Genomic DNA, 60948 nt, shown 5'->3' on the forward strand with positions numbered 1-60948 from the left:
ACCCATCTACAAAACACTTGTGTGTGTGTGAGCACACACACACACACACACAGATACAAATCTCTCTCTCACACACACACACACACACACACACCTGTGCTGGGATCGGCAATACCTTTCCCCCTGTGACCTCTATTTCCTTACCCACCGTTCCTTCCCACTCCTTAAAGACTCCCCATTTCACCTATCCCTTGTTTCTTTCCTTTCCCTCTGTCTTTGTGCCGTGATCTGTAATCCCTTTCCCCTGGGACCTCACCTTCCTTATCCCATCTGCCCCCATATCGACCCTAGCCAATACTTCACCCCCCCTCAAATTTCCACTGCCTTCTGGTATACGAGTAGATACAGGAAAATTAATGTGGTGTATTTTCAGCAATTGTGTTCTGAGGAAGCCACAGGACGAAACGTCAATACACACAAAGTCCCACATCGGTGTTTTTTCAATTTGTCAACGAACAGGGAACACTTCCCCCTGCCGTTGATTATATTTCAGGTGGTCCAAGCTCAGGCTCTAATCTGCGCAAGCGGTGACATCTGGTGAAGCTTATTGTAATTATTGCATACAGTAGCCTGAGAATCTCAAACTTACATATTTATATAGACGTAATATGAGGATTATTCGTATAACTCTAAAGTATGTCGATCATTCACTTAAGGTCATATAAATGCCAATGTCACGTAGGCTATGTAGACCTATGTTAAACGATGAATTGAAAGATCGTACATCGCTTGATTCGCGTTTCAGTATATTTATATTTTTCAGTTAATGCCCACTATTTGATGCCATATTTTACATTTATTATAAAAACAATAAATCACCACCACTTTTAAAACTCGTATAATTACAAGACTAGTGTACTTGCCAAATTAACTGGTATGTAAATAAATGACGGGGAATCTTCCTGACGGCGAAAAGTCCTGACGGCGAATTGTCTTGTTATTGTTGTGAAGACGAATAATGTCCCGAAACCACTGTGATGGTGTGGTGGTGGTGATGGTAGTGGTCTTGTGGCTGAATATATGGAAGCTGTGGTGGTGATGGTCTTGTGCCTGAATATGTGGTAGATGTGATGGTAGTGGTGGCAGCAGTGGTGTTATAACTCAACAAATTATAGCTGTAGTCACTATGGCAGTGGTAGTGGCGTTGGCGGTTATAGTTTCATTCATTCATTGCCAGACGCCATGTATCCCAAATGGGGTGATTGTGGTATTATACTTCTATAGAATACAACTGTAATGGCTATGGAAGTGGTGGTTGCTATAATAATGGTGATATGCTTCAACATATGATAGCTTTTGTGGCTATGGTAGTGGTGGTGGGTTTAGTAATGAGTACTGTTGCTCGTTAAGAACTGTGCAGGTAGATCTCTGTCTCTGATGTGCCAAATCAGAATCAATGTCATTACAACAGAAGGTAAAAGGAAACTTGAACAAATAACCTTACTTTACTTACAAGGTCTTTGCACAGCGCATCACAGATTTAGATTCTTTTATATATGTACAGGTTGGAAATTAATGCCATTAATATTTCTGCACCTTGCACTGTAATATCCCATGTTTTTATACAATTTTACAATAGTGTTGTATGTTATCAACATTGATTAAGTATTTTTTTTTTTCAGTTGAACAATGACACTTGAGGCTAATATTTTACCAGTGAGTTCCTATATATTTTGTGATATTTATCTACACTTTTAAAAGAAAATATCATGGGTAGTTTAAAAGTTCATTTATTGTAAGGATCCCTAAAGGGAGAAGGGAAAACAACTCAACCAGATGCCAGCTGTGTCTGTGTTCTAACTCAACCAGATGCCAGCTCTCTCTGTGTTCTGACTTGTGAGGGGCAGCACTGCAGCCTCCTGCCTGGAGCTTTTCTTTCTTCTAGCTCCTAGTATGAGTTAGAGCATCAACTTCTGTTCCCCTAAAAGGTATTTTAATTGTATTTTGCCTATGCTAGTTATGTTTTGTAAGTGAAATCTGCTCTAGAACTGTTAGATATGAGAAGTGTACTGAGCAGCTCTCTCTGTGTGGGAGAGGAGAGAGAGAAGTCAGCTTGTGTCAGCATTTTGACGCCCTGGGGTAAGGCTATGTAGTCACGTACGCCACCGTGATACTAAAATGTGTGTTATAATTATAGAATAAAGTGACAAATCCTTATCCTATGCAGTATCATCCTAGCACCTAGAAGTTAGGATGGTCAAAGGGCGGCTGCATTATCTAACTCCTTGGAATATTCCTATGAAAAGTACCATACAGTATAATACTTTCATCATATTGTTTTGCTTGAAACTACCTGAAAGTTCTAACACTTTCAGGGGAACCAGTCTAGGAATGAATCTTGAAGCAGTCTTGGAGCAAGTTTTGGATTTAAGTCTGGGAGTGGACTTTATTCAAGCTCTGGCAGAGTATTTTACTTCTGACACTGGGTTCAGCATGGCCACTGTCTGTTTTCTAATGCAGTATTCATGTATTGCCCAGGCCTGGAACAAGTCCAATCTCCCTCTTATCATCTAGCATGTATGGAGAAGCAGCATGTAAATAAAGGACCAATCTCTACAGTCGGGGTGTTTCTTCAACCTCCTGGATTACCCTATTCTCCTTCCCAGAATATCTGAAGGGTCAGCGCTACCAGTACATCTAATACCCTTTTTCAAGTCATAGTGTGGACACCCCTTTAACCCGAGGCGTCCCGTCGACCTATGGGCACGTCACAACGTTTTGTCACAGCTAGTCCCATCGACGTAGCAGTACGTCGCGCAATTGCAAGGTTCATAATTTGCACAATTTTCATTTTTGTGCATGATTTTTGGCACATATACACGTGACACCTTCCTCTACAAGATGTCAGGCAGGGACAATGCCTTACCCCACATGGCCTCCCCCACCCTGCCCGCCATTGTCTCGGCAATTCACCTGTTATCAGTGACCTGGCCAATAAAGACATTCACGGCCAGAGTGATTCCCCAATCGATGACAGTGTGGAGGACAAAGTTTACCTGGCATTAGAGGAAGAAACTGTCGGAAATGATGATCAGGTAATGTCGCCAAAAAAGGTCAGGTATGTTGATGCCTTAGTGAGTGAAACAATGATCATATTGCCTATAGTACTGTGTGAAAACCAATATACTCTCATACTACATATAAATTCGTACCAAATAAATAAATAAATACCGTTTATAAGTGGTGTGGAATAGTTACCCTCTCATAGAACTCGTTTTCTTTGGAGCCAGCCTGATAGAAAACCCAGTAAGATAAGGAGTACTGCTAGCTGTATTGAGTATTTTAAACCTCAGGTGAGCAATTTCTCTATGAATTTTTGATGTTTCTCACCAAAAGCGGAGGTTTGAGCCAAAAAATTTTTTTTCCAAAATTGGTTGGGATTGGGGGGAGTCAGTGGTGGAAAATCGGTCGGGACGTGACGGGTTAAGTTAGGTCCATTTATTATTTTATTTTAGAGTGTATTACTCGTTATAAGTCCTCAAACATTTCATGTATTCTGAAACTTTTTTTTTTTTTTTTAATTTAAATGTACAGTGCTGGTCACTTATTATTATTTGTAAGTGGATTTTGGTGGCTATTTTTTTCACCAGTACATAATGTTGGCCAGTATATATAATAAACAGGTGCACAGCAGGACACTCGTCACCTGACTAGAATCATTTAGAAACCCTAAATAAGATCAAGTAGACATTTCTGCTGATAGAGTTTACACTCAGTGGGAACAGATACGTTAATAGGTCATGCACTAGTCAACATAAAAATACATTCTTAACTTACGATACGATGTTTTGGAGTACTTGTTACACTGTCACTAAATACTTTAGACTAAGGAAAGTTACTTGGAAGAGACTGGGCTGGAGAGTACCGTAGTGCCTCCTTCACCTCTAACCACTTTGGTATACCAAGGTAGCCATGTTTCCTCTCGTCTTCTGGCTTTTCTGACATCTGGGCTATTATCACTTTCCAAACTTTTTTTTCATGAGGATGGTAACAGCAAGCCATTTTGCTGGGATTGGCTACAGCATTCTATGGGAGCAGCCTTCCTCAGGCTCCACCAATCACCACTTGGGGCAAGCTCCGCCTCCTTTTCCCTGCTTGTAATCTGAAATGGGTTGACCTCCCAGATAAAGGTTTCTCACTTATCAAAGCCGATAGGGCACCTCCCAGAACGGGTCGCACTTGATCAAATACTGTAACTTGGGAACATTAGCCAAGTCTTAGCCGAGATATGTCGCCGCTTCAGGAAACGCTGCGGTTGGTCGCTCTAATTAGCATTAGCATTAGTGACCGGTGATAGCGGGCCACTGACATGCTAAACTCAAAAAATGACAGCTGTGGTGGCTATGGTAGTGTCACTGTGGTTGTGGTAATAGTCAAGCTGGTAAGCTTCAACGGATGATAGTTATGGGGGGTACCGTGGTAGTAGTGATGGTGGTTTACCAGATGATAGCTGTTGTGGCTATGGTGGTGGTGGTGGTGGTAGTAATGGTGTTAAGCTTCAACAGATGATAGTTATGGTGAGTACCGTGGTAGTAGTGGTGGTGGTTTACCAGATGACAGCTGTTGTGGCTATGATGGTGGTGGTGTTAATAATGGCGTTATGCCTCGACAGATGATAGCTATGGTTGTCGTGGTAGTGGTGGTACTAGTGGTGATGGTGTTGGTGTTATGCCGTAACAGATTACTGTGATGGCTGTGGTAGTGATGATGGTGGTGGTTGTAGTAGTAATGGTGCAATTCCTTAACAGATGATAGCTGTGGTGGTAGTAACGGTGTAGTGCCTCAACAGGCGACAACTGTAGTGGCTATGGTAGTGGTAGTGATGGTGACAATAATGTTGTAATCCTCAACAGATGGCGGCTGTGGTGGTGGTGATAGCGGTGGTGATGGGTGCGGTGCCTGGTAATCCCCTACACCTCCCATCCACTGACGACTGCACTCAGGTAGGCAGATTATCGTGCAACACTAAGCAGTCATACCCAGCAGTGTCGTATCTTCAATGGAGTGGCATGCAATAATAATTCATTATCTCTGACATATGAACAGTACAAAACTTTAGTGTGAATAAGCCTAGTTCTTATAATTGTTTTAAACATTATAAGTGATATGGAGGCTTAATCATTCTATTTGCAAGGTACACGGTGTGTATATATATATATATATATAGTTAGTAATCCCTCTACTTTCCGGACGCCCACTTTCCGGACATCCCCACTAACTGGACATAATCGTCCCGGGATCCAATATTCCCCAAATGGTCCAAAAACCGCAAAAAATTAGAAAAAAAAAACGATTTTTTTCCCACCCATAATTTGAACTTGGCACATGGGGCGCAGAACAGCTTTGTTGTGGTGCGTCATTCCTCCGACATCCGCTAGATTGCCTCTGCATCCTCTCCACTTTCCGCCAGTCTCTTGTCGCGAGTGAACGCTCGTCGTCATGGCTGCCCACGTGCTCACTTTTGTGGTGGTGCCTTACCTGCTGCAGGCACTCCTGCCGCTCTCGTGCCTCTCCTTCATGTGTGTGATGATGGCCCTGCCGCCTGAGAAGAGGAAGAGGTGTTGACTCTGGAGGAGAAGCGGGAGATATTGGAGAAAGTAGATGTGGGGTGGTCTTCTTCCCGCATCCTCCGTGAGTTTAACCTGGCCCGATCTACTTTGTTCGATATTAAGAGATCCCAAGAGAAACTCATGCAGTACACGGCTGACTTCTCGTTGAGAAGCAAACGCAATGTGGAGAGGAAGGTGATGTTTACCCCCAAGTTTGCAGAAATCGACCGCTCCACGTTGATTTGGTATCGACAACAATGTGCTGCTGGTGTGATGTTACGTGGAACGGAGCTGAAGGCTGCTGCTGAGAAGTTCGCCAGGCTTCACAACGCCCTAGACTTCAAGACATCTGAGGGTTGGCTCTTTGCGTTCAAGTTACGGCATGGCCTTACCAACCGTAATGGTCATGGCGAAGCTTTGGACGCTAACGAGGATGGAGTTGATGAGTTTCTGCACAAGGTGAAGGGCTTGATCGACAGGGAGGGCCTCACTCTCGGTCAAGTCTACAACGCAGATGAAACTGGTCTATTCTATCGCTCGCTGCCAACGAACACTCTAGCCGAGGAGACGGAGAAGCATGTACCTGGCCGCAAGCTCTCCAAGGAACGGATATCTGCTTTGTGTTGTGCCAATACTAACGGCATGCACCGGCTTAAGCCCGTTGTTGTTGGCTGCGCAAAGCAGCCTCGGTGTCTTCGTGGGGTGGTGGATGTCCTTCCTGTCGTCTGGTACCATTCTTTGAAGGCATGGTTTACAGCCGTGATCTTCAAAGACTGGTTCCACCGCCACTTCGTCAAGGTGGTCATCAATACCAGACGAAGACACTGGGAATCTCGCGCGACCAGGTAAAGGCCCTCCTTCTCCTCGACAATGCACCTGCCCACCCGTGCGACAAGGACTTGGTTGCTGAGAATGGCCGGAATAGGTGCATGTTTCTGCCATCTAATACGACTGCTCTCATCCAACCAATGGACCAAGGAGTGATTGTGGCAACAAAGCGCCTATACCGAAGGAAGTTCCTGCACGAGGTGATGGTTGTTCTTGAGGACGAGGACGAGCGCAGGGAGGGACGGGACACACGTGGCAAGCGAACTTTGGAAAACCTTCACCGCTACAACATCAAGTCTGCGCTGTACAACTGGGCTAGTGCATGGAAGGCAGTCCCTGTGAAGACTCTGGAAAATGGTTGGTCTCATCTGCTTCTCGGAACGGATGTGGAGTACGATTTTCTAGGGTTTGACGTGGATAACTTCCATGCACGGCTACGTACACATGGCGACGATGTTGATGTGGACGATGTTCGTGAGTGGTTGGATGACAACGAGGGCGATCCTGGGTATCAGACATTGTCTGATATCGAGATCGCGTCTTCAGTTGCAGGTGTCAGTACTGAGCTTGAAGATTCCGACGAGGGAGGCGACGATGATGCGGACTCCTCTCAGCAGGACACTACTCCAGCCATCCCTAAGCTGAGCGCACTCCGGGAACATCTAGAGTTCGTCCTAGACTACCTGGAACACCCGGACTGCGACAGGGAGATGGGGCCCTTGGGACTTGTGGAGGAAGTGCGTGCTTTCAGGCAGCGCATCATCAATCGTCAGAATCGTCGGTCATTGCGTCAATCAACCATTGACAGTTTTTTCAGGCCCGTGACCCCCGCTGTGCTCAGCCCTGGCTCCACTCTGTTGCCTCCCTAAGACAGGCCCTCATGCTCTGAGCCACAGCCCAGCACATCAGCCACGGTGGAGTCATCGCTCGACGTGAGTTTGCGGCTGTCTTCAGAGTCGTCTGCAGTGGGTACGCCAGCCCCTTGACCCAGTGACGCACCCCTAGGTCACCTGCCAGTGATACTCTCGGACTCTGGCAGTGAATAAACAGCAAGAACTTCTCCACTAGACCACACGCGAAGTTACAGTGTTGTGCAGTGAAAAAAACAGTGTGTTGTGTTAAGGATTTACAGTTGTGAGAGAAAAGACTCATTTGGAACAAAATTTAGCGTAAATAGACTTGTTTGTTTTGGCTTTGGAAAATTAGTAGAAGAATGGGAAAAGTTAAAGTGCAGAGTGCAACACTTAGTAAGTTACAATGGAGCATTAGTTAGACAAGAGTGCGCACTGTGAAGAGAACGGAGTTCTGTGTGCGATTGACTAAGTTCAGTGCAAGACTTCAGGAACTGTGTACTGGAAGTGCTTCAGGAAATCCTTCTTACTGTCAGAGTCCGAGATGAGGCGGTTATTCATCGAGGTGGCCATGGACTTGCTGTAAGTAGGCAGAATATTTCATACTGTACTTTTTTCCATACTATACTTACCTCATTTCACTCTTTAATGTCCTTTATTGGTGTGAATAGGGTGTTAGGAGCTATGCATGTGCAGTAGGAAGGTGTTTTTCTGAGTTAGGCTAGGTTAGGGTCCATAAGTACCAGTCCAGGAGCCAGTCACCAGAATCTTTAATATTGTATGAACCTACTTCTAAACTCTCATTTTATGCTTCTTTTGCATTTATTTCAGTCATTTATGTGCCTTATTGGTGTGATTTGGGTCTTAAATAGATGCTATGCATGTCCAGAGGGAGTTGTAAAGGTGTTTCTCTGAGTTAGGGTCCATAAGTACAAGTCCATAAGCTGGGGCCCAATATCCGGACAGGACCACCATCCGGACCTGCCTCTGGCTCTATTACGTCGGATATTGGAGTGATTACTATATATATATATATATATACACAGAGTTCCTAGAGAGGTGGTGAAGTGGGCAATGAGAAAGCTTGGCTTGGAGGAGTGGCTGGTTAGGGTGGTTATGGCCATGTATGTGGGTGCTCACACCCAGGTAAGAGTGAATGGGGATTTGAGTGATGAGTTTTCCGTGAATGTTGGTGTGCATCAGGGGTCAGTCTTGAGTCCCATGTTGTTTATCATGGTACTTGAAGCCCTTTCACGTGACTTTAGAAACTGACTCCCAAGGGAGTTGTTGTATGCTGATGATTTGATGTTGATTGCAGAGAACGAAAGGGAGGTGGAGGAAAGGTTTAGGAAGTGGAGAGATGGTATGGGGCACAAGGGCCCCTTCCACAATGAATTGCAGCAGGGGGGTGGGGTGAATAAGAGACATATAAATTAAAGTATTAGCATAAATGGATATAAATTAATACATATTAATAAATAGCATTGCTAGACTACAAAGATTCACACATAAGAAAAATAACTAAAAATATTAATAAAGAACATCAGAAATAAAAAGGGGCATATCTAATAACTGCACAAGTATGTACTGTATTACATTTACAAATACATTTTTAAGCAGCACTGTACTGCCATAAGCAGGCTGCAAATACTGTTAAGCCTGTGTATTAACATCACTATGTAACTGCATTTTTTTTAAGTCATGCAGTTGTTAGCATCACCATCAAATAGTACGATCAGTCATCTTAAACAAATTAAAAAAAAATCTTTCACTGATCATTCGAAGTCACAGACCACCATTCATTCGTTCCTAGACAATCAGGACGATGCATTACCCGCCATTATGACATCAGAAAGATTCATTAACGGGTTTAATGACATCAGAAAGATGCATTACCGGTACTGGGCATTATGACATCAGAAAAATGCTTTACTGTGTATTATGACATCAGTACGATGCATTACTGGGTATTATGACATCAGGACGATGCATTACTGGGTATTATGACATCAGGACGATGCATTACTGTGTATTATGACATCAGGACGATGCATTACTGGGTATTATGACATCAGGACGATGCATTACTTGGTAATGTATTATGACATCAGGACGATGCATTACTGGGTACTATGTCATCAGGACGATGCATTGCTGGGTATTATAGCATCACGACCATGCATTATTAAACTGTTTAAACTTCGCTATGATTTCATATTGTCAAAATTACCGGATGCTTATGTAACGACCGTGGTACTCTTGAAAATAACAGCACTTTATGCTTTATCATCATTTATTCAGTGAAACATCCATAGTTCATGTGGAGTCACAGTGTAAAGTGAACAAGACTTGGAATGTTCCAGTGCTGTAGTTTCAGCCGGCTGGCTATGCTTAACAGACAAATGACCAATTTGTAAAGCAACTGTTACCATTTTTTTTTTTTTTTTTTTTGTAGATTTTACCAACAAAAAATAAACATTCAACCTTATGAATAGTAAATTCTTTTAATATTTTGTACATTCTTAAATTTTTTTTTCTTTCTCAGAGGATTGTTTTTTTTTCATTTGCACATGTATTTCAGTTCCCCAAATGACACCCCCTCCGAGGCGGACCGACCACCTCACCCCATTTGGTACGCCACTCTAATAAATATGCCAATACATACTCAAGCCATGAGGGCATATACAGTAGGTCTTTTCGAACAGGTATAAATAAGAAACTAAGTAAATTAAGACAACAGAAGATACAAATGCAAAGCAGTAACTTAAAAAACCTAAGAAATGAGTGTATATGGAAGTGATTTGGTCATATCGAACCCATGTAGATTAACAGGGTTACCTTAGCCTTTATCATTCTTTTTCTGTGTCTGCCCTCCTCTCTTCCTATTTCTCCCATCTTTCTTGTCACTTCTTATTGTTCTTCTTTCCTTTACAGGTGGCTTTACATTGACTGACAAGCCAAATGGTTTCCTGTAAGCCAAGAAACCATTTACAATGCTGGGTGGTAACCATATAACCAAACCATATGTGCTCCCTACTTGTCAACTAGTGGGTTGGTGGAGGGTTAGTGCCCCTTCCTGTAAAACAGATAACTCAGAGTCAAATGGCCACCCCTTACGGGATTATGGCGTCTGGCAATAGATAGATAGATTAATGGAACCACTGACAATTATAAAGAAAAAGAGAATAACTAGAAAGCACTCAGAGAGTGCACACCTTCGCCAATGTGGGATCCGGATCCGCCCCCAAATTTTATCAATTCTTTCTTGGCCCAAGGCCCACCGTTCCACGAAATTTCATTGAAATTCACAGAGAACATTTGGAGATACTGTGGTGTAGGATCGGGGTCTGAATACAGATTCGCCCCCAAATTTTAGATAATTCTTTCTTGGCCTATGGCCCACCTTTTCGCAAAATTTCATCCATATTCGTTGAGAACTTTTGGAGATAATGTGTTGTAGCATCTGGATCCCAGTAGCCCCAAAATGTAATCAATTCTTTCTTGCCCATGGACCACCCAACTACAAAATTTCATTGATGTTCACTGAGAACCGTATGAACAAACAAACTGTGGGAATATTTTCCTCCACAGCGGTTGCGTTCTTTACCCTTTAAAATACTCGTCCCTGGTTAAAAGCAGAGAAACACCTGGAGAGCATTAATAACCATTCGAGCGGTTTTATAAACGAGAAATTACGTTCTCTTTAATAATTCTTATTATTAATAAATTAAATGCTACTGCATTTAACCCTTGTGGACAAGTATATTGTAAATACATATAATTACTATGGAAAGTTCCAATGACCTAACTGCGCATGGGTGGTGAGTATGAAATGCCTCACGTGAAAAACGAATGAGAGTTTAATACACATTTACATAGATAAAGGGAAGATTTGGCTTGGTTTTAGTTTAAGTAAAACTAAGATTAATTTTAGTTAGAGTTGCTTTGTATATATCATGAAGTAATCTCACTGTATTTAGCATTGTAATTAATAAATAGTTGGCACCTCTTCAAATCCTATGAGGGAGAAGATGCTCACCATGTTCACGGACTTTTATGCGTGGTCGTGGAAAGTGGGGACTTGTATTTCCTCTGTTCTCTAGCTTTGCCTCACCAGCAATGTTTTTTTTTTTTTTTTTTTTTTTTTCACCCTTCTAGCGACTTCAGGGTAGCTAGAGTCTCACTCTCCTCCCCTCCCTATTAGCCAGGAATAGTAGGTGTCTGTTCCTATACACTGAGATTACCTTGGCTTTATCGCCCACGGAGGGTCCCCCCACTGATCGCTCTAGGGCGTGAATTAACACAGTCGGGTCTCCCTGGAGTGGTTTGAGAGGGCAATCTCAGCCCTAGGTGTGTGGTCCCCAGTTGCTTGTCCCTTGCTCTTTGTATCTCCTTCCCACTTCCCCCGTTACGGGGGGGGGGGTTACTATGTCGGATGCCCCTGCCGCCTCCCCCCCCCTCCTCAAGGGGGGAGGTGGTCCTGACGAGCCCCCGACTGTTAGACAGACAGACTGCACCCAGACTGAATGGCCCGCTTGAGATCCCTGTACATAACGCCTCATTTGTGACCCTGCATGCCCTTGGTTCTACTCCCCTGGCTAGCCTCAATCCTTTCATGATACAGAAAGTAATTGATGGATGTGCTAGTGAGGTAGAATTTGTAAAAAAAAATTGCTAATGGAGACCTCCTTATTAAACTGTAAACTCTGCCCAGGTTAAGGACTTGTTTAAACTGCGTAAGTTCCACAAGTATGATGTCAAGCTGAGGATCCCGCACTCCATGAATTCCTGCAAAGCTGTCATCACTTGCAGTAATGTCAAAGTAGGATACGAAATTGTCAATGTACGACCATATAATCCAATCACCTTCGCTGCTCCAAATGCCAGATTTATGGGCATGTTGCAAAGACTTGCCGTGCTTCCCAATCAGTCTGTGGCAAGTGTGCAACGCAAGGTCATGATGCTGAACACTGCACATCAGAGAGTGTCAGCTGCTTTCACTGCAAGGGTGCTCACTCCACTTCCTCTAGGGACTGTCCTAAGTGGAAGGAGGAGAAAGAGGTCTGCGCGGTGAAGGCGACTGAGGGCATCTCTTACTACGAAGCAAGGAAAAAGGTAAAAAGAGTTGCATGCAACTCCCACACCGAATAGGTCCTATGCTTCGGCGGTGATGTCCCGTCCTGTGATGTGCACTCTGAAGACGCAGACCGATATTGTGCTTGTTAATCAGGTCACTCTCTTCCTCAACCTCCACCTCAGCCTTCTGTACGATCCAACTCTCTAACTGACCTCCCTATAGCTTCTTCATATTCACAGGCCGCTGCTGCTTCTCTGTCAGTCAAGCCTAAACCAAAGTCTGACAAGACTGTTAGGAATAACTTCACCACCCTTTCAAAGACACGTCCTCATGTCCTTCCTGCTCCTGGTCCAGCAAGGGAGAAAAGAGCTCTTCTTCAGGGGACTCTGGGAGCCTTGTCATTGATGAACAAATGGAGATTTCTGTTAGCAAGCACCGGTAGCAACTCGCCTGGTCGCGGGGGGCATAAAAAACTAAGCATACTGACTACCCTTGTAAATCTTAAACCACCGCATTCACTATATTACAGTGGAATTGCAGAGGTGTTGGGAATAAATTACAAAATATAGCAATCCTGCTTTCAATACACAGGCCAGACGTTGTCTGTTTACAGGAGACGAGCCTGGAGGATCACCCTGATCCTCCAGTTCACACACTACCACTCTTATAGAAGATATGAAGGTCACCGAGCTGCCATATACAGTACACACACAAATCACACCCACAAACAGAAGTGATTCTAAATTCTACTCGGGAAGCTGCCATGTGCAGAGTAAAATTTCATAACACGTATCTGTCTATTTGCTCTCTGTACTGTCCTCCACATGGCCTTATTGATAGTGATGCTTTAAATTCACTATTTGAACATCTTCCTGGGAATAAGTTAGTGTTGGGCGACTTTAATGCTCATCACTATCAATTGGGTAGCTTGAGGATCAATGGTCGTGGTGAGCAAGTAGCCGACCTAATACTACAGTCCAACCTCTGTCTTCTAAATGATGATAGAGCGACTCGTGTAGATGATCGTACTGGTAACTTTTTGGCCACTGAATTATCTATGGCCTCCCCTGGTATACATCAAGATTTCTCGTGGGACCCCTATGACGAATCCTTGGGAAGTGATCATTTACCCATCTGTCTTTCCTATACACACGACATTGTTTGGGACCCTCCACCTCCAAAATTTAACTATAAGAATGCAGATTGGGGATCCTTCTCAAGGATCGCCAATTTAGATATATCTGGAGAGACCATAGATGTTAAGGTCGAAAACGTAACTAATTCCATAATACAAGCAACTGAGGCTGCTATTCCCAAGACTTCAACAGTTCATGCGAAGCATAGATAACACTGGTGGACGCCAGATTGCCGACAAGCATTAAGGAAACGCAATAGGAGATACAGGATTTTTTATAGTCTGCGTAGGCTACAGAGGAAAATTTCATTGCATACAAACAAGCACAGGCTGAGGCAAGGAGAATAACAAGAAGGGCCAAACGTGACTCCTAGCAGAATTTTGTGTCCATGGTGAATCGTTTTACACCATTACATTAAGTCTGGTCCACTATTAAAATATTAAATAATAAAGGCCCAAAAATCCCTATCTCCACCCTGCAGGTTACTAATAACATCTATGATGATTCCGTGGACGTTGCTAACATCCTCACCAGGAGTTTTTCTCATGTAGGCTAAGTAGCTCAGCCAATTATGATCCGTGTTTTCAACATTATAAACGCACGGCTGGGCTACAGATAATAGACTTTGTCACAGAAGACGAAGACTCCCCATACAACCAAGAGTTTACGCTAGATGAACTGCTCCTTGCCCTTAAATCCTGTAAAGACACCAGCCCTGGACCAGACACCATCACGTATGGTATGATCAAGCATCTTAATCTGGAATACCTGATTAAGATTTGGGCGTCTCGAACGTTCCTAAACTCATGGCACTTTGCGCACGTCATACCGATACCCAAAGAGGCTGGTCGTCTTATGAATCCCACTTCATTTCGTCCTGTTGTGTTGACTTCTTGTCTATGTAAGGTCATGGAAAGAATGGTAAACAATAGGCTTCTTTTTTGTTTTAGAGTCGAAGAATTTGTTAAATGATCAACAATGTGGCTTCCGTAAATACAGAAGTTCACTAGATCATTTAATGAATTTGGAGTATTGTATTGCAGCGGCATTTGCCGATAAAGAATTCATGATAGGGGTGTTCTTGGACATCCATAAAGCCTATGATATGACATGGCGACATGGTATACTAATGAAGCTCTATGCTTACGGTTTAAGAGGAAATTTGCCTATTTTTATTTCAAATTTCTTGAGGGACAGGACTCTCTCTGTCAAATTGCCTCGTAACGTAACATCGGATATATTTATCCAGGAAAACGGTGTCGCAGGGAAGTGTGCTTAGTCCCACTTTAGTATTATGATCAATGATATTCTGTCACCAGCTCCCATCCCGAGGAATCTTAAATACTCACTCTACGCCGATGACTGTGCAATATGGCACTCTTCCCATAATGCACAATTTTCTGCTGGGCGGATTCAAGCAGCCCTTGACTCCGTCCATCAATGAGCCTTGCTGTGGGGATTTAAGCTTTCCATCCCAAAGTGTGCCGCTGTACTTTTACGACTCGTAACGTACCTAACGTGCTTAACTTTGGATAATCAGGCGGTACCTTTTCAAAATTCTGTAAAGTTTTAGGGCCTTCACTTTGATCGTCGTTTGAACTTTAAAATTCATGTTAATCATTTGCTTGCTCACTGCAATAAACCAGTATAGGGGTACTACATGGGGAGCTGACAGAAAATCTTTATTAGTGGTGTATAAGTCCCTTGTTAGATCGATGCTAGACTATGGTGCACAGGTGTATGGCTCGGCATCTGATGTCACATTGAGGAGGTTGGATGTGTTACAGAATAAATGTTTGCGAATGTGTCTTGGAGCCGTCCGGTGTAGACGTGTAGCTCGAATGGAAGTGGAGGCGAATGTGCCTCCCCTCCATATTCGCCAAGACCATCTGGCCCTGTCCTACGGTGTGCAGACAATGAGAAAAGTAAAATCGGCACTGTGGCCTGTATCCCCCTGCGTTAACATCACCATCTTATGAAGGAGGTGCATCGGCCACTTGCCGTACGCCTCCACTTACTAACCCAGGAGCTTGGTGTGGACCTCAGTGACTGTGACAAGTTGATGTTTAAAAATATAGCACCTTGGGAGCCACCCGGCTTTACCGTTGATGTAACATGGCTCCCAGCACCTAAGACCAAGGCACCAGAGGCAGAGGTCCACCACTTTTTTCGTAATATCATCGTTTGTCACTTGGGGTTCCACCAATTGTACACCGACGGCTCCAAGTCGAGTGAATGTGTGAGTGCTAGTGTGTGGTCGACTGAATGTGCCCTCAGGTATCAGTTGCCGACTCATACATCTGTGTTTACCTCCGAACTTTTTCCTATTGACAAAGCCATGGACTATGCTCTAATTTCTCACCAACATGACTCATTTGTCATATTTTCAGACTCGAAATCAGCCCTTCAGGCAATTGCATCTTGCATTACGGACTCGCACGAGATCCATGGCCGCATCGTTAATAAGTTGCTTTCATGCAACAAGTCATTCACGCTGATCTGGGTGCCTGGTCATTGTCGTATCTACGGCAATGAGCAGGCTGACTTACTTGAAAAGTCGGCTGTAGAGCTCGAGGAGACTTGGGACGTTCCTCGTGATCTACGGTCGAATCTCTCTCTCGGAAAGAAATCAATAAATCTTCTGTGACAAGGTCAGTGTACCAGAATAAATATTCCAATGCATAAGCAGTACCTGGGCGACTAGGACACTGCTAACCGTCCCAGTCACCTGGAAGAAAAAGTGTTAGCTCACTTACGTCTTAATGCCACCACAGTAACACGTATGAAACCTTATAATATGAAAAGACGATTCCCATCGCACTGTGACATCTGTGATGCGGCACGAGGTGCCTGGAACCATTGTCTGACTCTCTTCTTCTTCATTTCTGCAACATTCGCTGCTTTTCCTCTGACAGTCACACTGTGCATTGCTACAACTACATCATACAACTAGCTATACATTAAGGCATATCCATTATAACAGTGACTCTCGCCCAGATAGACGAAATATCTCCCAACAGGAGATGATAAGAAGAAATCTTGAAATGATGACTATTAGATTAATATTGTTAATCAGTGGATAATGAGATGATATTAGTGGTAGGTGGGGATGCTCACCATCCACTCACTCGATGTAGCACTGCTCTGGGTGTCTGCCCTTTCCACTTTTCCATCCTACCTCTTGTCTTTTTTTTTATTTTTTATTACTCTTTCTTCTGTCTACGGGTGACTTTACACTCCCTCTTCTGTCTTTCTTTCCTTCATTCGTTCCTCTTCCTTCTGCCTGTGGGTGACTCTACATTGAGTGAAAAGCCAAATGGTTACCAGGAAACCATTTACAATGCTGGGTGGTAACCATATAACCAAATTATGGCATCTGGTGGTTTAGTGGGTAATTGTGCTCCAGTCGGATTGAGCCTGTGTAGGTTTATATCCAAGGGGTGGTTGGGGTTTATGGCTCATATAATGCCACTCAGGGATGAGTGAGGCTGGTCACTCATCTTAAATGTCAGGACCAACTTGCCTAGCCCCGGGCTCCTACGCTTCTCATAGGGTGAGACAGGATTGGATGATAGACAGATAGACAGATAAGATGATTTAATAATATGAATGGTAGGTGGCCACAATACTAATAAGAAGAGTATACTAAATTACCCAGGAAGTACTTAAGCTAAAAGTTAAAAGTAAATGAATGCGGTTGAGAGGAGTCCACTTAGAATTCAGTATAAGGGAATAAAAGGAGTGCAGTGTATGTGCACACAGGAAAAGGAAGGGAATTAAATCAGTTAATAATAAGATGGGACAGAACAAATAACTATATGTTGTGTGACAATAAACATTGGTCAGTAAACAAAGGTAAATATAAGATGATAGCATGGTCGATGAAATAATTGATATAGAACAGTGATAAGTATACAACGATGTATAGGATCCTCAATGTCTTTGTGAAGAGGTAAAGCCTCATAAGAACTTGACAGCAAGGCACACAGTATGTTCAGAATGTGATAAGTCTTTTCCAGCTTTTCGAGGAATGTAAACAAAACTTTTTAGACTTTTGGAAGAGTTTGTAAAAGTATAGGAACTATGAGACCGACTAGGAGAAAGTATGTCAGTGAGGTGGACGGGGAGTGGATGAGGGACGGACCAAGGATGAGTTGACGAAATTGTTTGAGAGAGGGGTATGAATGGTGTGAGCTAGAGGGAAGGCGGCCTGATGGCGGAGGACAGCGTGACCTAGAGATGATTATTTATTGGCCACTCCTTTCGGGGTGGAGGCGTCTGTCAGTATACTTAAACACATTAGATGAGCAGGAAACTAAGTTGCAAGTGTGAGATGTATGTTGATGAAACAGTGTAGGGAGACAAGGCACAACGAAATGAGATTAGATCTAATGGTAAAGATTTGTAGGAAATGAGCGATATTTGATATCGGGGTGGGCCTGGCAACAGATGAAACTCAGGGGTCTGAAGTAAGCTATAGAACTGGCGAAGTTGCAAAAACATGAGGGTTTGAACAGCTTGTGGAAGAAAAGATCAGTGTCTGTTTAGGCGAAACCTCCCTCCCTCTCTCTCTCTCTCTCTCTCTCTCTCTCTCTCTCTCTCTCTCATAAACTAAGATGTGTGGAAATATAATGGTCCTGACCGGTCCACTATGCATCATCATATCATCATCATTGGTTTCTGAGCGTTTCGCCAAAGAAAAGTTCGTCGATGCAGTTTCCGCCAGACAGGTCGCTGAACTGACGTTTTGCCGATGGACAATTAGCGGCACGTACTGTACGTTTGCCCGAACAGACGTTTCTTCGACGAACGTTATTTTAACCTGTGGCTTTTTGTATATTTTATATTTTGTTTTATTAATTTCAGGATGAGTCATATCCTTATTTTTTTTTTTTTTTTTTTATTACATATTAATTCTTCACCAAACGAGCGCAGCCTTGCCATATTTTCTGTTGAAATGAGTCTCTCACAGGTTACTTGTTATTATTGCTGGATTACCACAGCAACTGGGGAGTTTTATAAATTTACCTCTGAAAGCTATAAATGAGGTTTTAGAATGTGTAAATATTCCGCCGACGTCTGCCAGTAGCCGGCCATATTTAACGTTCCTAAGGCACATATCTAAATTTGAAAGCTGGCTGTGAAAGGCAAGTGAGGTTAGGTTGCTTTAGGCTTAGTTTGGTGAGGTTAGGTTTGGTTAAATCATTAAGTTTCCCATTGCTTTGACGCGGGATACACTGGCACGTCCAGTCGGTGCGATGGTTGGTAAATATCGAAGTCAGTCAGAGAGATCGTCGGTAAATATTGTCGCCGGGGACCTGGCCACATCCTGAAATATCCTAAAGTAGGTATATTTTTTCTCTTTCCAGTCATTTCTTGCAGTCACAATGAAACAGCTAACTATCTGTGTTGCCTGTGTATCAAAATTACTTACCTTGAGATCGCGAGTTTTTTATAATATAGATGGAATTCCCGTGCCCGTATGGTAAAGAATTACCCATTACATTTTTTTTTATATAACACGTGGCTTACCTTGACTTAACAAAACCAAACCTAGCCTAACCCAGTCCAGGCTAACCGAAACCAGCTAAGCAAACCCAAGCTAACTGAAACCACCGTAACCAAACTTACCCTTACTGAATCCACCCTAATCAAACCCTACCTAACCGAAGCGAACCGAACCTAACCCAGCCTAGGGCAACCCAATTGAACCCAGTCTAACCGATCCTAACCTAAAGTAACCCAGAATAAACTAATCCAACCTAACCTAACCTTTCAGAAGACTTACCAACGTATACGAGTGTAATAATATCTAACAACCAGCCAAAACTTGAGTCTTAAATGCAGTGGGTCTAGGCATCTTGAAATGAAAGTCTCTCTCTCTCTCTCTCACTGATTTGGAGAGGCAGTTGGTCAAGTGTCCACTGGCGAAATGGCCATTCTGCCAAACATTCAGTTGACGAACTGTCCATGGACGAGCATCCATGGGCTAAAAGTTCATCCACGGCCATCATCATGAAGGTGAAGACCCTTATTCCTACCAACAGATGGGGTGATGTAGAACACAGAAACAAGGGAAATCAAAGTGGTAATGTCGGACACCTGTCAACAGCATACCCTGTGAAATGGACCATAGAGTCACTTACCATTTAAGCTGCCTGAATCCAGTAACCTAACCATTTGCTTATATACATTTTTCTTTTATGAATGAGTTTCAGGCAAACAAGCCATGCAGTCAGTTCACTATAAGGTTAAAGGCAAAAAAGTGCTAAATCTTTCCATTTCCCTCAGCTCACATTCTCCGACTTTTTCAGCCACTAAAAGCCACACTCTTCATGGCAGACATCACTGCAGCGAATCTGGCAGTGGCCTTCGCTATACCGAAGGGAGTTCCATTCTCGAGCTTCCTGATGTCTCATCGTATGGCTGCCAAGGAATTGAGCAACGTCTTCATGAGTGAGTACAAAGAGAGACAGATAGAGAGATAAACAGATATTTGTTTTAATTAGTTTATTCCACCCAGGGTTAACCTAGTAACAGGACCATGAGGCCAAGTATTATGTACACAGGAACATGTGTCACGCAGGGCACGCTGTTTTGTCACATAGATATAATGGAGTTTACAATACAGGAGTTAGTATCTACGAAAGTATTACGTACTGAGGAACTCGTGTCTCGCAGGGCACGCTGTTTTGTTACATAGATGCACTGGAGTTTTCAATACAGGAGTTAGCATCCTCCAAAGTATTATGTATTATGTAGAGGAACTCATGTCTCGCAGGGAACGCTATTTTGTTATACAGGTATATTAGAGTTTACAATACAGGGGTTTGCATTCACTAAAATATTATGTGCAGAGGAACTCGTGTCGCGCATGGCACGCCGTTTTTTTATATAGATATATTGGAGTTTACAATATAGGAGTTATCTTCCACCAGAGTATTTTGTACAGTATAGAGTAACTCGTGTCTCGCAGGGCACGCTGTTTTGTTACAGGAGTTTGCATCCACCAAAGTGTGGAAATCACACGAGAATGGTATCTAAATGATTGTCTGTGAGTAGGTAACTACATATATCAGTAGGGACTGTCCCTGAGGCAGTAGGTCCCTGACTAAGGGACACTCGATACAGTAATGCTGAATGGTGAAGGTTGTTGGCGTTAGGACGGTCACATAGTTTGCAGGAGGAGAAGTGAGGCATGTCCTCTGCCTCAGAGACTTCAAATACAGGGGGATACCCTAGCTGAAGTCAAGCAGACATGACATTATGCCTGTGAACTATAAGGCCGTGTCTACGATACTTGGGAGGAGATAGATGGAAGTGGTCTTAGTGATGGATCGACACACTATGAGTCCGCGCAGCGTTCCTGCAACTGAGTGTAGGGAGAAGAGCAGCTGAGTGTATCTTCTTCTTAGAGCAGAGGAGGGAGAATGTAGGATCGTCAAGAAGAGGCAGTCCACAGGCATTTTTTACAATGAGGTCAGCAGTCTCATTGACTGCAATTCCAACATGTGAAGGAATCAACAAGAACTGTATGATGAGAGAATTTTCATGAGCTGAACCTAACTAACGAAATATGTTGAACTAACCAGTGGCATGTGGGTTTTGGAGACAAGATGGCTTGAAGGGCAGACTGAGAGTCACTGATAGCTGCACCATTCAGTCTTTGCTGAGAGAAGAGACTAACCACATGCAATAGTCCCCGTAGCTCGCAGTAGGTAGAGCTAGACAAGTCCGGTAGTCTACGACCAATCCAGGTTCCCTCCGGTGAGTCCAAATCGGGTACGTAAGTGGCACATACATCACTCCCGTCTGCTTGCAGGGAACCATTGATGTTGAGATGGTGCATGGCAGGAACTGAGGAAGACACTCTTGTGATGGTCTCCAAAGCTAGTTTTTTCTGGACAAGTGGTAGATCTGCCTTGGACGTAGGAGTAAAGCAGTCTTCAAGATGAGGAATCCTCCATGGAGGGGGGACCATGATCCAGTCTGTCACGGGAACATTAATATCAAGGCTTCATTGGATGGAACAAGCTGTATTAACATGAGTGTGGATGCTGGGTCGAAGTGAAGGTCGAGTTGCAACAGGGTCAAGTGAAGTTCTGATGACATGAGAATAATGAGGGGCAAGGTGGGGGGAATGAAGACATTTGATGCTGAAGTTAGAGATTTTCAACAAGGAGGGGAGGACTGAGTTCAGTTTGCATGTTCACTATTCTTGTGGAATGAGGACAGCCCAGGATGCAACTCAGTACTTTGTTTTGAAAAATTTCAGTGGGATCTATGGACGTCTTCAAGAGTTGATTGAGAGCAGGGGAAAGGTAATTGTCTTGTGAATACAATGTAGATAGTTCTGATCACAGGGATAGAGATTATGGCAGCATTGTTCGTGAGCCACTAGAGGGGAATTAAGTGCTATTGCAGCCATTCTAGGAGATCCCGGATGATGAGATGAACACGTTGTCTTACAAGTATGGTTAGGGTAATCCATACAGATGCACCCAGGTCAAGCTACTGCTTGCACAGGGGGATGACACTGTTTCCTACAGTGAATTCTGGATGCGTTCCTTGGTTGCAGAGAGAGAGAGAAGACTCTACTTTTTTCTGCGGTAAGGATGAGGCCACAAGTGGAAGATGACTGGTAGAATGACTGAAAGAAGCACTGAAGATCTTCTGGAGAGCTGGAGTGAATGTAGATATCATCAGTGTAACAGTTAGCAATGGTTCTGGCAATGTTGGGAAGAAGAGAGAGTAACCAGTGTATTAAAAAGAAACAGACTTAGGACACCACCTTGTGGGGTCCTGATTTCAAAGGCATTGGAGGAACTACACTTTCCCTTAAAAAAGAACATAGGAGGTTCTGTTATGGAGTTAACCTTGTATCCATCTCAAAATTTTCCTTGGACACCAGATTCCACCAGCAGATCGAGGATATCTCTGTCTGCAGCATCAAAGGCACTTTTAGGATCAGTGAATGCTACAACACTGGTGGGGCAGAGGAGGGTACCGAGTTCCATTAGATAGTGGTGTGTACTATTTTGTGGAAGAAAACCGTACAGTCTGGGTGAGAGTTTGTCCTCCATCCGAAACATGGGTAAGGAAGATGCGTTTGAACACCCTGGTGATGCAGAAAGTGAGGGAAATAGGTCTGAATTTGTCAGTACTAGGTTTTGGAATGGTCTCAATCGTGCTGGAGGTCCAGGCATTAGGTATATATCCTTTACGGAAGCAAAGATTGTAGAACTGTAGCAGGAGATTGCCAGGGACTTTCAGGAGTAGACGAAGAATAGGTAAGTGAAGTGATGCCATCATCCCCAGGGGCAGTTGCCTTACGCCTAATGAGAGCGTGTCGCACTTTGCCGTCAGTTATCAGCATGCCATTATCTTCATCTGCCTTCAGTAATGCGGCCATCATATGGAGAGTGCAGACATTTTACTGGGTGGACAGTGCATCTTAAATAAGTGTGCGAAGTTTGTAGGTTCGTGATTGCTCAGACCATGTATTAATAAGATCTTGCACGTACTTGGCCGGACTGTGGTGGAGAATAATGGAAGGATTTTTCCTCACAACCTTATTCATTAGATGGCACATGGATCCAACCCACGTCTGATGGTTGATGCTGTCTGTGAACTCCTACCAAGATTCAGTATGGATGCATTGCTGGAGAGCAGCTAGATCATCGCTTGATGCCCCATACTGATACAGACGGTGTTGGTTGCCACTGAAAAGAGAGACCATCTTCCACCACCTTCCTTTCTACATGGAGGATGCACTGATCAAGTGTCCAAGTATAAGCATCAGGGCGACATTTAATGTGTGGTCTTGTAACGTAGTGGCAGTAGAAGTCATGTGTGGAGTTTACCAGGGAGGAATATAAGTTGTCAGGTGACTGGAAGTCAAATGTGGGGAGGAGGCTGGAAATGTATGAGATGTTTGTAGGGCAGTACTTGGGAGGAATGGTAATGCAGGTTCGAACGTGAGGAGGGGAAGTTCCGGCAGGAAGGGAATAGTGGAGGCTGAGGGCGACGTGGTCCAAGAAGAGGATATGGATGGCTGAGCATCTGACGTGGGGTGGCATTAGCCTGGATGTTAAGATTGATCAGGAGTGCCTCCACAAGTGTTTATGGCACCACCAGTATCTCAGCGTGTGAGCTGGTAGCGATGGATATATTCAAGGAGAGAAAGCCCATTGCAATTTGGAGGAGAGAGGTCACCCAGAGCAGGATGTCGGGCATTAATGTCGCCCATGTAGATCATGCCACAAATTGTAGGAAGAGGGAGACCAGGGAGATTAATCCTTCCAGGGACAGAACAGACATCACGTAAGCAGATCCAACCATCGCCCACTGTGGCCTCAAAAAGCTGAAAGGCCATGTCATCATCTACAGAGCAATGGAGAAGTTTATGCTGTATGGAGGAATGTGTGTAACTAATGAGACCATTCCTGGTGAGGTGAACAATTGAAAAGCAGCCAGTAAGTGAGCGGGCCCTCTTCTCCAGGTAGAGGACGACCAACAAGAGCTTCTTAATAGTTCTGAGCTCAAGGAAATATGGGTTATTTGGAGACTGAGTGAAGGGATAAAGATATAACCTTAAAGGTTGAACAACCCAGGGAGATAGGTTTAACACCATAAATCCAATACCTACATTCCTCAAAATTAACATGATTAATTAGTTCTGAGCCCAGAGAAATATGGGTAATTTGGAAACTGAATGCGGGGATAAGATATAACCCTATAGGTTTAACAACCCAGGGAGATAGGTTTAATGCCATAAACCCAATCCCTACCCTCCTCAAAATTTAAGATAAGTAGATAACTACTGAGCTGGGGTAAATATGTGGTTGAAATTAATGGTTAATCTAGTACAGGAGAAATCAGGCAACATGTCTATTTCCTTGTTACAGAGATCCTTTAGTAGTAACGCCGGATGGGTAACGGGAGCCATAAATGATTGCAGACAAGCGTTAGATGAAACACCTCTGTCCAGGGAGAAATTAAATAGTCTCTTGGATATACTAAAGGACAGATGGATTAAGTATGAAGAAGGTTATGTAAATTTAGAAGCAGCCATTGTAAATGCTGATGATAAAGATCTCCTAGAGTCGGAGACTACCAAATTTGAAGGTAAATTAGAGGAATATTTAACATTAGTGAAGTTAGTTGTGTCAAAATTGGCCGAGACTGCCGCGGAAATACAAGTTGTGGAACAGCGGAGTAAAGCTGTCCTACCACAAATTACGCTTCCGGAGTTTGACGGGGATCATAATTGGAAATCCTTTTGGGATCAGTTTTAATACTTAGTTCATGATAGAACAGATCTCCCTAATGTGAGTAAACTCACATACCTGTTAGGGTAGGGAACGCCTTACAAGTTAATAAAGGAATTATCCATGGAAGAAAACAATTATGAGGTGGCACTGACTATCCTTAGACAGAATTACGAAGACAGGGAGCAGGTCATCACCCAGTTATTGAAGCCTCTAATTGAATTACCGAAACCTAAACATGATTTTGATTCCTTGCTTAAATTTCGGATTGCGATGAGTTGTAATTTAAAGGGTTCAGGTACTTACGAAGATAATAAAGCAGCAGATTGGGTGCTTTCTAGAATTGTGTCCTTTAAGCTTCTACCAACAACCAACGATGCCTTGTATGGTAGGTACCAAAAGGATAATTCCTGTGAGGAGATTGAAGAAGGCTTAATGCAACTCTGTAAACATTTTGCAAGGAACAGTAAAGCCTGCTGAGATTAAACAGAAGGCTGAAAAAAAAAAAAAAAAAAAAACACTAACCAACTGGTTGGGAAACCCAAGTCAGTGACGGCTAAGTCTGTACATGAGAGAGATAGGTACTTTTCTTAGTTCTTTAAAATATGAGGATAAACCATTGAAGACAAGGAAGGTGGTAGGAGTATTTCGAAGAGTTGATGAATATAGAAATATGACAGAGGGAAGGTTGGAAGAGTTGAAAGTAGTGAGTCAGGAAGCGGAAGAGATCAGCAGAGGGGAAGTGAGGAATGCCATGAAGAGGATGAAGGATGGCAAGGCAGTGGGCCCAGATGGTATACCAGTGGAAGCATGGAGGAGCTTAGGAGAGATGGCTGTGACGTGGTTTACCAGATTGTTTAACATAATCCTGGAGGGTGAGAGGATGCCGAAGGAGTGGAGAAAAAGTATTCAAGTTCCGATTTTCAAGAACAAGGGAGATGTGCAGTGCTGCAGCAATTACAGAGGTATAAAGCTGATCAGTCATGCAATGAAGATATGGGAAAGAGTGGTGGAAGCTAGACTGAGAAGAGAAGTAAGGATCTGCGAGGAGCAATTTGGTTTCATGCCAGGGAGAAGTACTATAGACCCCATATTTGCTTTGAGAATGGTGATGGAGAAGTACAGAGAAGGCCAGAAGGAGTTGCATTGTGTGTTTATAGACTTGGAGAAAGCTTATGATAGGGTACCGAGAGAGGATCTGTGGTGTATGAGGAGTGACAGAGAAGTACATGAGGGTGGTGGACTTATACGACAGTAGTGTAACAGCAGTGAGATGTGCAGTAGGAATGACTGAGGGTTTCAAGGTGGAGGTGGGATTACATCAAGGATCGACTGTGAGTCCCTTCTTGTTTGCAATGGTGATGGACAGATTGACAGATGAGATTAGACAGGAGCCTCCGTGGACAATGATGTTTGCGGACGACATTGCGATATGTACTGAGGGCCGGGAGGAAGCTGAGGCAGAGCTTGAGAGATGGAGATATGCACTGGAGAGAAGGGGAATGAAAGTAAGCAGAAGCAAGACTCAGTACATGTGTGTAAATAAGAGAGATGACATGGGAACCGTGAGGCTGCAAGGTGTAGAGGTGGCAAAGGTAGATGAATTCAAATAGTTGGGGTCAACTGTACAAAGTAACGGAGAGTGTGGTAGAGAGGTAAAGAAGAGAGTGCAGACGGGATGGAGTGGGTGGAGAAAGGTGACAGGAGTAATCTGTCACAGAAGGGTCTCTGCAGAAATGAAAGGGAAAGTTTATAAGACTGTAGTGAGGCCAGCCATGATGTACGAACTCAAGAGAGTACCACTGACAAAAAGACAGGAGGCACAGTTGGAGGTAGCAGAATTAAAGATGTTGCGTTTTTCACTATGAGTGACGAGGTTGGACAAAATTAGAAATGAACATATTAGAGGGACAGCACACGTAAGTCAGTTTGGGAACAAAGCTAGAGAGGCGAGACTGAGATGGTTTGGACATGTGCGGAGGAGGGATGAGGAGTATGTCGGGAGGAGGATGCTGGAAATGGAGTTACCAGGCAGGAGAAAGAGAGGAAGGCCAAAGAGAATGTTTATGGATGTAATGAAGGAGGACATGTGGGTGGTAGGTGTAAGAGAAGAAGATGCAGAAGACAGAGTAAGGTGATCCGCTGTAGCGACCCCTAAGGGGAGAGCCGAAAGAAGAAGTTCAAGAGTCCAGGAGGTAACCTTATTATGGGTCAGTTGCCTTTTCTAAAACAAGCTAAAGGATAGGCCAAACTAGTAGACTCAGTCTGTGTTACCTGCACACAGTCATTGATGGTGGCTAGAATAGGTGCAGAATTAGAACCTACTCAGATAAATGACTTCCTGGATGAAAAAATTGACCCTGTACACAAAGTATGGACCCAGACAGTATAGGAATACACTCTGAAGAATCAACCCCTGAAGATAAAAACAAACTTTGGATTTGTATAACCAGTCTGTGGAAAATAAGGATGGACGGTATTGGGTAGGAAACTAAACCATTCGGAGCTACTAACAAATTACGAAGCAGCTAAGGTTCAGTTAAATTCTCTTCTAAGAAAGTTGAGAGAGAAACCAGAACATCTAACCCTATATGATAATATTATAAAAGATCAATTGAAGAAAATATTTATAGAAGAGGTAGAATTCCCTGTTAACCACAAAGAAGGACATTATTTACTACATCATGCTGTAAGCAAGTATTCAGTAATTACTCTCATAAGGATAGTTTTCAGCTGTAGTAGTAATGCGTCTAAAAGAATCAGCCAGCTTGAACGAATGCCTATACTCTGGACCTACTGTACACTAGCAGAAAGGTCAAGGAATGTGATACTAAGATTTAGGGAGAAACCTTATGCTTATACAGCAGACATTAGTAAGGCTTTTCTCAGAATAGGATTGAGAGAGGAGGATAGGAAATTTTCAGAAATCCTTTTTCCTCAAGACTCTCAAAATGAGGACAGTCCACTGAAAACTTACTGTTTCTGATCAGTGCTCTTTGGCTCTTGTGCTAGTACTTTCCTACTTTGCAACACTTTAAAACATCATTTTGGAAATGCCAAATGACCAGAAATAGGGCAGGCTTTTTGCATAGATAATTTGCAAGGTGTTGCTGATACGGATTCGGAAGAATTGAAGGCTTATGAAGTAGCCAGTTCCGAATGTGGGAAGGCAAATTTGCCGTTACAGAGCTGGAATACAAATTCACCTCTTTTGAGGAACAATATACAAGAGGACTATCCAAATTCTGACATTCCCGAAATTCAAAATGTGTTAGGTCTTAGCTGGGATACAAGAACTGATGAAATAAGTTTGAAACCAATTAAGTTCTCTGATGTCACTCACACCAAGAGGTCCTTGTGAAGTCGGGTCTCCACATTATTTGACCCATTAGGATTGGTCAGCCCTATAGTTATTAATTAAAGGCAAATGTTTAGTGCAGGAGGCTTGGCGAGAAAAGTTAGACTGGGACACTGACTTAGGTGAGACATATGTGGAACAATGGGAATAGATTAGAAAGGAGTTCGAAACCACATCAAGTATAATGTATTCCCAGGAAAATAAGCAGTAATGAGAAGTCGCACTTACACGTATTTTGTGATGCTTCTCAAAAGGCATATGGAGCAGTAGCTTATTGCGCAACAGGAGAGGATAGTAAGATTATTATGTCCAAAGCCAGAGTTGTGCCAATTAAAGGAAGAACCCTACCTCAAGTGGAATTGGCTTTCATAGAAGTAGTAGCTAAATTGGCCACTACTAAATTAGTTGTTAAATTATTGAATAAGAAAGTGGGGTTTCAGAAGTTTGATCCCATGGAATACTGGCTGAAAAGGATACAAAGGAATTATTACGGAGAGATATATGACCTCTTAGGTCAAGGCACTGGGAACAAGAATAAGCTGATAAGAGATTTAGGCTTGTTCTTAGACGGAAAGGGTCTGATTAGATGCCAGGGCCGAATAATAAAGGCTGATTTGCCTTTCCAAACTAGACATTCCATATTATTACCCAAGAGCGATTATTTTTTACAGTTAATTGTAAAGGAAGCCCATGATTTGACTCTCCATGGAGGTGTGCCACAGACTTTGGCCCAAATCCGGGAAAGGTGTTGGATCACTAAGGGTAGACAGGTCATAAAGAAATATCTCAAAGGTTGCATTACATGTATGAGGTATAAACAACGACCATATGACTATCCAGGACCACCTGCCTTTCCAAGGGACAGGGTAAATGTAAGTCGGCCCTTCAAAGTAACTGGAGTTGATTACACAGGGGCTATAACTGTTACCGGTGAAGGAACTCGCCATAAGGTGTATATATGTCTGTTTATTTGCACCTACACAAGGGCAGTTCATCTAGAAATGGCAGAAGATTTAAGTTCAGAGACATTCCTGAACGTATTCGAAGATCCACAGCTAGAAGGTCTTGTCCTAATAAATTAATAAGCGACAAGGGAACCAATTTCGTTGGAGCAGCACCTCTGCATTTAAATATAACGAATGACCCAAAGGTTAAGTCGGCACTGGGAATCCGAAATTGTACCTGGCAGTTCGTAGTTCCAAGAACACCGTAGGAAAATGGATTCACGAATGATTGGTACTGTGAAGAATTGCTTTAGGAAAACCTTACAGAGAACTAAGATGCAAGAGAGGAGTTAAGAACAGTGATAACTGAAATTGAGGCTAGGATTAGTGATAGACCTTTAACCTATCTACATGACACTAGCGTTTCGATTGAGGCATTGACACCGGCTTATACGTTATGTGGCAGAAAGCTCCATCCAGTGCCTTATGTGGATATCCAGGAGGAAGTAAATTATCCTGCCATAGAAAATAATGAATTAGGACAACATCTGTGGGAGGAATATCAACGTCTGAAAAAGGTACTGGACACCTGGAATAGACACTGGAGCAGAGAATATCTTTTGAGCCTAAGAGAAAGATTCTATGGGGCTCAGGCTGCCAGCAACAAATCTGTTATAAACGTGGATGTGGTCTTAGTGAAAAAAAGAACAACCAAGATCCCAGTGGCCATTAGCTAAAGTGATCCCCATGCACCCAGATTCAGAGTGGGTGCTGAGACTTGTAAAAATAAAATGTAGGGGACATACCAACATAAAAACTATTGATAAACTGGTACCCCTTGAGTTAACGGCTACCATGGACACAGTGGATGGTGGAGACCAAATGGATCAAGATGCGCGACTTAGAAGGGCCGCAGCACAGGGTTCTCGAGACATATGGAGAGAACTCCTGGCTAAGGATCACATTACACGATACAGCGTAACATTTTTCGCCCGGCCCCAAAACTGTGGGAAATATTTTCATCCAGAGCGGTTGCGCTCTTTACCTTTTAAAACAGTCGTCCCTGGTTGAAAGAGGAAAATCTGGGGAACGTTAATAACTAATTCAACTGGTTTTATAACCCAGAGATTACTTTCTCTTCAATAATTCTTATTATTGATAAATTAAATGCTACTACATTTAACCGTTGTGGACAACTCTATTGTAAATACAATGAAATACTTAGGAATTTTCCATTGACCTATCGGCGCCTGTGTGATGAGTATGAAGTGTCCTAAGTGAATAATGAATGAGGGTTTAATACATATTTACATAAATAAAGGGAATATTTGACTTTAGTTTAATTAAAACTAAGATTAAATTAAGTTGGATTCACCTGGTATATATCATGAAGTAATGTAACCGTACTTTGTCTTGTAATTAATTAATAGTTGGCATCTGTACAATCCTATGAGGGAGAAGATGCCCGCCATGTTCACTGACTCACCCGTCGGCCCGAGTAGGAGTTCTGAGCCAGTCTTGCCGAGCCAGCGTCAGGTGAACGTGTCAGACTCTCTAGCTAATCGAAGCAACAAAACTTTTACTTAACCCCTTAACTGCAATGATATCTTTTCCATTTAACAACGAAATATGTTTTGTAGTAAAGGATATTGGAAAAAAGTACCAGGGAACGTCATCAGCCTGAAAGGTTTGCTAAGTAACGAAAGTTCCCTGTATGAAAATAAAAAGGTATACATTCTACAAAGAACTGTTTTGACTTTATCCTTATATATAAGATGGAAAAGGAAAGACGATAAGAAATATAGAATAAAAGTAACAGAGGAACGGGAGATGAATTTGAGAGGAAGAGGACGAGGAGGAGGACTGGCGCGCACACACACACACACACACACAGAACAACCCTTTTCCCTCTATAAGATTTTAATGACTGCACGTGTATAGAATCAAAATTCTTATACGGCATTGTTCGTATAAATAATTATACTGTATTGAGTAGGCGAAGCCAGTGACATTTCGTTATCCTACTTCTGTATTCGATCCCTCTAATTTTAATGAATTTAATGAAGGAAATAAATAAGGAAATTTACAAATATGGTTATGATACTGTAGTAACTTACCAGACATAACAAATGGCTTAATATGTTTAATAGTAACAGCGGCACAGCTGCGATGTGTTATTGCCAAGCTCCGAAATTCCTTGGCGCCAAAATTCAGCTGCAGTCGCGGGAGGAGGCGGGGCGGTTCTTTTCAAACTGATTTTGATCCAGCAATTTTAGTGCTTCCTTTGTCAAACAGAAATGAATTCAAAGTAAAAGTAAATAATACGATATTATTTCGTGGTAAGGCTCATTATTCTATCAGTAAGAAGAATAATTATCTCAGCCAATCAGCAACGAGTAGAGCTGGAAGTGGGCGGGGCATCAGAAGGAGGCGGGACACAAGAGAATCAGGCTAACACGAACAGTATAGTGTTAACATCATGACCAACAGCATGATCAAGTCTGCCTCCCATAATATTTGTGGGTTCTGACTCACTAAGAATATCACCGTCAACAGCTGCCAAGCACTGTACCTGACAAGTCGTCTTCTATAACAGTTTGTGTGAGTGTCCCCTAAAGCACAGCAGAGTGATTTAGGTCACCCATTAACACCATATGACCATACCGGTGCCCATCAGGCATATCACCAACATCAGAGATCATGGAGCATACTGTACATGTTACCTACTGTACATACAGGTGGTGCCCAAGAATTCATAATTTAGCAGCTTGATGCCAGGTAGGTGAGTCACTGTCCTCAATAATCACGTTGTAAGGAAGAGCTGTGGATGTACAGTACATCACCAGTTTACGGATGCTAAACAGAAGTCCCCAAAATTTGACTAAAGAAGGAGAAAAACTTACGTTGTCCTAATCACCACCGTCCCCTTCAAAGTAGTCTCCTTGGGCGTGCAGACATCGATCCCAGCACTTCTCCCACGATTGGAAAGCGTTCTGAGAGTCCTTGAGCATTAGCTTGTTCAGATCCTTCTGCGATTTTCTTCTGGATCTCTATAATGGTGTCAAATCTTAGTCCTTTCAGCTTGATCTTCATTTTCGGAAAGGGGGAAAAAAATCACAGGAGATCATATCTGGTGAATACTGGGGCTGGGGAACAACTGATATGTTTATAGATCCCAAAACTGCTGAACACCATGAGCTGTGTGTGCAGATACATTGTCATGGTGAAGCACCCATTTGTTTGTGCACCACTCGCCTTACGTCACCGGACAAAATGCTTTGTTCCATAGGATAGGCTAACAGTGGCACAAACATCGTTGATTGTCCTCCTGCGATCTTCGAAGATGGTTGCACAAACTTTGGCCACATTGTCAGGAGCTGAATTGGTGGAAGAGCAACCAGAACGTGCATCATCATCTGTTGACATTCGTCCATTTTTATAATGCTTAAATCAGTCTTCGAGTTGGGTAACCCCCAAAGCATTGTCACCATTTTTTTTTTTTTTTTTTTTTAACATTTTTGAGTTTCTGTCGCGTTCTTCCCGAGTTTCAGACAAAACATCATGCACGCACATTGCTCTTTCATATCCACCATTTTTATGAGACTGAGTCTTTCTATGAGTCTTTCTAGGAGTTCTTTAAAATCATTTGCCAATATAGACTCTAAAAAATGGGTACTAGGTTTGCAGTCTTCCACGCCTCTGGAACTTCTTCTGAACTACCCCTAAGCGCTGGGTGACAGGATATGCCCACGTGATTTAGGTGGACGGAAGCCACCTGGTGTTGGTGTTTGCAGCAAGTGCATTCCCGCCGAGGTTTGAACTGGCTCATGTTTGATTTCGCCACCAAAGGGTAGAGAGAGAGTCCCGCCAGTGCATGCAAGCATGCTTCAGTCTGTCCCGTGACTTTGCCAGGTGCAGAACGATGTTTTCTGAAACCTCTGCGCCTGATTCTGTTTCTACATTGTGCAAACCCCTTGCCTTATCCACCCCTGCCAAGCCTTTGCGCATATACAAGAGTGTATGTATATATATATATATATATATATATATATATATTTAATTTGTGTGTGTGTCTGACTCTGGGCATAGGCTACACAGCCTGCTTCCAAGGCCCAGTAATTCTGCTACATACCATACAACTCCACTTGTCACATGCTAGGAATTGGCTCAGTGATAGTGCCGTAGGGCATACCTTGGACACCACTGTGCCAAGTTTATCTAGTAGTGGAGAAGTTATCTCGTTGAGAGCGAAGCCACAGTTGGGGTCACATGCACACACACGAAGACATCCTGCTTCAAGCACTGAAAGATTACTCATCTTCTTCACGTCCTTGCTCATCGACACAACCTCCTGCAGACATGGGAATGCTTTCATTTGCAAGAAGAAGAGTTGGTGAGTAATATGGTCTTTAATTTGTTTCCATTACTTCTATACTCTCCCATGTATGAAGTTTTGAAGAAAGGCTGTTTTGGGAAATATGCCTGTAGGGAGAGGGAGGTTGTGTCATAATATGTCCGGCATCCAGGGGTTAAAAATAATTACATAATGTTATAAGCAGTCGACATGATTCTGCCTTGTTTTTCCTTATAATTTTTGCATATATACTTTGTGCAGACCTGATGGTTTTTGAGGCTTTAACTTATTAATTTCTTTCAGTACTTCCTCATTACTAATGGTTATTTTACCAAGAATATTGTTGGTAAATAGTTATTGCTTAATGTATCAGGTCTAGATTTTCATTTGTAAATACTGATTTTAAACAATTATTTAGGATAGGGCACACTTCTTTATCTCCACTGGTAATGTTACCTGATTCTGCTGTACGAGGTCCTATCCTACCCTTATTTTTCGTGCAATATAGTTGCTAAAAACACTTGTGGTTTCTTTAGACTCTCAACCAACCTTAATTTCATAACCATGCTTTGCTTTCCGTATCTCCCCCTTTCTTGTTCAAAATCGAGTACTGGTTACGTAAGTGTTCCTAGCCCCTTTTTAATCTTCTACATATTCCTTTCCTTTGGCCTATGAGAGATTCTAATTTGTTGTTTAATCATCTCGGTTCTGAATTATTCGTCCTAATCGTTTTTGAAGGGAAATATCTATCCTGACCTCTGTGTATTATATTTACTAAATAATAATATTTTTCAGTGATCGAATGGCTGCATGGACCTGAGTTAATCTCCAATACCTGAATATAATCCCACTGTCCTGCCCTTCGCCTATGACATGAGTTTTCCCTGTGACCTGACACACACTCCCACCCATTTTCTGTTCCACACCTTTGAACTGAGCTTCCCCAGTGACCTGACTCTCCCTAAAATAACCAGTCTGCTCATGCATTACGGTTCTGAAATAATCTCAATCCACCAAAATCTCCTAGATGAAAATTGGGAACAGTCAAGCTGTTTTCAGTAGAATAGACATCCCAAATGATTTTAAACTTCATTTCTTCATGATTGCTACTACCTGAGTCGTCCACTAACTTCTGTATCACCAATGGCTTTTTCTCTTTAGATAAAACCAAATCTATATATAATTACCTTCAGTGAGCTCCATGATGTACTGATAGAGGAAATTATCCGGTACTACCTCCAGAAATTCTTCTAACTCTGCATCCCCTGTGTCTGATTTTGTCAATTTATCCTTGACAGGTTTAGATCCCCTACAATAATTGCTAAGCTGGACTGTGGCACTTTCCTAATTTCCTCTCAAAGGTATTTACTGTCTCTTCTAATTAATCTGGAAGATCTGTAAATAGCTCCTAAGACTATTTTCTCCCTGTTATTACCCATTTTAATCCAGACACTTTCTGTGTCCATTTGTACTTTAATATTGGTTTTATTCTAACAGTTTAATGAATCCTTTACATTAAGAGCTACCCCGCCCCTTTTTTCCCGGATGGTTTGACAAAAAAATGTTACAATGCTTTAACTGATAGTCTGCTAAGAATTCTTTAGTGTTTGTATTCGTCCAAGTTTCACTAATAACGACAACGTCTGTTTTCTCTGTACAAATTAAAGCCCTTAGTTCATGCATTTTATTACATAAACTCCTGCTGTTTGTCTAGTACATTTCAGACTATTGCAACTATGCCTCAACACTGGAATTCACTTTTTTAAAGAAATGTTTTTGTTAACAACTGGGAAATTGTTTACTGAATTAAATAATATCTTTTCAATCGTTTGTCTCTCCTTTACCATCGCCTGCTTATTTTGAGGTGTCTGATGGTTAAATTTTTCTGTTTAAATTTGCACGTTTCGATGTATCTATCCAAACCTGATGATATTGATCATGGAGTGCAGTTGGTACAAATTCCTGTACATTCAACTGTCAACCTCGAAAATAAATCTTTAGCTCTAATCTATCGTTCTAGCTAAAACAATAATTCCCTGTCTACTGAGATGAGTTCTGTCCCAATTATAATTGCACTCTGTCTATAAAACCGGTCCTAGCTGTCCATGAAAGGTATTGCATTAACTTGCAATACCTTTCAAGACGGTAATCTAATATACTATAGCACTAGCTGTGTGTGTGTGTGTGTGTGTGTGTGTGTGTGTGTGTGTGTGTGTTTTGGGCAGCCGAAACTGCACATTCAAATCGTACCAAAACTGGCACAAAAATCGCAAAAAAATCGCTAATGTAAAAAAAACTTGGTCCCATCACGATTGAAAAACTTTTACTATGTTTAATGAGCGATCACATTTTGATAAAAAAAAGCTGCCCCCGGAGCCCGGCATAGGATCTCCGTAGAATTTTTTGCCCAGAGGTAGAACTAAAATAAACTGTAGCAGTAGCCGTGTGTCTGTGTGTGTACTTTAGACTTGCGTTCGGACAACTTGGGTTCCATTCCCGAAGCTGCAGATAACACGATCAATTGGTTAGCTGCAAAAAATCCACAACGTTACACTAGAACAGCATATAAATGCGAGAGCCCTCTGCAGGAGTGAGTGCTAGCGGCCCGAAGGGCCCACGAGCACTTGTTAAAACCTATTGCCCCGCTCAGCCATTCCCTCCCAACCTCCCTCCTGGGCAAAACGCCAAGTGCTACAGAGGTCCCTCCCCTCACCCTAACCTTATCCAACGTATCCTTGTACTGTTGCCAAAGTGCCTTACTCCTAAGCCTCCCAGTATCATTGCCTCCTACACTGAGGCAGACAATGGGGATGTCTCCACTATCCTTCACAATATATTCAGTTTTTCCTAACACATTACTCACGCTGGCCCCTGGAAGACACACACGTTTACTGTGTGGAGTGTAAATTGCACTATTTAGGTACCTGACTTGTGAGTCTTCAACAATAACAAAATTTTTCATACCTTTCTTAATCATCTCAGCATTCCTACGGGAGGTATTCTTACCCTCCTAAACCTCTACTCCCCTTTTTGCCTCCCCTTTACATTTGTCACATAACGTACTGAATGCATTTGTGGTTTTTATTTATGTTTGTTTCTTAAGGGTGAACTTAGCTACACCCTTATGAACGAGTGTCCAACCTTCAACCGTTTTTCTTTCTCTCCTCCAACATCTCCAACAATTCCCTTATTTGTGATTTCCCTGCCTGAGACCTGTACCTCCCATTTTAATTTCAGAAGCTCATCCTTTAACTCAAGGTAGTCCTTCTCAAAACTTGCAGTGAAGACACAACTCTCAATACAGGAAGCCATCACTCACAAAGAAATCACATTAGGGGCAAGACAAATTCACAAATATATTTCATTCACAAAAATATTTCACACACCAAATAACACAAGGGAATACAAAATTAAACAAAAATTGCACTAGCTTACAGGACTCCTAATGCTCTGAACACTAAAACACTCTCTCGAACACTTTTGCCTTACTATGTCACAGCTCATAGCACACAACATTAGCTCACAAAAGTAGGAACCTAATCTCCTCAGGTCAGGGATAGACCAACAACCATCAGTAGCGACCTCTGAAGGAGATTGGAAAGAATGTTTGGAAGAGTTGACAGCATTTGACTTATCAAAGTGCAAACTGCAATAGGATAAATTCAAGTATTATTATTATTATTATTATTTTTAAGAACATGTTAATATGATAATCGATGAGTACTTCTATATCACTGGAGATAACGGATATACGAGTATTATTATTGGCAAACGTTTCCAGTCAAACTGAGCAAAACATTTTTCATCAACAGGGTTATAAACACATGAAACATGTTGTCTAGGAGTGTGGTAGACAGCAGTACAGTAATAACCTTTAGAAGTTGTTTAGAAAAGTGTGTAGTTGAATCCCCAACTTAGCACATTCATGTCTGAATAATATGAAACACTAAAAGTTGTTTTCCTCTCTTTCAGATCATGGAGAATGCAGCATCAACATTAGAGTTTAAGCTTATCGCTACTTCTCCCACGCAGATTAAGATAGTCTAGAATAGTTTCACCTTCCAATCTTTCCTATAAAATTTCCATGACAGTGTTTCTATGCTACGTGGTGGTCCTTCCCACTTTGCTTTAGCTGGGGGGTTTGGTGAGCGGGGAAGCCTTTATGCTTTCATATCCTTATCTTCTATTCATGCAGTTGGATATAGTCATAGTATTATCTTCAATAAACAGCTTGTAGTGGACCACTGGGTCTGTTGCCATTTGTTTACCTTTGTACTCTTTTGTATTCCAGATACCCATGATGTTGGGATGCTGATGAACTTGGCGGACAGTGTACGCGATCAGGTCAATGAGGGGCTGTTTGCGTATGCCCTTGCATTCACCATTATGAACAAACCTGTACGTGTTTATTTTCTTTATTTTTACGATGGTGATCTAGTGGTTCAAAGGAGACATCAGTTAATGCCTGTCGACTAAGTGAGGGTCATTTATGTTAGTGTACCCCCTCCACAATATGTCTACCCCCGATGTATATATGTCCCCCCCCCCCAATGTATACATGCCCCCACTAAACTTGCTGACCTAGCACGCATTCCCAGGACCTGAAGCCTGGGAAGACAGCACCACTGTTCAGTTCATAGCAGGCAGCCAAGACGGGCAGACTATTTTACTGTGAGCTCGTAATAAACTCCTTATCTAGCTGTTTGTACTCGGAGTTTCTATCACCAAAGTATAGCAAGGTTTGGTGAAAATTTGTCCACGACTTTTCAGATGTATTGGCAACAGATACATACACAGACACAGACAAAAATTACATTGCCTTGCCTTGCTAATGGAGGGCAATAAAAATATATGGCAGCTGGGATTCGGTCGTCTTTGATCAAACCCTCACCAAAAGTGATAGGCTTCTGCACATCCACATAGTTGTTATTTCCTGAAGGTTTGATGAAAATTAGTCCAAAACTTTTTGAGATACTTTGGCAGCAGATGTATACACGCACACAGAGAAACATATGACAAAATCTATAATTTCCTCACCTTGCTAAAGGTGGGCAATAAATCTCTTTTGACCAGTGTGGAAAATACACACACAGATGCACACATACAAACATACGACAAAAACTATAGGCTATCGCCTCGCCTTGCTAAAGATGGGCAATAAAAATTATTTGACCTGCATGGAAATCGAACCTGGACCTCCTTGTTTAGAACCTACAGTATCCTGCAGTTAGGGCTGGAACATACATTAAGGGCTTTAAGTTCAACCTCACCTTATCATACTGAGTGGGAATAAGGGTTGTGATGATGATGATGATGATACTTTCATGCACTGTGCTCTGATGTTACTGAACTTCCACATATAAACTAATGCGGCTTGCTTTGTTCTCGTGAATGAACTAGTAGGGATAACCAATGGTGCCCAGGTAAAACTCGATGATCGTACATATTAGCATTGCCTGGGACCCTGGATGGCTTCTCCACTTGTTGGAGAAAACCCCCAGGGTCCCATTTTATCTATTAAACCTATGTTCCTCCTTGGGCTTATTTCCCCAGGGATATACAGTAAACCCTCGATATAACGAACCCCTTTATAGCAAACTTCGGGTATAATGACCCACCATTTCCAGAGCGAACTTCTGGTGGATGTAGTGACTGATGGTCGATGACAGCAACTTGAGGAACAATTATCTCTCAGGACCTTTACAAGAACGCCTCCCACAAACCCTATCCGAACAAAGAAGGCACTGTTGCTTGTGGGAGGGCCTGTGGAGGAAGCAGCCAGCCACTGATGAGGCTGCTGAATGAATGATGTGCCAAACATGGTGCTCTACGAGTTAGAGACCTGATGGGTCGTACTCACTGCCTGGTGAGATGGAGCGTTAACCACCTGTGGAGGAGGGTTCACTGTTGCTGGGGGACTAGTGAACTGTGGGGAAGTACCTGTGCTGTTAGGGACGACACCACCCTACTGCTGTTGAGGAATGAAGGCTGCGTTAGCCTGCTGCCTCCGATACACTGGGGCTAGTGCTGAAAAGGATTGTTCCAACCTTTGATTGCGTGGCTGATACTGCTGCTGGTTAGGGTACTTGTTGTACCCCTTCCATTCAGGTTTCTGCATATTTTGCCACGGTCCTTCTTCTACGGTTTGTTTGGACCTTGGTCATTATTCTGAGAATGGCCTTGATGCTGGGGATCAGTCTGAGATGGTTTCCCAGATTTGTCAGCTTTCCTGTTCCAGGTGTGTTGCTTACGAGTTTGGTACCCGTACACAGTGAAGAATACATCGGCCTTCTCCACCATTTGGCTGGCATCTCTTACCTGGCAGATCATAAAGCTGAGCCATAAGCTCAGCAGGCCATGACTTTTCTAGCTGCATGCGCAGCATAATGTTTATTATCCCCTCTCACGTGTGAGGGGTTTCATCTTTCTCCATCCACTCATCTAAGTAAGCAGTAAGCCGATCGAGGAACTGAACAGCAGTCTCCTTATCTTGTAGATGATCCCTCATAAACTGACTCCTGGCGTCGCACACTGTGAGACCGTATGCTTTGATGAGTGCGGCTTTCATCATCTCATACGTGAGATTGTCTCCATGAATTCTGTGGAGAATATCGAGGGCAGGGCCCTCAAACAAGCTAAGAAACTGGGGCTGCTTAGCTGCCTCATCTAGCTGGTCCAGCTGCGCCATGTCTTCAAAACAAGCTATGAATGGCTCGATTCGCATGCCTTCCTTGTATGAAGGAAGCTTGAGGCGTGGGGTTGCCAGAACATGTGCAGGAAGTCTGATACAAAAGAACTGGCCTAAGTACCAGTCGTGAATAATGCAAGGAGTTTGTGCAAACTAGGCGCGGCAACTAAAGTAAGCCTAATGTGGAGAAATAAAACACGATTCTAATTACATTAAGCTCAAAGAAAAGAACTGTAAATTTATTGATTACTGTAAAATAAATTTACGTTATATGAGTCTCAAAATGAATTCAAAAGTGGGATTCACGGTCACTGAGGGAATCATGAATTCAAATAACAAAGGAAATACACTCACTCGCTCATTCAAAAGCTAATCAGACTTAAGCCTAGAAAAACGAACGGAAATACTGGTCATTGGAGGGAATGGAGCTGAAGCTACGAAAGACTGGGTGTCTGCGTGATGAACACCAAGCGTTGCTGTTTGCTGCAAGACCACTTCGCCAATCACTGTCTAGGTGGAGATCCAGGAATTCGCTGTACAATGGAGACGCTGCTCTACACTGGGCACAAACGATCCTATCTCGAGGCGATCCAAAGCTGACTAAGTTCAAACTGGGAAGAGAGGTAAGAGACGGCCGTGTTTGCCGGAAGTAGGCGTGGCCTAACTTCAACGGTCAACGGAGAGATATACACATCCAGTAAAATCACACAGTGAAAGCACCAATATCGTGCATAAGAATGGTCACTCATGAAACAGTGACAAATGTTCTGAAAACCATCCCGATCGAAGTGCATACAAAGACGGTTGAACTGAGTGATGCCCAGTGGGCATTCCACTGGAGCTCGTGGTTTCTCACCAAAGTGTAATGTCACGAATTTGTATAAATACACAATCGCGTCAATTCGTGACAATATGGAAGAATTACTATAGAGAAAGTAAGAGAGATGTCAAAAGTCCTAATGAGTGATGAACAGGGTGGCTTTAGGAGTGGCAAAGGATGTCTGGATCAAATATTTGCAGTGAGACAGATAGCGGAGATGACTCGTGAAAATGACCATAAGGTGTTTATGGCATTCATGGATCTGGAAAAAGCACATGAGAAAGTGGACAGAGAGGGATTGTGGAAAGTTCTGCACATGTAGTCTACGGTGTAGATGGTAAGCTGCTAAGTGCTGTCAGTTTCTATGATGGTAGTGAAGTATGTGTAAGGGTTAATGGGCATCTAAGAGAATAGTTCACGATCGGTGTGGGGGTGCGTCAAGGTTGTGTGATGTCACCATGGCTGTTCAAAATATATATGGATGAGGTGATGAGAGAAGTATAAACACGAGTAGTGGAGAGAGGGATGGCGTTGGTAATGAATGGTGATGGATGGAATATTTCAAATTTGCTGTATGCTGATGATGCGGTACTGTACTGCAAGTATCGGACAAGAACTTGGTAGGGTAGTGCAGAGTTTTGCTGATGTCTGTCAGTGTCGGGCCTTGAGAGTGTATGTAGAAAAGCATAGTGATGGTCATTGAGGGAGAAGGTGACTCTAGGGGTATCCCATATTACAATAAAATGTCAAACTCTATGCCTTAGGAAATGTATACAAGCCTTCATATCCTAGTCCTGGACTAGCAACGGTAATATATAGAGAGATAAAGCACTGCACTACGCTTAGATAAGAGGGCGAGAGATGTCGATATACATCAAGATACACCATGAGAGAGAGAGAGAGAGAGAGAGAGAGAGAGGACGACGACAACGACGACGATATATCAGGCTCCAAAAACAGGATTTAACTAGAAGGCACTCAGAGAGCGCATACCTCCGCCAATGCAGGATCCGGGCACCCAAATTTAATCATTTCTTTCTTGGCCCACCCCTCCAGAAAATTTCATTGAAAGTCATTGAGAACTTATATCGTACTGGATACATAGGATCCGGATCCAGATCCAGATCCTCCCCAAAATTTAATAAATTCTTTCTTGGCCCATGGGCCACCCTTCCACAATTTTTCTTTGAAATTTACGGAGAAATTCTAGAGATATCGTGCGGACAAACAAACACAAATATACAACTTCCTACAACTTTGTTGGCGGAGACAATTAATCTCTAACATTAGAGTGGCACATCTTTAATATGTAGCAGCAACATCCAGTACAAAAACATCTAATATGTGGCAGCAACTTATTAACATCTGGTGGGAAGCAGTTGAATGGACCTGCTTCAGAGAACTATTAAGTAACTAATCAGCCTGCCTACAGTTTCCTAGAGATTATCACCCTGTCTCAACCCTTTCTCCTCCTGTTTACCTCACCGAACTACCCCAGTCAATAAGATGGTATTTTGCTGAGAGAAACTACCGTATGCAATTAAAACGCCCTCACCTCCAGGCAGGCATTCAGACGATTAGGGCGTGATATAAAATGGCCGGTGTTGATTAGTTAAGCATTCCATCACTGTGAATATTAAGCTGTTAGGTGAAACATTTGTATCTGTCTAACAACTATTATATTGCACTACAACCTCTAACACCTAACGACTGCCTACCATCATTAAACATCCTGACATGTAACAACCTCGAACCACCTTTAACAACCTCTAACTATTCCCAATAACCTAATAATTACTTTAGACTTCCTCTGACAAACTCTACCTCAAGTTACCCATAACTCTCTTTAGCCATCTCTGACTATTTCTAGCACCTCCAAACTACACAAAAATCTCCTAAGCGCTTCTTTATCTCTAACCACATCTAACTACCTCTCACTATCCCAAACTTCCTCAAAACCTGTTATTTATGCCCTACCAACTATACTCTAACACCCTTTAACTACTGTTCAGTACTCTAACAACCTCTAACTACTGTTCAGTTCCCCTTACTTGTGTCTAACAATCTTGAACAGCCCCCAAGAACGTCTGTCAACCAGTGCCTCTAACCACTTCGAACCACCACTCAACTGCCACTTATCACCGAAGCATCTCTACCAGCATCTTACAACTTCTTTCAACCGGTAACTACATAACTACCTAAAAACCTCTAATCACTGTCTAACACCTTTTGCCTACGTCTAACCCTTCCTAGCTAGGTTCAGCGGCTCTCCATCACCTTTACCAACTTCTTACAACCCCTGACTGTAACTGACATCCTTTAGCAACCCTCTAGCAATCTCTCCACCTCTCTAGTTAACTCTAACAACTCTATTAACCCCATAACCACCTCTAACTACCTCCAATTCCCTTAAACAATGCCTAACTACATCTGACCACCTCAGATCACTTTTAACGATCTGTAATTAACCACAGGAACTGCGACACGTCCGCCTCCCTCTCATGATTGAGGTGTTCCCGAGGTGGTTCGTGAAGGAGGAGCTGCTGGCATCGGTGCTAAGGGAGGCCATCAGGGAGGGTTCAAACCAGGTGAGAGTGAGAGAGAGAGAGAGAGAGAGAGAGAGAGAGAGAGAGATGGGGATGGGTCACTGCGCATCACACACTTCACAGCATAGAGGTAGGAGTAGGTAGAGGCGGCATATGGGATTAACCAAGGGTAGGTCAGAGTGAGGCCAACAGACCTGACTCGACCAACATGGTGGCGACCTCTTTGACAGCTGTCTGACTTGGTTCCGCTGACCAGGCGGGAGTGTTTTCTTAGTTGCAAACAGAAAAAAATATGTTTTATCTTTATTTATTTATTTATCTATTTTTGCATACTAACCTACAAACTATAATTCACTCTAAAGATACTCACTGGTGAAATATAATGGATGGGTCAGATTTCTTATCTCCTCTTTCATTACACCCAAATGCGGCATAGGTGGTGGGCATTTCTGGAGACTTAGGTTATTTGATGGTGAATTACAACTTAGGACAGAACGTCTCACACCCACAGCTGAACTACAACTAAAACCAGAGGTAGAATGAAATCTACTTTGTTTCTGGCATTCTCCCTGAGGAATACCAGGTGGACACACAGCTGGAGGTATTAAAGGCTTAATAATCTCATGGCCACACCCACGGAGGTAGGATTAGGACTCTTACCTCTATGGGCACAGCCATAGAGGTAGGAGTGCACAGCAATCTTCTTCAAGTCAGGTAGGTGTTGCCGTGACCTTTTGACTTGACCAATATGGCCGGTTGACAGTTCTCTGGCTTCACCGGAGCCTTCTCACGCCGACTCTACCCTATTCCTACCTCTATGCTTCACAGCCTCTACAGCTACCACAAATGTTACCACCAGCACCGCAACATCTGTCTATATCTTCTTCGTCATCAATACTTTTATCACCAAGCCACAACCACCACCACCACAACCACCATTATTGGCACTTTTGTAAACAATGTCAGGTGAAAGACTTTTCTTTTCGTCAAATCGCCTCCTCATATTGACCTCCTTTAATACTTCTCTTCATTGCAGTGTTGCGTTTTTATTTCTCTACTGTCGTTATTTCTATTGCCATTGCTCCTCTGAAATGTCTGCTTATACCTTTCCTTTATTATCGCTAGTTCAACAACCGTTTTGCAGAGTATGCACTCACCCCATTTCTCTTAAACTCAAATGCAAGGGCAAACAACTGCTCTCAGTCCTTCATGTACACAACAAGTTAGCTCTGGAACTGTTTTTCTCGGTCTGTATCTCTGTCTATATCGTCCAGTCTTTGATGCGCAATGTGGTGAGGCATCTTGAAATGAAAGGCTCATCAATTTGTAATTCATAAATCATTTTTTTACTGGAAACAACAATTATTGAGATAATCCCAATCTTTGTTTCTTCTTCTTTGAATAAAAAAGCCACAGTTATCACCAGCAGTATCAAAATCACAACCATCAACATTACACCAAAAAAAAAAAAAAAAAAAAAAAAAAAAAACTACCATTTATTTATAGTTGAGATTTCAGTCTTTTTTTTTTTTTTTCTGTTGAGTATACAGAAAATTGTCTTTGTATACAGCATTAAGAAATAAAATTGACAGACTAGTACAACTATTATCAACACTATCACCAAAATAACTACTATCCATCTGTCACGGGGGGAAGTGAAAATACGAATAAAATATCTATCTATCTATCTATTGCCAGACGCCTCAATCCCGTTTGGGGTGGCCACAAACAAATCGCCTCCAAGTCGCCCTGTCCCCCGCCATTTCACTGCCCTGCTCCCAACTCACACCCCCCTCTCTCATATACCTCTCCACCCCATCCCTCCAGCTCATCCTCGGCCTCCCCCTCCCTCTTCCCCCCTCCATCTCACTCACATACACTCTCTTCGTCAGTCTTTCACCCTCCATCCTCTCCACATGACCAAACCACCTCAGTGTGTTCCTCATAACGCTTCCTATCACATCCACATCCACACCAAAACGCTCCTTGATATCCTCATTCGTCAGCCTGTCTCTCCATGTGACTCCACAGGCTCCTCTTAAATAACTCATTTCCACTGCTCTCACTCTTGACTTGTGTCCTTCCAACAATGTCCAAGGTTCACTTCCATACGTTAGAGTTGGTATCACAATACTGTCATGTAGTAACTTTTTCACTTCCATGCTCACTTCCCTGTTTCTTATCACTGCTTTCAAAGAACCAGCAACCTTTCTTCCCTGCTGTACTCTTTCAAGCACTTCACCCTCCAAACCTCCATCCTTACTCATCACACTACCCAAGTACTTAAACGTACGCACATTTCCCAATTCCTCACCATCCAACCTCGCTGTACATTCACTGACTTCACCTTTCTCAAAGACCAACACTTTACTCTTCCCTACATTCACCTTTAGATTCCGTTTCTTACACACTCTTCCAAACTCATCCACCAAGCCTTGCAGCTCCCCTTCGTCTTCATTCAACAACACAGTATCATCTGCAAACAACAGTACAGGGAGTTTCCAAACACTATCCTCTCTCACCAGGGCCACTCCAACATCCACTACCCTACCTTGTACCTCTTTTATTACCCCATCCATGCACAGATTGAACAACCATGGAGACATGACACATCCCTGTTTCAATCCAACTTTCAAAGAGAAAAATTCACTTAGTTCATCATCCACACGCACTGTAGACTTCGCACCATCGTACATACTCTTTACAGCATTCAACAACTTCCCATCTACTCCATATATTCTTAACACTTTCCACAATCCTTGTCTATCCACCCTGTCATATGCTTTCTCCAAATCCATGAAAGCCGCATACAACTTCTTTCCCTTCTCTAGAATCTACTAAAGATCTAAGAATGAATATCTGATCTACACAACCTCTTCTCTTCCTAAAGCCTCCCTGTTCTTCTCCAACTAATTTCTCTGTTCTTTCTCTAACTCTGTCAATAAGTATCCTACCATACACTTTTCCTATTATACTAAGAAGACAAATGCCCCTATGATTACCACACACTTCTTTTTCCCCTTTTCCTTTGTACAAGGGAATAATTATACCTGACTTCCAATCCTCCGGGACTCTACCTTCCTCCCAGGCCAATCTGCACATCTTCCACATCTATTCTATTACTATCTCTCCCTCATGCTTCAGTATTTCACCACACACTCCATCAATTCCCGGGGCTTTCCCCGATTTAACTTTCTTCATTGCTTCCACAGCTTCTATCTTACTAATTTCTTCCTGTCTTCTCACCTCCCTCCTTCTCCCAGCCATTCCCCAGCCACTTATACTTGCATTACTTCCATCCTCTATGTTCAACAATTCCTTAAAGTGTTCTCTCCATCTGCTCACTTTTTCTCCCTTTTCCACTAGTAATCTACCATTTTTATCTTTCACTCCCCTGCTAACTTCACTTCCACCCTGTCTTACTCTTTTCACCTCTTAACAGAACATTTTCTTACAGTCCCTCCACTTTACACTCAAATTCCTTCAAAATTCCTCTTCCACTCTCTTCTTACTCTCTCTTACTAATCTGTTCACCTCTCTCTTTCTTTCTACGTATAACTCTCTCTTCCGCCTCTCAACTTCTTCCACGCCCCTATTTCTCATCCATTCATTGTATGCTTTCTTCTTTTGTGCCACAGCCTGTCTCACCTCTTCATTCCACCACGCTGTTCCTTGCATCCCCCTCCGTCTTCTCTTCCTTCCACACACCACATCACATGCTGCACATATTTCTTCTGTAAATATCCTACACACACCTTCCACGTCTCCCATCTGCTCCAATTCATATTTGCCCAATCGTTCCTCCACTTCTCTCTTATACTCTGCCTTTTTCTCATCCTCTTGTAACCTTTCCACTCTCCTTGCAACTACTCCTTCCTCTCGTCTTTCCCTTCTTCTTTTCCTCCATCTTACTTGAATCCTAATTCTGGCCACCACTATGTAGTGGTCAGAAAGTCCACTCCCCCAACCTCTATAAGCTCTTGCATCCATTACACATCTTCGCATCCTTTCATCCACACACACAGAATCAATCATTGCCATCCTTTCATTCAGTTCACCACCCACCCTTCTCATCACTCGCCATGTATACCTGTGGATCATTTTATGCCTGAAGAGGGTATCGGCTATCACCAACCCCCTCCCAGCACAAATGTCCACTAACGCACTGCCATTCTCATTTATCTCAGCAGGCACACCTCACTGACCAACTATTCCATCCACCTTCACATTCCCAACTTTACCATTCATATCACCGATCAAAAACACTCTCTCATTCCTTCCAAACTTTTCCATGCACACTTCTACATTTGTCCAGAACTCTTCTCTCACTCTTCTAGCACAGTCTTGCGTTGGCGCATACACACACACAATCGCCCACATTTGTATTCCAACTTTCAACTTTACCCACACAGTCCTTGACCCAACTGATCCATACTGTCTTATGCTCTTCTTCCATCTTTTACTCACAACTATACATACTCCTTCCTTTACCCTCTCATTCTCACCTACTCCTGCACATATACCCCATCCATACTCCCATTCTCTCACACTTTCTCCTCTCCATTTTGTTTTAGTTATTCCACATACATCCACTTTCGCACCCTCAAGCACCTGGACAATCTCTCTCCCTTTCACCTCATCATTCGCTCCCCTTACATTCCACGTTCCGATAACCATGTCCTTTGTCCGGTCCTTGGTCGTCATCGTTTGGTCAGTCCTTGTCCGAGGCTTATTGTTTGTTTTTTTAGTTAATTGTTTTCCGGGGAGGGGCACTAACCCTCTGCCAACCCTTTTAGTCGCCTTTTATGACAAGCAGGGATACTGGGGGAGTATTCTTGAAACCCCCCCTACCCCCAGGGGGGACGAATAAAATGCTAATATATATATCAGTTGACACAAGGAATAGACTTGTGAAATCTAGTAAATTTACTTTATGCCGACTTACTTCGCCGATTCTCTAAAGACGAGAATTTTATAAACTTTCTCAACAGTACACAGTGGACACTAACTGCTCACGAATGCTGAATTGTTGATACTGTTGGCCTCTGAGAAAGTGTGATCCTTGCTCCCTTGACAATCAATAATAATAATAATCGAGACAAGTTCTTGCTGGTCCTTAACTCATAGTTGGCACAACAGATTTAAGAATTAATACCAAAGAACTGGCCTAAATACCAGTCGTGATTAATATAAGAACTTTGTGCAAACTGGGATAAGCAAATTGAAGAAAGCACAATGTGGAGAAATCAAACATGATTCTACATTTACATTAAGGTCAAAGCAAGGAACTGTAAATTTATTAATTACAACCAAAATTCACGTTACAAGAATCTTAAAATGAATTCGGATATCAAAGGAAATACAGTTACTCACTCACATTCAGATAGCTAATTAATCTTATGCCTAGGAAAAACATCAGAAATACTAGTCAGTGGAGAAGACAGAGCTAGTTGCGAAGAGGCTGGGCGTCTCTGCTAAGGCGCTGCAATTCACTGCTGAGGTCACTACAGCTGATCTCCAACTCGGTGCGGAGAGACGGGGAATCATTGAACTGCTGGAGCCTGTAGGTGCTATGTTGAGGGGCCTGCTCCTCACTGCAATCGACGACTCCTAGTCCCATGGCTGTTTGACACCAACTGTCCAATATAACCAAGCCGGGCACAAAGGACGAGAAATGGGTGCAGCTCAACTCAATGGTTAGAGAAGCAATGCGTGGGAATGACAGTTTCACAGATTATCACTCAGTGAAATGCACTGTCTGTACAGAAAGACAGTCGCTTATGAAAACAATGACAAAGGTTATGAAAACTCGTTATGATCTGATTGCAAAAGCAAGCAGTTAATGGACGCAGCAAAACTCTACATATTTCAACATTCTTCAAGCATTCTCATTTTAATACTAACACAATGTCGCAGATTAATTCGTGACATTACACCGCATGCAAATAAAATTTTTCACAGAAAATCTAACCCCTTAAGTCCTAATTGCATCAATTGATGCCTAATCGCATCAATTGATCACGGCCTGTAAAAAGCTGCGGAGCGCTTGCTCCACCCCGATTTTGATGTACATGGCTTCAGGCCAATGAGAACTCGCCCCTGATGTTGCGTGAGGGGGGTATAGAACCAACCCGGGCGGTGGGGGGGCACCCCCCTCTCGGCCGCCTCCATGCCACCCTCTACTCCACTCTCGCACGCCCTCCTTGTCCCGCATCACTCTCCCACCCCTCCACGCAACTGCATCTCTCCTCGCACAACAACCTACGTCTCTTCCCACCCTCTCTTGCCCCCTCCTCTCTCCCTGCTAGCCTCGTCCCCTCCCACAAACCCCACCCCATCTCTCCCTCCTTGTCCCTCACTATCCTTCCAACCCCCAACAGGCCCCCGAGTGTCAGGCCTGATGTAAGTACCTGTTTCATATTGTTCACTTCTTCCAAAATTTTTACACCTTACTCTGTTCATTTCTCACTTCGTACCTACCAGGTTCTGTATGTACGTAGTTGGAGAATGCTGCATGTTGTACTACATACGACGCATCTTATTATTATTTTTTTTCATTCTCCCTACCTGCCCAGATTAGCACCTGTGAGTAGTGTCCGTCTGTGTTAGTTTTAGAAAAGACTATGAGACCTTGTAGCGTTACTCCCTGCACCTGTTTCATTTCCCCACTCATACAAACACACCTGTTTTCAGGGCTGGTGTGATGAATTCCAGTGAAATGGAGAGTTTCCACAAGAGAATTGGTTGTTGCTGAAACTGTAATGATAACTGTGATGAAGTGTAATGATAATGTGATAATTGTAATGGTGTGATAAATGTGTAACGAGAAGTTGGGACAGTAAAAAGAGAAATCGGACACAAATTATTGTATTTTTTTTTTTTCCATATGCATGCATTTATAGCATTATTCAACTTTATTTTGATGTCCTTGATGGTTATAAACATTTCTATGCGTCTGTGTTAGTTTTGGAATGACTATGAGGCCTTGTAGGGCTACTCCCCACACCTATTTTACCTCCCCACACCTACATAAACACCTGTTCTTATGGATGGTATGACAAATCCCATTGAAATGGAGGGTTTCCACAAGAGAATTTGGTAGTTGCCAAAATTTTTCTCCCCAAGTACCACCCAGGCCTTGTAGGCCTACTCCCCACGCTAGTTATCTCCCCATACCTACATACACACCTGTTTTCATAGTAGATGTTACAGAACACAATGAAGTGCTTTCTTTTCAAGCAAAAAGCTGGTTATGTCCAGCCCCTGTACCTACATGCCTACTTCCATAGCCTACTTTATCTCCCCACAGTCTAGTAGTCTCCCCACACCTACATACACCTGTTTTAATGGTTGGTGTGACAGAACACTTTGAAATGACCTAGTTCAATAAGAAAAATAGGTAGTTATGAAAATTTTTTAACACTGACACACGATTGTGCGGTAACCATTAGGCCTACTGGGGTACATATTGCATTGTCAGGTGTGTAAATTCTTCCTCTTTAGCCAGAACACAGTCAATTTGCCCTTGGTGAAAATCGCCAAAACACCCCCTGATTTGCAGTTGTGGGAGGTACCCTGCCAGAAACAATTGCAGTCTTAAGGTGTTAACAGTAGGTAATATTTACATCCTACCTCAATTACACAAGATTCACAGTGTGGTGTATATACTGTCCTGCTACAGGAGAAAATCACTGTCGCCAATGAACGTAAAAACCCCGTATTTACGTTAACAGAAGCAAGCTTGAGGGAAAAAAATCCGTGATGACGGTGAAATATCCTGTACTCAGGTCAAACTGAGCAAAAGTTTGCTACACTTACATTAACAATTACTTTTTATGTAGCTTGGTGTATGTAATACATGGTGTAGGTGTGAAAGTTGTAGTGTAACAGTACCTACGTGTAAAATAATATAATACAAATTAACAGTACATGTAGATGACGAGGCAGAAGAGAAGAGGCGGGAGCATGCGGCAGAGATGATCAGCTGATCTGCATGGCAAAACTGCTACACCCGCCAACCGTACCTGTGAAATCAATCAAAATGGAGCATCAAAAGTGTCGATGTGACAATTAAATTACAATTTCTCCCTGCCTAGTAGTCAGTGCATATGCTACAAAAGGTACACTCCATCAAAAAAGTATCGGTGCACAAGGGGTGCGAAGCCTACCGAAAAGGTTCGTACAACTGCTGACATTACCAACATCTCATTGTGTATCATCAGTGTCTGTCTATATAAACATTACATTTGCTATGTGTTTGCAAGAGGATATTGCAAGTTGGCGATATATGACACCTCCCGACATCAGGGCCACCAACATGTGGTAGGTCGCATACTAATATTTCAGTGACCTTCGTTCTGTGGTCCCAAATGTTTCACGCATTTTGTGCACCGATACTTTTGTTACCGAGTGTACGCCATTATTTTCTTATTGGGTACATTATTAACCAGGAAACTTAGTCCTTGGATTGATCAGATCTCTCAGAACCCTTGTAGTTTACTGGTTAAGAGAACCCACCAAAAGATGACCAGGCGATACCGGGATGTGGCCAACAGGCGGAGGAGAGCGCAGAAGGTTGGGGTCAATAGCTTGGTGTGGGCGAAAAAAGAAACCATACAACTGGGTACCTGTAGGAAACTGAATGCCAAATGGGATGGCCCATATAAAGTGATCAAAGTGTTGCTGGATGGAAGTGTTTATATCATTGAAAATGTATTTAGTGGCAAAAGAATACAAAGGGCTGCTGAAAAGGTAAAACCATATTACAGTACCGAGGAATGGCTCTTAGAACCGTTGCAACAGGAGCTCGCCCCAGAGCCCGAAGATGAGCGATTACCACCGTGAGTGAGGAATGCCCCTTGAAGGCTCATAGAGGAGTGTTAAACAGAAAAGTAGAGATAAGTGCATGAGACGAATGTTGTGAAACATAACTGCCTGAGGTTGTGTTCTGGGTGGACTCATCCCCGAGGAGAGGGTGTAAAAAGAAAAAAAAAGAGAGAAAAGTGTTCCGGTTGGAACCAGGAAGTGCCTTACTTCGAGGGGAGTGATCAATCCCCTCACCTTACAGTTAGCACGGTTTGTGAGGTAGTGGAGTCTTCAGGACAGAATGAGCCCTCACCTTCTTGTGGGCGGAATGCTGGAAACAAAAGAACCGAGTGAAAGTGAATGCGAATGGAAGAGTGGAAGGAAGCACCCCCATGGTGATCTCACTCTCGAGAGACCCTGTCAAGCTCCGGTGAGCGACAAGCTATCCTCCAAAACCTGAGGCTGACTGGGGCATAAATTCCCTCATCACATCAAGTGTAAGGAGTGATCATACCTCCTAATGAAGTGAGTAAGCGACCTTCTGAGGTACGCATTAGGTGTTTAATGTGGACCGACAGGTGCCACCGATTGTGGGGGGAAAAAATGTTCCAATTCAAAGTGTTAATAGCAGTTATAGGAGTAACAACATTCCATCCATGCATATGTCATAGATGACTGACTTGGGAAAAATTTGTCTTCCGAACGTGGGAGCCGTGTAATGCCACAAATTTAGTATTCAAGTATATGTTTAGAGGTACTGGAATTTCTAAGTTAGATAGAGTGTAATCTGAATACTAGTCTATAAGGCTCCTGTTCTAAGTAGTAGTTCATGTGTTAATGATCGATATAGGGACCACTTTATTTTTATATGTATATATCTCTGTATCTATGCATAGGTAGTGTAACTGGGAGTGTTGAGCTATGGGAGTGCTTGTGGTGCGTCGTTGCCGGGCGCCAAGTTTAAACCTTAAACAGAATAATAATGGGTATGCAATTCTTTCCATATCATTGTTGTGAAATGCTTACTAATGAAGCTGCTAGAATCCAAATATGTGAAATTAATAGTCAGAAAAGGCAAAGATAATGTAATTTGTGAGGACCAAGTAGTTCCGCTTGCCTTAGCCGTCACTAGATGGCATAAGCTACCCCAAACTCAGGGCGGGATGGCAGTAAATTCAGTATTTAACTGTAGTAAGGATTGAATCCCAAATTTTCCCCAATTCAATCAAAAGTCCTAACGTCATGTGAACTCTACTATATAAATAGTGAAGAGAATTAAAACCCACCATATCGCAAAAAACACAGTCTCATTTGACTAGCAGTAGCGTTCCTGTGTGCCCCGATAATCCACATTGGCTACCCAGACGTTGCGGATAACAAATGTTGTTTCAGGTGAGCTGTACACATTCCTCCTTTCTCCCCCCCCCTTCGTTTTTCCTTTGGTGAATACTTTATCAGTCATTGAGGGGAGACTAAGTTGAGTACCCTTTGTATTATCGACAAGTTAAACAGAACAAACCTGATAAATAATGATGGGATAAAATTTCTCATCGGTACTCTGATGAACAATCGTGGGATAAAAATCCTACCGTTACACACATACTCTACAAACAACTCTGGATCAGACAACGAAGCATTAAGTGCAGACATGGTCGCCGGCTGAGGAAATACATGAATAACCCACAGTTTACACAAATGTATGTGGAGCTTCATTTTGCCCTCATCTTGATGAGTGTTAATAATACAACTCGTGATTAGTAAATTGAAGTCGAATATTGACGTCAATATTATCAAGTAAATATCCATCCAACTCATTTAATTCCATAAGTAGTGGACTACATAGATGCAGTCCATGTTCCTTAGTTAGAGTAAGAAACCTTTTTCCCTGATCACTGAGCCCAACAAAATAGTCTTCAGTTAAAGTATCTCTAATCCCAGTACCATTTTCATCATGAGGTAAATAACAGTTTTTATCTATAGTCCCTACATTGGAGGGACTAAGTGTTGTGAGCAATTTTATAAAGGCTGCATAATCATACATATAGTTATTTTCAACCTGAATCCCATTTAAAAACTATCTATCTATCTATCTATAGCCCGACGCCCTAATCCCGCAAAGGGTGGCCGCAGACAAAACGCCTCCAAGTCACTCTGTCACCCACCATTTGACTACCCTCCCCCCAACTCACCCCCCCCTCCCTCATATACCTCTCAACTCCATCCCTCCACCTCATCCTCGGTCTACCCCTCCCTCTCCCTCCCTCCACCTCACCCACATACACCCTCTTAGCCAGTCTTTCATTCTCCATCCTCTCCACATGTCCAAACCACCTCAGTGTATTTCTCCTAATCTTTTCAACCACATCCACATCTACCCCACAACGTTCCTTCACTTCTTCATTCGTCAACCTGTCCCTCCATGTCACTCCACATGCTCCTCTCAAGTAACTCATTTCCACTGCTCTCACTCTTGACTTGTTCCCCTCTTGCAAGGTCCACGCCTCGCTTCCATACGTCAGGGTAGGATCACAATACCATCATGCAGTGACTTCTTAACTTCCATACTCACCTCCCTATTTCTCATCACTGCTTTCAGTGTGCCAACAACCTTCCTTCCCTGCTGTACCCTTTCACGTACTTCATCCCCCAAAGTTCCATCCTTACTCATCACACTACCCAAGTACTTGAATGAACTCACATTCTCCATATCCTCACCATCCAACCTCACTGCACACTCTGTGACTTCATTCCTCTCAAACACCATAACTTTACTTTTGTTTATATTAACTTTCAGCTTCCTCCTCCTACACACTGTCCCAAATTCATTCACCAAACCTTGCAACTCCCATTCATCTTCACTCAACAATACTGTATCATCAGCAAACAGCAACACCGGAAGCTTCCAAATCTCACCCTCATTCATTAGGGCCACCCCCACATCCACTGCCCTACCTTGTACCTCCTTACGACCCCATCCATATATATATTAAACAGCCATGGAGACATTACACACCCCTGTTTCAGTCCCACATTGAGATCAAAGAACTCACTCAGCTCACCATTCACTCGCACCGTAGCCCTAGCTCCCTCGTATATACCCTTCACAGCACTCAACAATTTCCTCCACTCCATATATTCTTAATACCTTCCACATACCTTTCCTATCTATTCTGTCATAAGCTTTCTCCAAGTCCATGAAGGCAGCATACACTTTCCTTCCCTTCTCTAGATACTTCTCCACTAAACATCTTAGAACAAATATCTGATCTACACACCCTTTTCCCTTCCTAAATCCCCCTTGTTCTTCTCCAACTAGCTCCTCTGTCATATGCCTAACCCTATCAATGAGTATTCTACCATATATTTTACCAGTCACACTAAGAAGGCAAATACCCCTATGGTTACCACATACTTCTCTCTCCTTTTCCTTTGTACAGAGGAACAATTATACCTGATTTCCAGTCCTCTGGAACCCTTCCCTCTTCCCAAGCCAATCTACACAACTTCCATATCCACTCCACAACAATCTCACCCCCATACCTAAGCATTTCACCACACACTCCATCAATTCCTGGGGCCTTTCCCAACTTAATCTTCTTCATCGCTTCCACTACTTCCGACCTACTGATCTCTTCCTCCCTCCTCTCATCTCTTCTTCTCCCAGCCATTCCCCAACCACTTATACTCACACTGCTCTCACTCTCTACATTCAACAAATTCTCAAAGTGCTCCTTCCATCTCCTCAATTTCTCTCTTTTCTCCACCAACAATCTATTATTCCTATCTTTCACTCCCCTACTATTTCCCCTTTCACACTGCCTTACTTTCTTTACCTCCTTCCAAAACAATTTCTTACTCTCCCTCCATTTCACACTCAGATTCCTCCCAAACTCTTCATCCACTTTCTTCTTACTCTCCTTCACCAGTCTCTTAACCTCCCTTCTCCTGCTCACATATACCTCTCTCTTCTCTCTCTCATCTTCTCCCCTACCTCTACTCGTCAACCATTCACCATATGCCTTCTTCTTTTGTTCCACAGCTCGTTTCACCTCATCATTCCACCATGCTGTCCCTTGCACACCCTTGCATCTCCTCCTCACTCCACAAACTGCCTCACACGCTGCGCTTATCTCTTCCGTGAATATCTTACATACGTCTTCCACCCCTTCCATCTGCTCTAGCTCATACCTTCCCAATCTTTCTTCCACTATGCTCTTATACTCTGTCCTCTTCTCACTATCTTGCAATTTCTCCACTCTTCTCACAGGAGCTGCTTCCTCCTGTCTTCCCCTTCGCCTCCTCAACCACTTTCTTTGCAGCTTTACCTTGGCCATCACTAAGTGATGGTCCGAGACTCCATTCCCCCACCCTCTCCACACCCTTGCATCCAACACTTGTCTTCTCATTCGCTCATCCACACACACGTAGTCTATCATTGCCTTTCGTTCAACAAGTTCACCATCCATCCTCCTCATTACTCTCCATGTATACCGGTGGATCATCTTATGACGAAAGTAGGTGTTGGCTATTGCCAACCCTTACCAGCACAGATGTCCACCAAAGCACTACCATTCCCATCTACTTCCGCTGGCACACCCCACTGACCAACCACTCCATCCACTCGTACATTCCCGACTTTGCCATTCATGTCTCCAATCAACAGCGTTCTCTCGCTCCTCTCAAACTTGTCCATACATGCTTCTACTCTCGCCCAAAACTCATCTTTCACTCTTGCCACTCGATCCTCAGTTGGAGCATACACACATACAATCGCCCATGCTTGTATACCTACTTTCATCCTCACCCATACAATCCTTGCACCCATTGTTCCATACTCTCTTATATTCTCCTTCCACTTCTTGCTTATCATCAGACATACTCCCTCTCTTGCCCTCTCATTCTCACTGACTCCCGCACATATACCTACACCGTATTCCCATTCTCTCATCCTTTCACCTTTCCATTTAGTTTCAGTCAATCCACATATATCCACTTTTGCATCCTCAAGCACCTGGACAATCTCTCTCTCTTTCACTTCATCATTCACTCCTCTCACATTCCACGCTCCTACTCTCAGAATGTCCTTTGTCCGTTCCTTAGTCGTCAACGTATGGTCCGTCCGGGTCCGAGGCGCTTTATTTGCTTTTTTAGTTAGTTCTTTTTACGGGGTGGGGCACTAACCCACCACCAACCCTTTTAGTCGCCTCGTACGACAAGCAGGGATACTGGGGGAGTATTCTTGAAACCCCCCTACCCCCAGGGGGCTTGACAACTCGAGCTGCCTGGAACAACTGTCAGACTCTCTTCTTCATTTCTGCAACATTCGCGGCCTTTCCTCTAACTTTCGCTCTGTTGAGCACCATCTCTCCTTCTCTAAACCTCACCTTCTTTTTCTAACTGAGACCCAACTGTCTGAGGCAACTGACAGCAGACCCTTTTCTGTATCCTCCTACTTTCTCTATATTCATTTCAAAGCCAAAGGTGGATGTTGTGTATATATACGCAACGACTTATCTTGTTCTCGTGTTCCTGAACTCGATTCTTTTGAATTCTCAATACTCTGGCTTCGGCTTTCCTGTCATTCTCTGACTAAATATACCTGCGCTGTTCACTTATCGCCTAACGCTACTGACTATCAAAAATTCTTTGACTATCTTACTTCTACGATGGAACGCATTCTATCCATTTCTCGTTTCTCTGAAATCTCCATTCTAGGAGATTTCAGTGTTCACTACCACCTTTGGTTCTCCTCTCCTTTCACTGATCCACCTGGTGAACAAGCCTACACCTTTTCTATCCTTAATGACCTAGAGCAGCTTGTTCAGCACCCTACCCTTATCCCTGACTGCCTTGGAGGGAGCTCCAACATACCTTACCTCTTCCTTACAACTAATCCTTCTGCTTACACTGTTAATCTTTTCTCTCCGTTGGGCTCCTCCAATCACAACCTTATCACCTTAACCTGTCCTATTGCTCCTGTACGGCCTGTGGACCCTCCAAAGAAACGTCGTCTGTGGCACTTTGGAGCTGCGGATTGGGAGGCCCTCAGGCAGTACTTCTTTGATTTTCCCTGGAATGATTATTGCTTCCATGGCCAGGAGCCATCTGAGTGTGCCTTGCACATTACGGAGGTTATTCTCTCAGGCATGGAAACATACATTCCTTTCTCATATCCTTTGACTAATGCAAGAAAGCCTTGGTTTAACCATGCTTGTTCTAATGCTGTCCGCAACAAGGAGAGGGCCTATAAAAGGTACTGGAGCCAACACACCCCTGAATCATATCTATATGTTTCTGCCAGGAATCGTGTTAAGTCTGTTCTTTGCTCTGCTAAAAATAATTTCATCCGTACTAAATGTTCTCAACTCTCCAACTCAAATTCTTCCCACTCCTTCTGGCACTTTGCCAAAAACCTTTCTAACAACTTTACCTCATCATCCTTCCCTCCTCTTTTCTACTCTGATCGTTCTGTAGCTATTTCTTCTACTGATAAAGCAGATCTCTTTGCTCAGACTTTCTCCTCCAATTCCACCTTAGACGATTCTGGTGCTGTTCCTCCATCATTTCCCCCCTCTGACTTCCTCATGGCTGACATTAAAATTTCTTCAGCTGATGTATTTTCTGCCATCACAGGCTTCAATAATAATAGGGCATATAGGCCTGATGGAATCCCTCCTGTTGTTCTCAAAAACTGTGCTTCCGTGCTTACAGCCTGCCTAGGCAAACTCTTTCGCCTTTATCTGTCAACTTGTACCTTTCCTTCTTGTTGGAAGTTTGCTCTCATTCAGCCAGTCCCAAAGAAGACCATTCCCAACCCTCTGACTATCGTCCAATTGCTTGAACATCCTGTATCTCAAAAGTTTTCGAGTCAATTCTCAATAGGAAAATCTTAAAGCATCTTTTCTATCACAACCGTCTTTCCGATCGCCAGTATGGGTTCCGTCAGGGGCGCTCCACTGGCAATCTTCTCACCTACCTTTCAGACTCCTGGTCATCCTCGTTTTGGGACTTTGGCAAAAGCTTTGCCATTGCACTTGACATCTCAAAGGCTTTCGATCGAGTCTGGCATAAATCTTTGATTTCCAAACTGCCCTCTTACGGTTTCTATCCTTCTATCTGTGCCTTCATCACTAGCTTCCTTTCTGGTCTTTCAAAAGCCGCTGTTGTAGACGGCCATCGTTCTTCTCCTAGATCTATTAACAGTGGTGTTCCTCAGGGCTCTGTCCTATCACCAACTCTCTTTCTTCTATTCATCAATGACCTTCTAACCTGTACATCTAACCCTACTCATACGCTGATGACTCCACCCTTCACCTTTCCAGTCGGTTCCCGCAACGTCCATCTCAGCAGATACTTCAGCAAACAAGGGATGAGGCTATGGCACACCTAATGTCTGACTTGGCTCGTATCTCTGACTGGGGTAAAAATAATCTTGTTGTTTTTAAGGCATCAAAGACTCAGCTTTTTACACCTATCAACCCGACAAACTCTTCCACAGGTGTACCCACTAATTTTTAATAATATTCAGCTTAATCCTGCATCATCCTTGAACATGCTTGGGGTTTCATTTACTCGGGACTAATCTTGGAAAGATCATATTACATCTCTTGTAAAATCTGCTTCCAAGCGATTGGGTGTGCTAAGCCAAGTGGCACACATTACCCACCACGCTCGACACATGTAGACGTGATTGCACATATGGAGTGAATGTATGACATACTGTATAAAATAGTACGAGATGTTAGTTTCAGTTCAGATGGGGAGAATATGGCCACCAAATTATGAATTATTGCTCACTGCACAGTGAAATGTGATGTGGTACACATCGGTGAATTATACGTCCGTGGCAGGATATGTCATGGACTGCTAAATCACCTGGTTATTTGACAAACTTGTATTTACTTGTGATAAATCAGACTTTGTGTGTTTGTACTTGTATGTGTTCCACACAGTGATACCAGAACCACATGATGTCAAGTGCTCCAGCCAAGAGTGATGTTCTTTTCTGAGTGGCTGTACCTGCATTTCACCAGTCTTTTGATACTTTCAATATATCCCATACCAGTTGGTATGGGGACTTTAATGCATGGTCGCGGAGGGTGTAGACGTGTTTTCATCTGCTCTCTCCACTAGCTTTGCAGGGCCGCCTCACCGGCATTAGTTTTGTACATAGCGCTAGTAAAAGTTAGGTTACTAGTCCTAATTCTCCTCCTAGCTCTTTAGAGATATAGTAGGTGTCTATATCTGTTTCCTGAGATTGCTTTTGCTTACTCGCCTCTGGAGTGTACCCCCCACTGATCACTCTGGGGTGTGCGTTACACGCAGGCGCGTCCTCCCGAGAGTGGTTTGAGAGGGTAATCTCAGACTAGGTGTGTCTTCCCCAGGTGCTCTGTCCCTTGCTCGTTTTTCTCTTTCTTCCTACTTCCCCCTCGCGGGGGAATTGGTTACTATGTCAGACGCCCCTATTGCCTCCCCCCCTTCAGGGGGGGAGGTGGTCATGCCTACAATAGGATTGACCGGACTGACAGCCCCCAGGCTGACAGATGCCAGACTCAAGCCCCACTTCACGTTCCCATAGGGAATGCCACCTATGTGACAATTCGTGCTCTTAGTTCCACTCCCTTGTCCAGTCTCAGTCCCTTCCTTATCAAGAAGGTGATTGACAGCTGTGCAGGAGAGGTGGAACAAGTAAAAACGCTTGCGAACGGAGATCTCCTGGTCA

General features: G+C 43.0%; 1 protein-coding gene across 1 annotated transcript; it reads left to right on the forward strand.

Moving 5' to 3' along the window:
• Window positions 1–19766: 19766 nt before the first annotated feature.
• On the forward strand, window positions 19767–50230 carry LOC145404907 (phenoloxidase 3-like). The gene is made up of 4 exons (XM_080276411.1): window positions 19767–19897; window positions 37659–37765; window positions 43350–43463; window positions 50115–50230. The coding sequence occupies exons 1-4, from the start codon at window positions 19777–19779 to the stop codon at window positions 50136–50138; spliced, it is 366 nt and encodes a 121-aa protein (XP_080132537.1). The 5' UTR covers window positions 19767–19776; the 3' UTR covers window positions 50139–50230.
• The last annotated feature ends 10718 nt before the right edge of the window (window positions 50231–60948 follow it).

The sequence above is a fragment of the Coenobita brevimanus genome, chromosome 65 (assembly GCF_032717465.1).
Source record: "Coenobita brevimanus isolate Jiangsu-jjx chromosome 65, ASM3271746v2, whole genome shotgun sequence".
NCBI classification, from domain to species: domain Eukaryota; kingdom Metazoa; phylum Arthropoda; class Malacostraca; order Decapoda; family Coenobitidae; genus Coenobita; species Coenobita brevimanus.

What these genes read in the sequence shown, in the direction of transcription:
- LOC145404907 (XM_080276411.1), top strand. Translation starts at nt 19,777, where the DNA reads ATGGCAGACATCACTGCAGCGAATCTGGCAGTGGCCTTCGCTATACCG. An exon ending in TCACCATTATGAACAAACCT is followed by an intron (nt 37,766 to 43,349) that starts GTACGTGTTTAT and finishes AATTAACCACAG; the next exon opens with GAACTGCGACACGTCCGCCT. An exon ending in TCAGGGAGGGTTCAAACCAG is followed by an intron (nt 43,464 to 50,114) that starts GTGAGAGTGAGA and finishes ACCTGTTTTCAG; the next exon opens with GGCTGGTGTGATGAATTCCA.